Below are 72,089 nucleotides of genomic sequence, written 5' to 3' on the forward strand. Positions count from 1 at the left end.
ACAAGTTGGGACATATTGGCTTGGGGTATTCCTCTTTTCTCTCCGACAACTTCAACAATTTCCTGTCATCGTTTTCGTATCGTCATCATCATCATCATCATCAATATCGTCATCACCCAAGAATGAAAATTATTTCAAGTGTAGCGAGTCCTTTTATGGTGCGTGTTCTCAATTTCGTTACTGATTATTTTACAATTGAAGACATTATTACAAAAACAGCCCTAGTCGTTTTTAATGAAATTGAGTTAAGGACATATATAGGCTCCAAAAATGTCATATGTCAGGTACAATAGCCATAAGGATAAACACCAGTTGTACGGAAACAGCTGACATGTCTTGTTTTATTTATTTTTATTGTTCTCCCGAAAAATTGTAATTTTGACAAGGGTTGTTTTTGTAATAATGTCTTCAATTTCTTTATAAGCCATTGTCCACATCGTCTTAATTTTCGAAATGTTCTACTCAGTAAGTTCAAAGGTACAATCCGGTCGAAAACAGTGAAATATTAAGAAAGACGAGTTACATAGTTCACTGTTTTCCACCTTCATTCATTAACCCACAGTTCCGAAGTCGGAACATAAGGTGCACCCTAGCAGAGGTTTCCATACCTACAAAGAAGTTGATTACAATTATTTGCCGACAGGAGACAGAGGGACAAGCAACGAGCTAGAAGTAAGAATATAGAATGGCGATCGCGCCGCCATCTTTGAAACTTTTGAACCTATATCCACCATGTATTAACTGGTCACAAGTGGACGTGGTTCCTATAAGACAATACGGAAAGTGACTCTATGGAATATGTTGCATCTTGTAAATCTTATTTTATATCGCATTAACCCATATATTCCAATTTACTAATATTTCTTTATTTTAACAGGTGTCAGGAAATCCATGTAGCAACAGTTTATTCCATATATCTTACGTTAACATCGAAGCTTAAAGATGTGGATGCAAGTAGGCGTGTTCCTATAGGATGAGGCTGAAAGGACTGTATATAGCGTGTTGCATCTTGTGAATTTTATTTTATATTGCAACAACTCATACATCCCATTTTTACCATTGGGAAGGAAACCCACGCAACATTTTATTCTATACATCTTACATTGACATGGAAGCGTTAAGATGTGGAACAAGTACAGAAGTGGGCGTAGTTCCTATAGGATGAGACGGAAAAGGTAGTCCAGGATAGTTGTACCGTATCTTGTGAATCTTATTTTATATCGCAATAACTCGTATATCCCATTTTTACTAACACTTTTTTTATTTTTAATAGTCGTCAGTAAACCCATGCAGCAACATTTTATTCCATACATCTTAGTTAACTGGAGTTGACATGTTTTCTTCTTTTCGAGTGCAATGAATCGTCGATAGAGTGAAACGTAAATAATGAGCATATTAAAATGTCTAAATACACATTATTTTTTTTTGTGAATTAGTAATGATTACATTATGAAAATACAGGCGAGATCGAACACGCTTTCAGTGGAAGACATGTAAGCTTCAGTTTCGTCGGACAGATATAGGCTACTTTAAATCGTATTCATGCCAGTATGTTATACAGACCTGAATTCTGGTGGCTGGTGGTTTTCTACTGAATTTTCCTCTGCCACAGAAGAGAAAGCTTCTTCGATGGAGGCCTAAAAGTCTCTTTTCTTTTTAAATGAGATGGAAAATCGAATATGGTTCGTATTGCATTGGGCAACAAACGTCTCCTTTCGTTTACAAAATACATGTATTTAGTATGGAAATGTGCGGAACACAAAACACTATGTATCGTGAGAAACCATTTCTATCTCTTCATTTGTGAAACCCACTTCTTAGTTAACAAATCATTTTTCAGTGTGAATCTGTAAAAACAATGAACACGTTACAGAATCGTTCTATCAATAACTGTTATTATATGTATAGTAATACCAAATTATGGCAGACTACTTACTTGAAATACGACATATTCTTTGTTTTATCGCTTCGGTTGTTACAGATATAAGCAGAGCACACAAGAGACATCTTAATTTCGAGATTTAAAAATCTTCACGTGCTTATACGTCTCCTTCTACTAAAGCGAGCTAACCAGTTAAAATGTGTCGACCGTGGTAGTTAAAGCTAGTACCACCAAGAGCGCTGAAACAGACGTAAACGCCACTCTATATTCTACTTCTAGCTCGTTGGGGACACGTGACAAGATCATCGCCATTGCCTCAAACGCCACTTAAAAAAAAGCGCTTTCAGAATAAGAAGGCATATGGCCTGCGCCAATCGAGAATTAGCAACAGTGCGACGTTGTCACACGGTGCACGGTGCACGAGACGTGGAAGACAGAGACAACAGATGACAGAAACTATCAGTCGCTCCTGGCTACAGCGAGCGTGCAGGTCGAGACCTGTTCCTTCTTTGTGTGTAATGTTTAAATATAATTACTCTTACTGAAGTAACTTTCATTCCAGTCTTTATTACTTCTTCGCTTCACAGATCAGTAGATTTGGAGTCACTAACTTTCGAAATAGAGTGACATATGTAGAAATTTACCATTCTAATGTCAGACAAAGAGAATGTCTTCATTTAAAAAAAAAGAATGCTGCATATTGTATTGCACTATCTGACATGTGGAAATACCATCCTGAAAAAATTGAGGGCGACAAAATTTATCCAATTGTTCAGACTTCCTTGTACAGCAATGTTGAATTTATTATTGATTATTTCTCCAGAGGAAAGATGAGATAAAGTTTGTTTGTAGGGGCAGCCTACGAACTTAGCGATAATAAAACGTAAACATATATGTGCAGATACGTAATTTAGTATTGATATTGAAGTTGAGAAGTATTCTATTTTTCTTCTGCTGAATGAAGCCTATATAATTTAATTTAATTCTCAAGCTTATACCTACCTAGGGGTCCAGGGTTCTATATTCTTGTTACCAATCTGGTTATAATGCAACGTAAGCATAGTATGTGATCATACATTATTCAGTATTCATACTGAAACTGTAGATTATTTTATTTTTTTCTGTTAAACTAAGTCTATCTAATTTAATTTTATTCTCTTACTTTTACGTATCTAGAAGTCAAGGATTCTATAGTCTGGCTAAGAATCCGGCTATAAGAATAGAAGCATATCTATAGGCCTAATTCAGTACTCATATTGAAATTGAAGATTACTTTCTTTTACTTTGTTAAATCAAGCCTATCTAATTTAATTTAATCCTCAAACTTATACCTACTTAGAGGTCCAGAGTTCTATGTTCTATCACTCTGGTCTGGGCAGTATAAGCCTACGAGTGAAAGTAGTTATATATAAGTGAATATGAAAACCGTAACCCAATAATATAGTTAATATATTGAAGGTAAATTTGTATACTAGAAAAGGTATATAATGTAACATATTATATGCAACGCAAGGTTTTTAAAATAGAAACTGAGTCTTGGAATTATAAATTCTCCTCGTTTCTAGCATTCCTGTATTTATTTATATTTTTAGTAGGTTATTTTACGACGTTTTATCAACATCTTAGGTTATTTAGCGTCTGAATGAGATAAAGGTGATAATGCCGGTGAAATGAGTCCGGGGTTCAGCACCGAAAGTTATCCAGCATTTGCTCATATTGGGCTGAGGAAAAACCCCGGAAAAACTTCAATCAGGTAACTTGCCCCGACCGGAAATCGAACCCGCCTGGTTTCGCGGCCAGACGCGCTAACCGTTACTCCACAGGTGTGTACCGCCTGTATTTATTTTAAAAGTGAAATGTAATTAAATTTCTTCATCTTATAAAGTTTTTAATGCTCTTAAGCAAGAATGTTGTTGATACTCTTCGTATAATTCAACGAAAAAGAGGCAGGAGTGTTTATGTTTACAATATCAACCAAATATCTCATACGTATAAGCAGTATTTCGTCTTATACCATGTATAATAATCCAATGAAAAGTGAAAATCGTACCTATGGTTATTCTCAGCTTCCTTCTTGCTTTCCATGTTCTATAATGTCACTGCTAACACATACTACTAATATAGTCTATTTAAAATATCGTACGATGAAGTAATACACGATTCTAAAAATCGTCAAATAATTAACACGTTTTGCATTATTTTCCAGGAGAGGTAAATACAGGTACAGTATACCACCTATTTGGATTGTGTCTTTGTCCTGTCCGAGAATACGAGATAACGTATGTACTTCTAAACCACACGCCTCTGCAGTCAGATTCTTTGTTTATAAAAAAAACTGACACGCACTGCATCATAAGCAGAAAAATTATAATACAGAAAATATAATACTCCTCGCCTGTGAGTGTAGGACTGTCCTTTTACGTATAACAGATGAAATACCAGAGCAACATGCAATCCCTTCAAGAGACATTGTTACGGTAAGTTACACATTACACAAGAGAAAGCAGTCCACATCTGAATTTGAAAATAAACAGAATCTATCTTCGTTTACAGAGAGGGACTCCAGAGCAAAATATCTTGTATGCTGTAGGTTGGATATCTCTGTTTAGTCTTAAAGCGATAACACGCGAACCAGTTGACATACAATTGCCATTCTTGTACTGTTGGATTCACAATTCGAAGCTCTATCGAATGGCACAGCTTAAAATTCATTCCTAGCCATAAGTATTGTGCGCGCAAGAAAGAAACTAATACGCGACGCTTCAGCGAGACTTCGCGACGATTTAACTAGGCAACACCGCTTCACTGTTACTGGCTAGTCGAGCTAGACCGGCCTGAACTAGCTCCGCCTTATATGCCTTCTTATTCTGAAAGCGCTTTAGTTTGCAAGATATTACTAGGATTCGAGACAGAGAGAGGACAATTTCGTCCAGAGGCTCTAATGTTTTCCATCTACAGTATATCAGTGTTATATAAATTATTTTTTTACGTATATCGTTTATATTCGAATTACACTAATAGAAAGAAGTATAACGGAAATTCACTGACGTTGCCATGGAAATGCTAATGTCATATTCAAATATCAATGTGGACGAATCCATTCATATAGAACAAATGGTCCACACCTGTGGAGTAACAGTCAGCGCGTCTGGCCGCGAAACAAGGTGGCCCGGGTTCGATTCCCGGTCGGGGCAAATTACCTGGTTGAGGTTTTTCCGGGGTTTTCCCTCAACCCAATACGAGCAAATGCTGGGTAACTTTTGGTGCTGGACCCCGGACTCATTTCACCGGCATTATCACCTTCATCTCATTCAGAAGCTAAAGAACCTAAGATGTTGATAAAGCGTCGTAAAATAACCTACTACTAGAGCAAATGTTACAAATATGGAATACCGTTTTGTTTTTTTGTTTTGGAACCTACATGTTTTGAATGCTGAACGTAAAGTATCCTCGTCCTGTTTGTTGCTGAATGTCCCTGTGAACGATACACCAGACTTAGAAGTTCGTAAGATGTTACAAAATATTTGAAAAAAAAATAATTTCCTCAGAATCTAACATATTTCCTTCATAAAAATGAAGGTAGAAATATGAAATACTATTAACATGTTACATGATTAACAAAATTGCAAAGTCAAAATGGCCTCTACTAAGAAATGGCCAAGAAAGCTTATCTTTGATAGAAAAAGGAGCATTTCCTGCTGACTTCTGGAAAAAGAACTAAGGAAGAAATTAGTGAAGTGCTTCGTATGGGGCGTGGCATTGCATGGGGCATAAACATGGAATTACGACGAAATGAAGAGAAGTGAATAGAAGCATTTTAAATCTGGACATGGATAAAGAAAATGCTTGGACGATGTTTTCTTGAAAGGTACCGATTCTATATTTAAATCGAAGTCGAACCATGCCAAAATTGCTTTCTTTCCACAACTCCGACTATATATGCACAATGCACATACGTGATTACAAAATCAATTGCCGAGATATTTTTCTTTTATTTCTTTATTAGATTATAACTTGCTTAGTTTATCAACTCATACCATCTTTTCCTTGGTGCTCCAGTATATTGTATAGATTTTATATTCCTTTTGAGTGTCGTGAGTTCCTATGTAATCGACATATTTTTGTTGCCACTTTACTAAACAGCGTCATTGCTGTCACTTGTGGCATTCAAACTTGTCTACGGTCAGTTGACTAAACAACCACCATTAAGACTTGGATGTATGTACACTTTGATGCTAGACTATCATTTCTGACTCTACCTAAACTAGATTTTGTTACGATTTCACTTCATGTATTAGATTTAGCGGTTTCAAGAATTTTGTGTCTCAGTTGTATCTATTCCTACGTCTGCAAGAGAGAGATGTAGACGTTCTTTATATCTTAAGATAACAGAGTACAATCACTGACAAAATAAATACCTCGTGTCTACGAAATTCAGCTCTTCAAAATGTAACTGAATTTCATTTTATTGTGTAATAGCATTTACTTGTACAAAATGTGTAAATGACGTTGCTTTATTTTTTGACTATTGTTGTACCACGCTATGGCGGATGTACATCAGTGTCTAATTAATAGTCCAACCGTCGACGCCCACAGCTCCGCCGCAAACGCGGAGCGCCTCCTGAATACAGTAAGTGACAAGAAAACAACAACACTACTTGAAGACCCATTGTTTGCTTTGTTTTCTTGTATTTCTGTTTTCCATTTGATACAGTCTGAAGATATGATCCTGCGTCAAAGGCAGTAGTTCCCAACGGGGGGCCGCAAGCACTTGGTGGGGCGTAGAATATTTTTAAAGAGAGTAGAGGAGTTATAGAAACAAAAATATAAGGTTTTAATAACTTTAATTCGTTAAGTGTTTTGTTTACATACAGTCTTTGGTTTATTTTCGCAAATGTAAACTTTACAGTGTTTGCAATGAGTTGTAATAGACATAGTATTTCTTCATCTCAAATACTATACAACTCATCGCTACGAGTGATTGAAAATCAAACACATATAGAATGACAGAGCTTGTATCTCTTCAATAACTTTTCTTATCTGAACATAGCATCACTAGCGGGTATTTACTGCTATTTTTCAACTCTTAAATATTTTAAATTTCAAACATGTGCACACAACATGAATTAAATTGATTATATAATATTTAAAGACTCAATTGAAGTGTGGTTATCATTATAAGACTAATTTTAAAATATTACAAATTTTAGAGCGAGAGAAATACATCGTCCGGGCTTTAATTAAAGATAATCACGAGGATCCGGGAATTAATAGCAAATAAAAAATAATTAATTAAATACGAGTATTGTTATAAAAATAAAATGTAATAATTAAGCACCACTGATTATCAATTATAAAATAAAATCTTAGAAGATGGCTTTAAAATTATACTTATAACTAAAAGATTTTATTTAAAATTAGCATATCCATAATTTATGCCTTCTGAATGGTATAAATGAGTTATTTATTGCATGCCAAAATGACTTAGAACCACTCTTACATATTTACAAATGGCTTTTAAGGAATCCGGAGGTTCATTGCCGCCCTCACATAACCCCGCCATCGGTCCCTATCCTGTGCAAGATTAATCCAGTCTCTATCATCATATCCCACCTCCCTTAAATCCATTTTAATATTATCCTCCCATCTACGTCTCGGCCTCCCCAAAGGTCTTTTTCCCTCCGGCCAACTAACACTCTATATGCATTTCTGGATTTCCCCATACGTGCTACATGCCCTGCCCATTTCAAACGTCTGGATTTAATGTTTCTAATAATGTCAGGTGAAGAGTAAAATGCATGCAGTTCTGCGTTGTGTAACTTTCTCCATTATCCTGTAACTTTATCCCTTTTAGCCCCAAATAGTTTCTTAAGAACCTTATTCTCAAACAAAACACCCTTAATCTGTGTTCCTCTTTCAAAGTGAGAGTCCAAGTTTCACAACCATACAGAACAACCGGTAATATAACTGTTTTATAAACCACTCTAGAACTCGCATATAATTTTATAATGTTTTATACATATTCAATTTTATAATATGCACAAATATGCTCTCACTGTATAATCTATCACTTGTGTTCAATGTGCCATTTATTGTGTTCTCCTCCTGAAGATGGTTGTTTAAATAAGTCGAAAATATTTGTAGAAATATAACTGTGCAATGTAATAAAACAGAAAATTATCTCTTATCAATATAGATCGATAAGTTGTATACTGAAACTACACAACTATAATTTAATACTCACAAACTTCGTTTCGAGGGAGAGATTCTCAAATTCAGCAATTTCAAGTCTTCACTCATCAGTAATGGAAAAATATGCTTCATCACCCTACAGCAGTGAGTCCCAAATTTTCTAAAAGCGCGACCCACTTTTGGACGAGACTTCTGTTAATCCTTGTACTCCCCTCTTTCCCCATGCATTACACTTTTCCTTCTTGTATTGTTCTCCTTTTCCTCTCTTGTTCTCCTTTCTCCCTTGTTTCCTTTTTTCTTGTTCTCCTTTTTCCCTTGTTCTCCTTTTTCCCTTGTTCTCCTTTTCCCTTGTTCTCCTTTTTCCCTTGCTCTTCTTTTTACATTGGTCTCCTTTTTCCCTTGTTCTCCTTTCTCCCTTGTTTCCTTTTTTTCTTGTTCTCCTTTTTCCCTTGTTCTCTTTTTTCCTTTGTTTTCCTTTTTCCCCTTGTTCTCCTTTCTCCCTTGTTTCCTTTATTTCTTGTTCTCCTTTTTCCCTTGCTCTCTTTTTTCCTTTGTTCTCCTTTTTCCCTTCTTCTCCTTTCTCCCTTGTTTCCTTTTTTTCTTGTTCTCCTTTTTCCCTTGCTCTTCTTTTTCCTTTGTTCTCTTTTTTTCCCTTGTTCTCCTTTTCCCGTGGTCTCCTTTTTCCCTTGCTCTTCTTTTCCCTTGTTCTCTTTTTTTCTCTTCTTCTCCTTTTTCCCTTGTTCTCCTTTTTCCCTTGCTCTACCTTTTCCCCTTGCTCTCCATTTTTCCCTTGTTCTCCTTTTCTTCCCATGTTATTTCTATCTTCCCTTGTTCTCTTTATCTTCAGTATATTCTCATTGTTTTTCCGTTCCCTTTCTTATTCTCCTTGTATTCCTCGTTATTTTCTTGTATTCCTCTTTCTCTCCTTATACTCCCCTTGTTCTCCTTGTATTCCCATCATTTTGATTGTCTTTCGTAAGTTCTCCTTGTATTCCACTTGCTGTTCTTCACTTTCCATTGTTCTCCATGTTTTCTCTTTCATCTGCTTGCTTCCCTTTGTTCGGCTCGCGCATTCTTCCTTTTCTCATGTCTTCTTCTTTTTGTTCTCAACTCCCTATTCCCGTTGAATTTTCCTTTTTTCTCCTCCTCACCCCTTCTTCTCTCGTTATGTTCTCTTTATTCTTCTTGTTTTCCCTTTTTCTTTTTGTTTCCTCTTTGTTTTCTTTGACTTTTCCTTTTCTTCTTTTCTTCGCCTCGTTCTCTATGTCTTCCCCTTCTTCTCAATTTATTCCCCTTGTTCTCCTCACACACTCCTTTATTTTTCTTGTCGTCCCCTTTTTCAAGTGTTACACTTATTTTCCGCTGTTCCTCGTTATCTTTCTCTTGTTCTCACTGTATTCGCTTGTTCTCATTCTATTCGCCTTGTTCATCTTGTATTCCCTTTGTTCTCATTGTACCGTTCTCTTTATTTAATTTCCCGCAACACATGTATTTACTTCTAAGAAAAGAAATGCAGCATAATAGGCTAAATCTATGCATCTGCCGACGGGTGATCGCACCCATGTAATTCTACGTAAATATATGCAACATAGTTTACCTGCCAAGTTTTTGCGAGATTCTAGGACTCATCTCGCTATTATCAATTTCACGTCGATAAATTACTTCGGAGGTGAGAAATCATCGTTAAAGACTAATACAATTTTTTTGAAGTTTTGGTGTATTCTTTGCTAGAATTTCAGGTCAAATCGTCTGTTCTTGCTCTTACGTACTGCACTGAATTCACCACCCTTCCAGCTCTTATCTTCCTCTTGGCCCATAAAACTACATGTTGTTTTCTCAGTTCACAAACTATAAAGCACTATATCTAACTTTTGTTTACGTTCTAGCGGTATAGATAGAAATATATACAGAGGTGTTAAACCCTGTAGCAGTAGACGAGACACGATACTCATCTTCGATGGCAGAGTCTCTAAACCACCATCAACAACTACGACATCGATCTACCCTCAACTTCCTTTTTCTGCGAATTTGTACCCTCTGCCTCTCTGTCTGTCTGTCTAATGCTATCTTGGTGTCTCACACTCAATGAGCATGCAGTACTCTAAGTTATAATTAATCTGTGTTATTATGCCGTTCATTGTCTGTATCAGACTCTGTCCTACACAAAATTGTTTTTGTTATTCCGAACTACGTACGTACAGTATATTGTACTTAAGTAATGTCGACTTGTTTAGGAAAGGCGAGATGGATATTTTCCTTTGCTGGTGATTGAAAAGGAAATCACTGCCCCAAGTCAGTCAAGCAGATTCGGCGGTTTTAGCAACCCCAATAGCTAGTAACCCTTCTCAGTTCATTTTTTTATCACCTGAAGACAAGATAAAGTCGATGTCGGAACGTTGTCATCATTTTCGTCACCAGCAATGCATTAAAATGTTGTTGGTATGTTTCTCACTTAATTTGTAAATGTGGATGAAAGACTTCACCCTATAAAAGCGGCCTTAATGTTTATATATTTGTGTTTAAGCATAGAAGAATTCTGAATATTTGCATGGAACATGGTGAAAAATAATAAAAGGCTTAGGGTGGGAATTTCTCAAATCAAGGCCACGAAAAGCCAGACTCAGCGTATTGTTTAAGTTACAAATGGGACACACAGCATGTATCGACATCAATACTAGATTAGTGACATCATCAATAATAGGAGGGATATATGGCGTAATGTGAAGATGCGTTTAATTGATATCGAGAGGCAAGAGATTGAGCTCCAATGTTCGGAAAAGTCCTCACTACATTTACAATCAGATCTCATGCTTAACTGGTGGAGGTGTGACTACATAAACTCTTGTAACAAAGACAGCAGAGCAGGTTTAGCGTGGCTAAGATTGGGGGCATGGGCGGGTAATAAAATTGTCAACGAAGAAGGGAAGCGTCTTTGTCCGCTTTGCAAAGAAAAGGACTCCTATAAACATATTTTATTACAGTATGTCGAATTGGAACATGTACGGAGAAAATATCTACCACCCTCGATGCTAAGTCAGAATAGGACTTCGCTTGCATGTCTTGACCTCATGGGGAATAGAGAATGGGAACAAAAGACTGGATTGTTCCTCTTGAAGGCGAGAGAGATTAGAACTTCTGTTGTTGAAGTTTGTGACGCGAAATGAGGAAGGGATAATAGTATCCACCCAACTGTACACTTTTATGTCTTTTAGGTTAGAATATATTATATAATGTGTTTTATTGTGCCATTTCCATTTTAATATGTGTGTTCTCTTAGACTGTAGTTGGATGTAATCATAGGTGGGGAGAGAACCTACAAAGGAGGACTTGTTTAGGGTACAAAGCACGTATGGTCAGAAGTTCCGTGCATTGGATTTTAGAGAAAATTATGATAAAATAAAATTTGTATGCATAATATTACTCAAAAATCCATCTATCTACTTAGGTAGGGGTGCTCATATTACGAAGTTTAAATGCAGGAAATGGAGAACAGACGTGGCAAAATTTTCCTTTGTTAACTGCACACTAATATACTGGAACAGCTTATCTGCGGCAATCTCTCAGAGTGGTCCTCTCAAAATCAACACATTTAAGGAAAGGTTGAAAAGATTAAACTGGGATTTTAATTGTATTCAGTGTAATTATCTAAGTTCTGACATGCAATTAATTAAGTTAATATGTAATTAAGGTGACTTGTAATTACTTATTTTAACAATAGTTGGTTTTAATATAAATGCTGTAAATTAGGTATGTTTTGTTTATAGTAGGCATTATTTATAGCATTGTCTTTATTTATAATCCTATGTTTATTGCATTTATTTATTAATAATTAGAATTAATTTTACGTTTATTTTATCTACGTTATTTATTGCTGTGATTATTGTAATGTCATTGTATATTATATATCACTGCCACCGAATGTATACCCAATTGGAGTGTTAACAAATATATAAATATAAACTGTGTAATATCTTATAAAAATAAATATACACAAAACATTTAAGCGCTCCTAGCAGGAAAAGGGACGCATACGACATTCCCACATGTGAAAATTTCCCTGGTTTATTCCTCCATCAACTATCCGCCGCTCTAAACCCCCTGTATAGTTATTTGTAAAAAAATTATAACTTCATTGACACAATAGTTTGTATTAAACTACAAATGAGTTAACAGAGTGTAATTTTTATGCAGTAACCGGAAGCACAAAAAAAGTACATCCTCGTTATGAATATTCCAACAGTTTGTTATTTAAATATACATAAATTAACAAAATTACTACCGTCTGATTTTTATTTGTTTTAATATGAGAGACACGCTTCTGGCAATAGAAGTTCATAATTAAGTTATAATTTATATTCCAGTCAGAAACCCATTTTAGCACAGTCGAGTAGGGCAAGTTGATGTGAACTGTTTTCCTTCTCAGACACGAACTGAAATAATCCCCTGTAGCGATCTGAGTTACAACCTCTTTCGAGCAAAGTGCACACAAATTAAAGGAGATCGCATCGTGAATATAACTGTTAATAATGTCGAACTTACTCTTACAGAATTACAAAATATTTGCACGCCTGCACTTAGGAACATCCGTTCCTCAGTCAGTCTTTTCTTCTGTTGTGTGTGTCTGTCTGTCTGTTTCTCTGACTGTCTATCTGCAAGAAAAGAAAAGTATGATCATTTTTAATTAGTTACTTAACGCCGTATAAATCACTAGATTATTTAGTGTAGTTGGGATTTGTGATAGAGATATATTGTTTGCAGGTATGGAGCCGAGGAATTGCCATATTACCTGAAAAATCAGAAATAGATAATCAGCAGAACTCCGGATCAGCAGGAAAACATTGTCTTTCACCTGAGATATGAAGAAGTTTAAGATTTTTATGCGGACTCTAGATTTTTGATCACTTAATTAACCGGGATTTCTCAGTTGTAAGTTATGCAGGGTTGGTGAAATTGATGGTACAGAGATGGTATTTGGTACAGATGAATTCAAGGATTCGCCATGATATTACTTCACATTGCCTTACAATAGCAAAAATCTCGACAAAACCCAAGTAGTTAGCCAAAGCGAAATTCGAAATCACGCACGAGCCTCAGATTACGCTTCCAACCCGTTACCGTCTCTGCTACTCCGGTGACCAAACAGAAATACAGGCAACATCATAACAAAGACCAAACGCAAACAAGAAAATACAGTTTTTTGTGCATATTATCGCACTGTAGACTATTGTATCTAATTGAAATTACCAGTTTCGTCCTTCGTATTAGTAACTCATGTTGAAATAATTCTGATACTACTCTATAAAAGAGTACCTTACGTGTAGCAAATTCAGTGTTCACTTCTGAACGATACGAAAAGATAAAAGTACTCAAACATGCTATCTACTGTCCGTCCAATTTCGATACTGAATAACCTCTACACTTGCTAACCTCGTTAAATAAAATTACTTCTACTGATACAATAGGAAATTAAATACAGGGACATCATTTTATTTTTACTTCAATTTTTATTGTACCTGAGTTTTTGAGTATACTTCACTCCAACTCCCTCTACTAGTGAACTTACAACTGTTCTCCTCACAAAACCAAGCGTATACAGTCAAAGTCGCCTTAAGGTCGTAATAAACACAAACAGTATTGAGTTAGTGAGTATAGTACGTTCCAGACATATGTTCGCGTTTTCCTGTGACGAAAGAGCTTTCAATATTGAATCATATTTTCTCACAGGTACTGTCGTCCGTTTGCCTACGTCGCATCCCGATTTCCCTCACCTGCAACTGTTTAAAATAACTTAAATAAAAGTAATTAACTGTCACGTGATTTCCCCCCCTATCTACGATCCTGCGACACAATCACTTGGACGGACAGTAGATAGCATGTCTGAGTAATGTTATCTGTGTGGGTCGGGCAGAAGTGAAGATTGAATTTACAGTACGTAAGGTACTCTTTTATATAATAGGTATGGAATTATTTGAACATGACTTACTAGTACGAAGGACGGAACTGGTAATTGGAATTAGATGTAATAGTCTATAGTGCGATAATATGCACAAAAGAACTGAAGCCTGTATCTAAATGAACGGCCACCATTTTAAAAAAATGTGTTTAAATATCCATATTATGATTATTTTTCAATTTAACTTCATTATCTACATTGTATGATAATGTGATGTAGATAGTGTAATATACACTGCATAATGAATACGTTCGCATGGACAACTCAGTTCGTGAGTAAGAACACTTATTGTTAATAGTGTACTGTATTTTCAAATTCAAAATTACGATATCTCCTAGTTTACGTAAATGGATGAACTACTTTTCTTTCCTCCTATACCTAGTAAAGTGATTTGTTTGTATTTTACGCCAGAATCATCGAACTTAATCGTGGAAGGAGGTAGCAAACGGTGTTTCCGGTTCTAAGTCGTTGATCCAAAGGTATAGCCAAGTTGATATTAAAAATGTTAGTAAAAATAAATTGATGTCCCTGTACTATTATTTGTACTATCACCACAATCATCACCAACAGCACTATCACGGAAGTGAAAGTCGTTATTTTAGGCAGCAGTTTCTAAAATATGACCTTTTAATGCTGGGTAAGAGTGTTAAATTGACTACTACACGGAACACTAGTGCAGGAATGATTTTTAACTCTTTCAATAATTGTTTGCGCCGATTGTCAATTGTATCCCACCAGATATCACATGCAGGAATCGCAGCGGATCTATGAAGTGCTTCAAAATGAGGAAAACTTTTAAAAATAATTTCTTTTCGTTAAAAAAAAAAGTCAATAAAAATTACTTCAACAACTATTTTATTGAAAATCACAAGTTTTCACTGGTGGTAACACACTTGCCAGAATTGATGGAAAGTTAAAGATTTAAATTGTCTCAATGACTAGTAAGACTCTCTTTGCTGTAATTACTAGAACATAATTTATTACCCTGATGTGTCAATTAGTGCTCTAACAGAAATTCATAAATTTTCCGCCATATTCAACTAATAATTGTAAGAAAAGTATTGTGTTATCTTATACGAGGATTTACCATCCTTTACGGAGCGTATTTCCGAAGACATTCTGAGCAAAAAATATCACATAAACATAGATCCTATTCTCAATATTTACAGAGTTACGTTTCGTTATTGGAACACATTGCTGTGGACGCGTGATCTTGGTCAGAGTGCAGTAAGCAACCAGCGCGAGAGCTACGGAAATCAAAGATAGCCGTATGCAGTTACGTAGAGCGACGAGTGCCGTTCACAAGTGTGCGGCCAAATGTATTCTAGCGGACGGTGACATTTTTAAAAATGTGTTGTAAACTCTCCAAAACTGTAAATTAGGATGCAAAATTGAACTGTAATAATTAATTCGTTGGAAGTGGTGTGATTTGTAATAATTGTTATGATAAGTGCATAAGAATAATGTAATTTTCTGGTTAAAAATATAAAGAGATCTCTGTACGAATCAACTAAGGAGTTCACAGCACATTTTAAGCTGCGTAATACTTGCCAATTAAAGAAATGATACTTCAGAATGGTTCATTCTCTATTTGTATTATTCTTTTACCTTCAAACTAAAGAAAAAACGTATTTTACAAACAAGTTGAAAGTAGTGTAATTCTGAAAATGTTGAGAATATGAACTATGTTTATATGACTTTTTTTTTTTGCTCAAAATGTCGTCAGAAATAAGCTCCGTAAAGAACGGTAAATCATCGTGAATCACCCTGTATATTTATAATCCTCAACGTCTAAATGAAAGTAATGTATGACACGTGTGAAAATAGTTTATTTTGTTCGAAGGTTTGCTACACTCGGTCTGTGGCCTAGTTTCGCAATCATCCTTTCTCACAAAATAAAATGCTTTAATATTTGCATCGTAAAATATTATAGTTCTAACTTTCTCTATTTGACTTGAGGAAAAAATGTTGAAAGGTGAAGAATACGAGTAGGTTCGTATAGTACTAGTGTTTGTGATTTTCATACATCATCCATTACAGTATTTAGTAACAACCCTGTGATAGATATAGGTGTTCGGACCACATTCTCTCCTTTTTTGAAGTGGCATGTATTGAATTAAAAATAGAATTGATTTTAGATTGTTTTATGGCAATATTTAACAATGACCAACGAAAGAAGAATCTAGAATGCAAGTACACGAATATACTTTAATGTTGTTAAAATCCACCGGGATTTAACGAGGGTTCTCTACATTTGAAATGAATTATGTATGGCTGGACTCAACTTCCAATCCTATCTACTCTAGGAAATTGAAATGTGTAAGAACTCGAGTATATAATGTGGTCCGTGCAGTCTTAATTGAAACGGTAAGCCCTGTGACTAAGTTATATCCCTAAGAGGAATTAAAAATGTCTTGTAAATGTTGGATTAAATTCTGCACTACGACGCATTTCGCACAAATGGAGGGAGATTTCGCTTACAATACAAAACACCATTACGTTTTTGTTTTGATTAAAATTCATAAGCTTAAACATTTTGAAAGTTGTTATTTTAATTCAAACGCTGCTTGGATATTATTCTTCGTTTTCTAGCGTCTGTACGAGTAAGTGGCTTCTATATTTAGCCAGGTTTAAGTATCAAGATTTCCAGTAATAAGTAACCTGTGGATTCTTAGGTTCGAACCTATTTTCTCCTCTTGAGTTGATCCGGAAGTTTATTATTATTATTATTATTATTATTATTATTATTATTATTATTATTATTATTATTATTGTTATTATTATTATTATTTAAGAGTTTCAAGTTCTGTGAAAAATAGCACTTTTATAAAATCGAAAAAAAAAAAAGACAATTAGGGAGCTTCATTCGTTCGTTCGTTCATTCATTCATTCAGTGTTCTGTCCAAGGACAGGTTTTCACTGCAAATCCAGCTTCCTCCAATCTTTCCTATTTCCTGCCTTCTTCTTTGTCTCCTCATATGATCAATATACCTTAATGTCGTCTATCATCTGATATCTTCTTCTAACCCGAACTTTTCTGTTCATCATTCCTTCCAGTGCATCCCAACCAATTCCTTTTCCTCTTCCTGATCAGTTTCAGCATCATTCTTCCTCACTCACTCTTTCCAACACAGCTTCATTTCTTATTCTGTCTGTCCACTTCACACGTTAAATTCTTCTCCATATCCACATTAAAATCTTCTATTCGCTTCTCTTCATTTAGTCGTAACGTACAGTTACCCTTAAAAAGAATGAGACGATTCTTGGTCGTCGGAAGTTAAAGTTCTACAGCGCGGTTCACTCGATATCGACGTAACGATACATACCATGACAAATAGCACAAGAATTGTTACAAGGACCACAAGAAGGAAAAGGACCAGAATAAGGATCACGAAGAAGACTGCCATTTAAGGCCAGGATTTCACAACATAGCTCAAGTCACAAAATGTCATTGCTTCACTGTACCGAATGGCAAATGCCTGCTAAGGGATCTACATTCTGGACTGCTGCTGTCATTGTTTTGTCTCGGTAGCTCATATAGTAGCGTGTCGGTTCCACTGTATAACCGAAACGTCTCGTGTTAGATCCCGGGTAAAACTTTTTTTTTATTGAGGTGTAATTCATTTCTTCAGAGTTCCTCGACTGTCTAATTTGTTGAAAAATATGGAATAATTTATGCCCAATTTCTGGGTCTTACAAGTGGGCTGAAACTCGTCAAAAAAATAAATCTTACTTGGAAGTTAAAAGTATTCTTCCTCAAACAAAAAGGGACCTGTTAACTTAATATCTTGTCCACATGTCATCAGCTTCTATTACAGCTCTAACTCGATCCGGCATGGATGGCACGAGATTGTGGAATAAAGTTCTGATCCCCGGCGAAATCTTTCCTGTTGTCAACAACTTGATCCCACAATTCGTCTCGATTTAGAGGGCGTCGGTGGGCATAGGCTGTTATCCTTCTCTTTTTCAATTCCGCCCATAAATTTTCAATGACATTCAAATCAGGTGACTTCGGAGGCCAATTAATGATTTCAATCTTGGGTCTCCTTTGAAACCATCTTTGAATGCTTGCAGCATAGTGCACGGGATGGTTATCCTGCTGGAACAGCAATGTTCCTTCGAGAAAACGTCCTCGAGCGGAGGGAAGGAATATATTTTCCAGAATGTGCTCGTAAGTTCCCGCATTAAATCGGCCATCGATGCGTTCTATAACGCCAGGTCCATCGTAAGACATCCACTCCCAACACGATATGCTAGAGCGCCCCGATCTTTCACGTCGGTGGATTTCGATTGGAGAAAATTACATTTCTCCAATCGAAATCCACTCGATTGGTAGCGAAGGCAAGACGGTCGACAGCTTGTGCTTCCCCCAATATTTCCATTTGCGCAGTCCTCCGGCTCCAAATACCGCGGTTCCTCAACCTGCTGATCACAGTCTGTGAAGAGCCGGGAAAGTTAGATGCTGCTCTTATTTCGTTAACAGTCAGAAAGGGGTCCTGTCGAACTGTCTCGAATAAGAGAGCATCCTCTTCCAATGAAGAAATCCGCGGACGCCCAGGAATAGGGCGATTTTCGACCTCCCCTAAATTTTGATAACGATGAACCCACCTCGAGGCTGTACTTCCAGGAACACCGACCAAACGGCCAGCAGATCTAGCCCCATATCCAGCCTCAACTAGAGCTATAACTCGCTGTCTCATGTCACGTCGGTTCGCCATTACGATGAGAAATGAGGGATCACGATAATACTTTAGTGTAGACAATGACTATTTAACGTGATATAGAATTATTGAAATAAGAGGCATCTTGCATAGTAAGAGTTAATAAATCAACCCTAAATTAAATATCTAAATAACAGAATATAACAGGAAGTCCAATTGTTGCGAAACTAATCAAATTAAATCTAAGCTTAAATAGCACAGCAATTGATAAATGTTTTGTACACAGAATTAGACTTAATTCCTATTCAACAGAACCTATAATCAATGGCTTGTCTGAACATGATAAAGAAATCCTAAGTGTTTCCAATGTCACCGAACAATTTCAAAATATTAATTTAAAAACTAAGAAAGGATCGTAAATGCTGTATCTAGTGATTATTTACATTTATGTCTACAAAATGAATCTTGGAAAAACAAATATGATACTGGTACTACTGATATTAACAGTAAATGTATTGTATTTTTCACTTAATTTCATAATCACTTCAATGGATGTTCTCCACTCAATGTTGTGAAAAAATTCAAAAGTAAAAACATGTAGATAACGCAGAGACTTCAAAATCTCATGTATTAAAAAGAAGAATCTATATGTAATGAGCTGCACTGTAATGATCCTCATGTTTTTAAATACTGCAAGAAGTACAGTGTAATTTATCAAAAATTATGAAAGAAGGAAATAGAATATATTTGAATAGAAAAGTACAAAATTCAGATAATTAAATTAAACCTATTCGGAATATTATTAAATTGAAACTTGTATATATCCTAAGAAAGAAAATATTTTTTCATTAAAACCAGTGATTATAAAGTAGAGGATCCCAAATCTATTGCAAATTCTTTTAACGTCTTATAGTACATAGTACAGAAATATTATTGACAACTTAAACATTCAAGATTTTGCAAAAGATACTGCAATTGGTTACTTAACAGATGCATTTAATAATTAGTATTGATATATGTAATTAGTCAATAACTGCAACAGTGCTTTTTCATTCAATCATAACATGAATAAAATTGAATGCACATTAAATTAAACACTATTGCAAACACGTAGATAAAATAGTTAAAATTAACTGAAGGTGTGAGAGTGAAATAATCCAAAGCCATACTTTTAACAAAAATTGTTTTGTGCGAGTGCGTTTCTTACACATATGGGAAAGCTATTAATAAAATATTGTAATAATTACTCAACAAATGACACAGCCTAAGGACTCTAAACCTTTGTAAAAGTTTGTCTATTATTATGTATATTTTTAAATTTCATTTTAATTGTTAGCTTTTAATATATATGCATTGACATTGTATATGTGTGGGTATGAATGCATTAATTAGATTAACGTTTATAATATTATAACTTGTAATTTTGTATTGTTTGCGATCATTAACACTTAATCTCAGGACTTTGCAAAACTCTATTTCAACGTTACTTAGCTATTTCAACGTTATTTAGACAAAAAAAATGGTTGTGTAGACTAAGAATCGAACTCGCACTCTTCTACACAACACGCAGAAGTCTTACCGTCTGAGCTATTGAAACGACATGAAAGCTTTCCTTTCTGTGCTGAGTGTCGATGTAGTCATGTATGTCCATTGTCGATTTAACTACACGATTTATGTATATATTTATCTTTTATTTACGTAATATTATCATATTTTTTTTTTAGTTTTTGAAGTGAATTTCGTAACGATGCTAGTAACAAACCAAATAGCCTGCATTTAAGTAACTCAATATTCGTTATCTTGTGTATCAGTGCTCTGGTCTCCGATCATGCGCAGTGTCTTACATCTGAGACTTAGGAATATTCAATCGTCTCATCCTTTTCCAGGGAAACTGTACATGTTTCTGCTCCATACAATGTCATACTTCATACAAAGCACTTCACTAGTCTCTTCCGCAGAAGATGTTCCTTTTTCTATTAAAAGATTGCTTCGTCATTGATATCCTCCTTTTGACTTTCTGGGAGCATCTGAAGTATTTGAAGCTGTCCGCTTGCACTACTGCCTCATTTACAATTCTCAAGTTTACTTTCTTTATTTTTCTTCTTATGGCCATGGTCTTCGTCTTATTTGCATTTATCTTCAGGGCTTAGGATCTATAAATTTCTAATTAACTATTGGAAGATACCGATTACTAATTATCATTCATTCATTGATGTATTTTTCTTTGTTTGTCTTTCTACTTTCTTTCTTTCCATCTTTTTTCTTTCTTCCTTTCTGTCTTTCCTGTCTCTTACAATAAACAGGAAGCGTTTTTCCAACGCGCTGCAGAACGTATCCCCAGTTTGAGGACTCAGAAGCTAGAAAACATAATATCCGTACGAGATGGCACACCGCAACATATATATCCTACACCGCTGCAAAACAAATAGATCTTTTGTGATGAACAGGCACTTACAAATAATTTGGCCCCTACGATCGCCAGACCTCAATCCGTTCGACTTTTGGCTCTACAATTAACTGAAACAACAAATGTTTGTAGAACATCCAACGAATCTACAAAAAATGAAGGATGGAATTTTACAAGGAATTGCGAATATGCCGAGACATTTTCTGCTAAATGTAGTGCATGATGTCGCTATATACTATATAATTGTTCAACAGGAAAAAGCCAAGGGTATTCATAAAATTTTGAAGTTGTAAATTAAACCAGAAACTTTATCTAACACAACAATATTTTCGTTTATCACCTTTCTCAATTAATATATCTGTTTCATGAAGCTTTATAGTTTCAACTGACTTTTCTAAAACCTTATATAATACATCAGTTATTGTACCTGTATATTTTAATCTCAGTTGAATTTTGAATAAACTCTTAGTTTTTTTTCAGGTAAATACTGAACATTGTCATATCCATATAATACGGTAAAAGTTCATGTGGAAAAAAAGTGAAAATAAGCAAACTATAATTCAAGTAGATGTAAGGCTAGTTTCCAGTATTTACACTTTACACAGGTAAACTCATTTAAATATTTAAGTTATAATTTGACATATTTACCTGTTACTGATATATCTGAAAATATTAAACATTTTAATGGAGCCTTAAGAATCATCAACCAAGTTTTCACAACCACAAAATCCCTAAAACATACTAGGTTAAAAGCATATAAAGTTCTAGCAAGAGGCTTAACCATATTAATAGAATGGACTCTTCCAGACTCCCAAGACAAATTCTCCGCTATGTACCACATGGAAGACGATCTTTGGGACGCCCTCTGAAAAGATGGACGGAGACCGTAACAGGCCACTAGGCCTAATACCTGCAAGAACAATGATGACACTTTAATATTCATAACTGTGTTACAGCGACATGTGATGTTAAAATTAGAGTTATAATCTGAATGTAGAAAACTGTAACATAACAAATTTTGTTGTAAATAATGTTAGAAACGCTTGAGCAACTTTAATGTATATTTATACAGGATGATTCACGAGGATTTACTGTCCTTTACTGACCTTATTTCTGAACATATTTGGAGCAAAAATGTCTCATAAGCATAGTTCATATCTCAATATTTTCAAAGTTACATTAATTTAAAGTTGTTTGTAAAATACGTTTTTCTTTAGTTTGAAAGTAAAAGAATAATACAAATAAAGAATGAACCATTCATAAGTATCATTTCTTTAATTGGCAAGTATTTTGAAGCTAAAAATGTGCTGTGAACTCCTTAGTTGATTCGTACAGACATCTTTTTCCATTTTTAACTAGAAAATTAAATTATTCAAATGCACTTATCGCAATAATTATTATAAATCACACCACTTACACCGACTTAATTATTTGCAGTTCAATTTTGTATCCTAATTTACAGTCTTGGAGAGTTTACAACACATTTTAAAAAATGTCTCCGTCCGCTTGAGTACACTTGGCCGCACGCTTGTGAACCGCACTCGTCGTTCTACGTAACTGCATACGGCTATCTTTGATTTCCGTAGCGCTCGCGCTGGCTGCTGACTGAATGCTGACCAAGATCGCGCCTTCACAGCAATGCATTCCAATAGCGAAACGTAACTCTGTAAATATTGAGAATATGACCGATGTTTATATGACATTTTTTGCTCAGAATGTCTTCGGAAATAAGCTCTGTGAAGGACGGTAAATCTTCGTGAATCACTCTGTATATATTCAAGCATTAATAATTCATAAATAAATTACACGTTGAAAACTTTTGTTAATGTTTTTAACAAACGTTTTAAGTTCCATTCTGAAGAAAACCATTCGTGTTTGTCTGATTCATGTACAGAGTCCAGAAACTTATAACATTTAAATTATGGTTTATTTAACGACGCTCGCAACTGCGAGGTTATATCAGCGTCGCCGATGTGCCGGAAGTTTGTCCCGTAGGAGTTCTTTTACATGCCAGTAAATCTACTGACATTTAAACTTGAAACACTCTTAAATGCCATCGACCTAGGCCGGGATCGAAACCGCAACCTCGAGCACAGAATGCCAGCGCTATAATGATACGCTACCCAGGCCGACAGAAACTTACAATATGCCTTAAATTGTTTGGAATTCGGGTTAACTGATATGTCTCGTAATCAATTCAATCTGCAAGATTATATCTGATAAAATAGGTTGATAATCCCATTCAAACAGACTTTAAACGTTTGAACTGTGGGTGGTGCCCTTATTTTTAAAAGCCCTATACACTTCTCTATTTGTATACATTTTCTGTCCTTTTCATTTTCTCTTTCTAGCCTGTAGGGGAATGGCAGCATTGAAGTGTTTTCACTCGTTTTTCCCTTAAGAACCTCAATATCGTCTTTGTATGCTTACGAGTATAGATACACTGTAAAGTACTATAAGTACACATGAGAACATTCAGCATTATAAGTTCACTTTGTATTCAGACACAAAGAAACATTTGAATACAATGTGTAATGTCGACTTCTCAGCACTCGCGAAGGAAGCCAACTGCGCGGGTAATCTGAAATCCTGCAGAGCAGTTAGCAGCGTATAGCCTGCACTTCTACATTCTGTTACCACGTACAGCTATTATCCGTTATGCGGTCTTATGCGATAACACACGCACGAAGAGTCATCCAATTTCCTTTTATAACTCCACCAGAAACACACAAGCTGAGACAGACTAATAAAATTCCAGTCCAGACGTAATCAGGACGACAAGTTTCCTTAAAATTTGAACTTATTTCTTTATAACATTTACTGATTATTGTAACACCAACAATTGACACGTACTTTGATTTTCATTTCATGCACTCTTTTCTTCCAATTAGTTAATAAACTTTCTTCATTTTGTCTCTTCTGTTCTTTTTTATTTTCTTCCTCTCTCTTTTTTTCTAATTTTTTTGCCTTAACTTCGCTTTTTGACACCCTATTCTTCACTACACTACCGCACCTTGAACATTTTCGTCGTTAATTCCTCCTTTCTCTTCTTAATTTATTCTTCTCTTACCTATTTTATAACTTTATTCCTTTCTTCCTACCATTCTGTATTTTATCTTTGGCTCTCTTTAGCTGCCTATCAATTTATACATCATACTTATATTATCTATCTCCCTATCTTCTATCTATCCATCCCATACTTCTTAAATTGTATCTTACAAGGACTGTAGGCCCTACATAGACCTATACATATATAATACGGTATATATGCACACTCAGTATATGTTTTCCTGTCTTTCCATCCATTCAACCAACGCATATTTCTTTAATGTTGTCTCTCTCACACAGACGCACACACACACACACACACACACACACACACACACACATATATATATATATATATATATATATATATATATATATATATATATTCATTCCTTGTGTTCTGCCAAAGGGCAGATCTTTCACAGCAAACCCAGCATTCTCTAGTCTTTCCTATTTTCTGCCTTCCTCTCTGTCTCCTCATATGATCCATATATCTTAATGTCGTCTATCATCTGATAGGCTATCTCCTTCTGCCCCGAACTCTTCTCCCGTTCACTATTCCTTCCAGTGCATCCTTCAGTAGACAATTTCTTCTCAACCAGTGACCCAGCCAATTCCTTTTCGTCTTTCTGATCAGTTTCAGCGTCAATCTTTCTTCATCCACTCTTTCGAACACAGCTTCATTTCTTACTCTGTCTGTCCATTTCACATGCTCCATCCTTCTTCATATCCACATTTCAAATGCTTCTATTCGTTTCTCTTCACTTCAGCGTAATGTGCATGTTTCTGCCCCATACAATGCTACGCTTCACACACTTCACACACAGCACTTCACTAGTCTCTTTCTTAGTTCTTTCTTCAGACATCCGCAGAAGATGCTGGCACACGCACACACACACACACACACACACACATATATATGTATGTGTGTGTGTGTGTGTGTCTGCCAGTCTTTGTACCTTTCCATTCTTCCAGCCATCCCATTTATACGATATCTTAAATTTTATTTTATGGCCTATGTACATATACAGTATAATTATATACACAGTAGGTAATTGCATTAATTTCAGAGCGATGTTCTTTGAGATATTTCAAACAAAAAAGTTAATACAATTTTACTCCATTTTTCCTTTCTTTTCGAGATAAAATTTGTTTCATATGAAACATTTAATTGCGTGTTTTGGGAAAAGCCATTGGTTTAATTTCCAATATGCTCAGCCAATTTAAGAGAGCAGTGTATTATAATAATAAAGTATTGAAAGAATTTTAGTTTTATCCTTTAAATGTGCTAAAATTTGTTCCGAACAAATGTAACATTGTAAAATACCTTTACAGAACGAAAATTTACATTTGATCGGATGAAATTTCTGCACATTTAAAGGGAAAAACTAAAATAAATCAATGGCTTTCCCAAAACACGCTATGAAGTATTTAATATAAAACAATAATATTTATCTCGAAAAGAAAGCAGAGAGGAGCAAAATTGTATTAAACTTTTTTGTCTGAATATCTCAAGGAATAACCTCTTGAAATTAATGACATTACTTACGATTCAGTCTGTATGTGTGTATGTATGTATGTATGTATGTATGTATGTATGTATGTATGTATGCATGTATATATATATATATATATACACACACACACAAATGTTTACAGATCTACTCATAATCATCTATACCATAATTCTTACATGTTATCATCTTTTATATATGCATTTATCAAGATACCCTATATGTATGTCTAATGGTTGATCGTATTAGAAGAAAATAAGTACAATGAATGAAAATTCTTTAGGATTCAGGATGACGGACTTTTCTTACTTCCATATTCTCGGCGCTGTATATGGTCGCAATCTTCCTCTCGAAACCTTACTCCTAGAAAATAAGCACAACATTCTTTTCCCCCGAGGATGAGTGGAATCCCAGAGCTCTTTTGAAAGTCATTAGAAAGAGGAGAAATCCTTTGCATTAGCCCAGGATCAAACCAGCGCCACTCCAGCCGCCCTTCCAACCAATGTTACTAGAACCTTCGTTCTTGACTGTCTTACTTTGCTAAAACCAAAACATAACCAGCAGAGTGCCGGGATTCTCGCTGAATTAAATGAGACCTTGGCATCAGCAGGAGCTGGCTAATGTACGGATTATATGTAAACACAGCAACCTCACCCGCTGTAATGCGGCAGTTAACATTGTAACCACAGCAGTGGTGTTGTTTCTTCTGTTATCTCTCTTCGTTTGCTTTCGAGCTTTCCCTAAAATCTGCCATATCCGGGGAGGTTTCTTCGCAACGTATTGCAGTCCACATCTTATGTCTGCTGATTCCTCAACTGTAAACTGTGAGCTCCTTCAAGTAAAAAGCCATTCATTATGGTGAAATGATGATTAAAAACAGGATGAAATTGATGCTGCTAATGATGGTGGTGACGATGTTAACGATTTGAAGGTTGCTATTGCCATTGATAAAACTTATTAAAAACAGGATGAAAATGATGCTGCTAATGAAGATGATGGTGATGATGTTAACGATTTGACGGTTGCTATTACCACTGGTAAATATGATTAAAAACAGATTGAAATTGATGCTGCTAATGAAGATGATGGTGATGATGTTAACGATTTGACGGTTGCTATTACCATTGATAAATATGATTAAAAACAGGATGAAATTGATGCTGCTAATGAAGATGATGTTCATGATGTTAACGATTTGACGGTTGCTATTACCATTGATAAATATGATTAAAAACAGGATGAAATTGATGCTGCTAATGAAGATGATGTTTATGATGTTAACGATTTGACGGTTGCTATTACCATTGATAAATATGATTAAAAACAGGATGAAATTGATGCTTCTAATGAAGATGATGTTTATGATGTTAACGATTTGACGGTTGCTATTACCATTGATAAATATGATTAAAAACAGGATGAAATTGATGCTTCTAATGAAGATGATGTTTATGATGTTAACGATTTGACGGTTGCTATTACCATTGATAAATATGATTAAAAACAGGATGAAATTGATGCTTCTAATGAAGATGATGTTTATGATGTTAACGATTTGAAGGTTGCTATTGCCATTGATAAAACTTATTAAAAACAGGATGAAAATGATGCTGCTAATGAAGATGATGGTGATGATGTTAACGATTTGACGGTTGCTATTACCACTGGTAAATATGATTAAAAACAGATTGAAATTGATGCTGCTAATGAAGATGATGGTGATGATGTTAACGATTTGACGGTTGCTATTACCATTGATAAATATGATTAAAAACAGGATGAAATTGATGCTGCTAATGAAGATGATGTTCATGATGTTAACGATTTGACGGTTGCTATTACCATTGATAAATATGATTAAAAACAGGATGAAATTGATGCTGCTATTGAAGATGATGTTTATGATGTTAACGATTTGACGGTTGCTATTACCATTGATAAATATGATTAAAAACAGGATGAAATTGATGCTTCTAATGAAGATGATGTTTATGATGTTAACGATTTGACGGTTGCTATTACCATTGATAAATATGATTAAAAACAGGATGAAATTGATGCTTCTAATGAAGATGATGTTTATGATGTTAACGATTTGACGGTTGCTATTACCATTGATAAATATGATTAAAAACAGGATGAAATTGATGCTTCTAATGAAGATGATGTTTATGATGTTAACGATTTGACGGTTGCTATTACCATTGATAAATATGATTAAAAACAGGATGAAATTGATGCTTCTAATGAAGATGATGTTTATGATGTTAACGATTTGACGGTTGCTATTACCATTGATAAATATGATTAAAACAGGATGAAATTGATACTGCTAATGAAGACGATGTTTATGATGTTAACGATTTGACGGTTGCTATTACCATTGATAAATATGATTAAAAACAGGATGAAATTGATGCTTCTAATGAAGATGATGTTTATGATGTTAACGATTTGACGGTTGCTATTACCATTGATAAATATGATTAAAACAGGATGAAATTGATACTGCTAATGAAGACGATGTTTATGATGTTAACGATTTGACGGTTGCTATTACCATTGATAAATATGATTAAAACAGGATGAAATTGATACTGCTAATGAAGACGATGTTTATGATGTTAATGATTTGACGTTTGCTATTGCAATTGATAAAGATGATTAAAAACAGGATAAAATTGATGCTGATACTGAAGATGATGGTGATGATGTTAACGATTTGACGGTTGCTGTTGGCACTGATAAAGATGATTAAAAACAGGATAAAATTGATGCTGATACTGAAGATGATGGTGATGATGTTAAAGATTTGGCGGTTGCTTTTGCCATTGATAAATATGATTAAAACAGGATGAAATTGGTACTGCTAATGAAGGTGATGGTGATGATGTTAAAGATTTGGCGGTTGCTATTGCCATTGATAAATATGATTAAAACAGGATGAAATTGGTACTGCTAATGAAGATGATGGTGATGATGTTAACGATTTGGCGGTTGCTATTGCCATTGTTAAATATGATTAAAACAGGATGAAATTGATGCTGCTAATGAAGATGACGGTGATGATGTTAACGATTTGACGGTTGCTATTGTAAGTCTATCATCATTTTATTACTTCTGGCCTGATTGGTGCCATTATTATTTTTACTTCTACTCTCCAGATATGGAGCGGAGAAGAGACGTGAAGAATACACAATACAAATATCTCATTGACAGAGGTAACTTAGCAGCTGCTGAATTACAGATCCAAATAGTAGGATAAAACAAGTCCACGTGCACATATGCCATCTCTACTAGGCGCTTGCATTGTAGTGTGAGCCGGAAAACGACCGAAAATTTTGTCTCGAGCCCGCTTTCAGTGACAAGTTGTTTTTTTTTAAGTTGTAGTAGTAATAGTAATAGCAGTAGGGGTGTGCTCGTAGTGTTAAGTGGTAAAATTACAGTTAAAGGTATCCAATTTAGTTGCCACGAACGCGCATGTGGCTCGAAGGTAGATCTCCATGCTTTCAAGACTTTGACATTAGAATGAGTTGGTATGGTCAGCACTAGAGATGAACAAATCTAACTGCCGCTCTCGCTCGCTGTGTTCGTTGCACTCGTAACTCTCTTGCGCTTCCAGTCTAGCTCATAATTCTCGAAATAACATTAGTAACTTTGAATAACATACATCATTGAAATAAATAACTTTAGAGACGTTTGATTAATAGAAAAAAACAAAACAGTATCACAATTATCAAAATGATCTAGTTGTATTATCAGATATTACCTATGGTGATATAAATAGAAAAAAAGTTCTCAGATAAATTTGCACTTATAAGAAATATAAAATATAACGTGCAAAGTGTTAAGGTACAGTTTGATATGTAGGATCAATATAATTAATTAGTGTCTTTATATATGTTCCATATTATTTTATTGTCAAATCATACTTACTTTTGCCTCTCATGTGTTGAAAAACTGAACTAGTATAGCGGTCAATTGTTCATAAATATCTCTTGAATATTACGGAGACTTTGGCGATTATAACTACTATATCGCATCCTTTTCAATATCATTCAGATACTCTTGACAAGAGCGAAGTTCCATAACTTAGTAGTGTCTTACATTTATGCACAATGGTGGTCCGCCTCATTTCAAGCCGTTTACATTATAAATTAATTATGGATTTCCTATCAGTTGGATTGGTCGTAAAGGTTTCATTTCCTGGCCTATTAGCTCCCCAGACTTTCTACTGAACAGTGAAGGGTATCTTAATATAATGGACTATAAAATATCACCCGTAAACTTTATCGATATTATGTTCTTGAAGTTTTCAGGAAATAAAAATAATATCTCGATATTCATGAAGGATAAAACGTTTAGGCTTCATTTTGAACGCTTTCTTTGAAGACTTGGAATATAGAATTAGCTTTAACAAAACGAAATTGAGTACGAAGTTATACGAATTGCTATGGTACAGTTTTATTTTTTATTGAATCCAGCGCAGTAGAGGAATGTTTCAGAACTGTAGAAGTATTAATATGAGGATAGAACCTGTAATTAACTCTGAAACAGGAAAGAAATAAAATCTTAAGACATGGTCGCAAAACACAAAAACTTAATCACGATGTCCCATCAATTTTTCAAAGTTAATCACACTAAAAAAAACACACTAACTTTAAAAGTAATTCCTCCCTAGAATATTACTGTAATAAAGAATACATTGTTCTTAATGAACATAAAAAATAATGACACCGCACTCGTATACAGAAACGTTCTTGTCGTCTCAGCTAATTTAAGAGCCGCCCACTGTAAGTTTTTAATTATAATTTTACATTTTATTCGGAAAGTTTTGTGTACACAGTGACTTCATACTTCAAAAGTAAAAGTCCAGGAGGATCAAGTCCGGTGATCTAACTGGTCAGTCAACTCTTTTGAAGAGAATTATTAACATAATAGCTTATTTTATGGTGCAAAATCTTAAGGGCCACAAGTCTGATTGTATGAAGACGGCCAGTTTGAATAACGATTAAATGAAATCTAGTAAAATCTACCACTGGGTATTCCGAGTCTCACCTTGCCTTCCCATTCCATACATACTCGCATTCGCCCTATGGCGTTACATGACCAAAAATATGGAATTTTTAGAAAACTTACGAATAATACAGTATGTTCTAATTGATGGATTATCTCTGTAACAAGTAATTATCTATCTACGTTGTGAAATGAAGGTAAGTTAAGTGTATCGAAATTTCAGGTGATCTGTACATACTTCACAGAATTTTTATCACCACTGTCATCATAATAATCATTTTTTTTTCTATGTGGATTGAAATATTAACTTATTTCCAGTTTCTAATTGAACAGACCCTCTTTTCTTCGGTCTCCCTAGTTTCCCGTTTATATTGTCAGTACGATCGCTCTCTTATTCTAGTCATAGACTATGTCTTTCTCTTTCCCATAGAGTAACAACATAAGATCGCTGCGCCGTCGTTTACGTTCTACATGCAAATTGGTCAACTATAAAAATTATAGTATCTTTCCCGCATCTTATTTCTTGACGAAACCACTGTCCCTGTGGATGAAAAACGAATATATTAGGAGATTGTTCAGTTACACTATTCTGCGATACTGCTCACAAATCAGTAAAGAATTACCACAGACTTTCCAATCTCATAACACGTTAGAATTGAACTTAAAAACTCTGTCTTTCAAAAAGTTTTAAAATTCTCGAGGCCAAAAAATGTAACTACGTTTAATTTACCTTCATTTAGTTTGTGGAATTGGGTTTTTGGATAGAGGAAGTGTTACAAATATGAAATACCATTTTGTTTTTTCGTTTCGGAAGCTACATGTCTTGAATATTGAACGTAAAGTATCGACCTGTTTATTGCTGAATGTTCCTCTGAAAGTTACATCGAATTTAGAATTTCGTAAGATGTTTTAGAAACATAATTTTCTCAAAATCTAACATATTCCCATTATTAAAATGGAAGTACAAATATAGAATACTATTAAAAACAAAAATACTATTTAAAAAACTGCAAAGTCAAAATGGCCCGTATTAAGAAAAGCAGAAAACAAGCATTTAGAATCTTCATTAGAAAGTGTTTTCCCAACCCTAATACTCAATCCAGATGAATCGTTTCTCACGTCGTTTCTCGAACTTTTTTTTATGGCTTCTTGCCTTGCCTTTTTATTCTTCTATTTTGCTGGAAGGTGATGCTATCCCTCTTCGTACAGGTGCCAACACTAGTAACGAGACAGAAAACTATAATATACATGAATAGTTTATAGATTATAAATAATATGGAATCTATACTAATAATAAATCTGTAGCCAAAATTTTTGTGGTAATTTTCGATTTTCCTAAAATAATTGGTGTTAACATGTATAATTAACCACCCTGAAACCGAAAATCGTTTTTTTTTTTTTAATTTTTGTTTGTATGTCTGTCTGTCTGGATGTTTGTTACCTTTTCACGCGATAATGGCTCAACCGATTTCTATGAAAATTGGAATATAAATTAAGTTCGTTGTAACTTAGATTTTAGGCTATAAGGCATTCAAAATACATTATTTAAAAGGGGGTTATAAGGGGTCTGAATTAAATAAATCGAAGTATCTCGCTTATTATTGACTTTTGTGAAAAATGTTACATAACAAAGGTTCTTTAAAATGATTTCCGATCAGTTTTATTCTTTGCAAAATTTTGATAGGACTGATATTTAATGAGATAAATGAGTTTTAAAATTAAAATAACTGCCATCTAAGGCGGTGTAATGAAATAAAAAACAAATGACTTCGTCTATAAGGGACCTTGGACAACAACAATCGAAAGCTAAATTAACCGATTTGTATAGTTAATTATTATTTCACCATTAGAAAGTGCAGTTTCTCTAGATGGACATAATGCTATAATGTTATTACAGTAACTTCTGAGTGAATCGAGAACAGGTAAGATTAAAATAGCTTCTTATGCACAGAAAACTTGATAGGCTACTCTGAATATTCGTTTCCTGTATTTCTTAAAATAATGTTTATGTACATATTAAATCTAAATGATGTCAATCTTCATTAAACTATGGTTGCATGTAATAAAAATTAAGAAACATATTAAAGGAATTGTCATTGCACCAAATGAGTGGTCTCTGGACCAAAATTATCGCAATTTAATTATTTAAAACAATTTTAATTAAGTTACATATTAAACGATTTATCCTTCTATCAAGCACGAATGTTCCCTGGATCAAATGTCCTATTTTAATTATGTAATTACTTTATATTTATTTCTAACGGGTGCAGCGGAGCGCACGGGTACGTCTAGTACTAATAAGAAGCTTACTATTATATCATATTTGTGACACATTGATGTTATAAGTCATAATCTCAATATATATCATAATTTAAAAACGAAATCTACTAAACATACATTACTATAATTAATATTTTTAACATTGAGAAATAACAATGTATATTCAAGGAAAGAACTAACCGGCAAAATTTTCACTTTCCTGGAAAACGCAATTATGATAAATGTTTCAACCGTTCAGTTTCTAATTGCAAACTAACACATTTCCTCCAAAGGAATTATCAGTGCTCAGTAATTTGGAAGGCTTCCGCTAGAATACAACATGTCTAAGGTCGTGTATCACACTATTTCATATTTGTGGCCCTATTTCATATTTGTAACGCTGCCTCTATACTGAAAAATTCAAATTGTCGTTGATCACTATTTGCAGTGAACTCTCCTAAGTTCGACAGAACAGAATTGAAAGTTCAGTCCAATAAGGGTAGTGGGTGTGACAGGTGAAAAGAATACAAATTCTTATTGGTTATCCATCAATGAATACAGTACTGTACTTGCATTTCCTGCCCACCCCGAGACTTGTGTATGCGCTTCTAGTACCAAAGTGGGTTTCGATAGATCCGTCTCACAAACGGCACAATTCTCAAATAGAAAAAGAAGAGTTCATTAATTTAAAATTAGTGATCAATATGGATGTCCTCATCAATAAAATATTTTGTTTTCCTTTAACAAAAGTATCACTACAAGACACAGAACCAATTCCCATTCAAATGGCAAACCCATTTCTTAGTGCCCATATAGGGGCGTGTCTAATTCTCCTTCGTAAGCAGTGGAACTATAAGCTGTCGAACTTAAGAACTTCCACTGTATATGGAAATATCTGTGCAGGAGCTTAGTAAGGATAGTAATAAAACAGCATTTTGTCTTCCAGTTAGGACGCAACTGGTCTAAAAAAGGAATGTTTGCCATAATAACTAAAAAGGGCGGAAATATAACTTATTTATGAGAAAAGTGCATAGAAGGAAGGAAATCAGTTTATTTTTTGAGAATATTTTTGCGTAGTACAGTAAAATCCCTCGTTTCCGCCACTCAAATAACCGGTAGTACCAAAACAACGGCACTTTGGCTAGTCATTGGCTATATAGTCATTCATGTGAAAGGGAAGAGTCGGATGAAGATGTGAGTGGTTTTCGTGGATCGCACATGTTTACTCTTTACATTGTTCACGCGTAAAAACATAGACAGAAAACTTTGTTATGTCCCTGGAATAGATCAGGTAGCATCGGTAAGCTGTCACTTGGACCTTGCAAACAATGCGCAGAGACGATATCTTTAAATTTACTACTTGAACTTGCCTGTTTCTAAGGGGTGTTGGATGAGTCTAAATAGGAAAGTGTCAAATTCTCTGTTCCTACAGCGCGTAAAGTTTCATTCGAGTGGCAGTATATATAAACGAGCAGACATTGGATATATGTTAGAGGTTCAAATCATCGAGCACTATTTCACCTTCTCATAGTTGCGACGTTGACTACACTGTTCTTCACGTCACATGGTCGGCTTTTGAAATTGTCATAGGGTTACGAAAACTTTTAGTATTTTTTACGCTATTATGTATTATTGTATTACAATAATTATGAACTGATGAATGTATTCAGTATTTAGTACTAAAAATAAACATTGTACGTATTTCAAAATTTTATTTTTAAATATCCACATGAAAATTACTAAATTTTAACCTGTAAAAAATGTTTGTGCAGTACAGTATGTCTGTACATAACCTATAAACGCATTTTCCAATTATCTGGCAAAATCAGTTATCCGGAACTAGCTTTGTCCCACACTTGCCGGACACGAGGAATTGTACTGTATACTATGAAAATTAATTTCTAATATAAATTTATTTTAAAAAAATGTTCAATACCAGTATATTCATAATCAACATATACATACTGTACAGGGTGAAAACGATATAAACTGCCAAAAATACTGATTTTAGAGCATAAATTACTAAAAAAAACAAGCCTAATAAAATGTTTCTGCAAGTTTTGTGGTTACCTTAGAATTAAATGTTATCTGTGACTCTAATGGTTTTTTTTAATTATAGTAGACCGTAATTATTTACTTTGGTCCGCCACGTACATTGCAAGTGTGGTGATATCCTTGTTTACAAATCAGGGTACTCTGTTGTCTCTATATTGTGGTGGTGTTAGCGTGTGTTGGACGGAAGGTCATTAGCATTGACGTTAACATTTATTCGAACAGCAATTATTAGACTACTATCTATCCTAAAACATAATATTTTAGGGAGTAAACACATTAATAGAAGAAAAGAGCATTTCATTACACATTATGTTTAGTAGATCGAGATGTACAGTCTGTATAATTTTGGCAGTTTATAATCTTTACACCCTGTATATATATATATATATATATATATATATATATATTTAGAAAAAATAGTTTCAATGTTATAAAAAATCTATTGGCTAATGTCATATTCTAACGTAAAGATCTAGTGATTTCAGTATCATATTAAAATACTAGACCAGTAGAACAAACCTGAATGATTCCAATTGCCAAAAAATGACCAATGGTTTCATATGTACAGGTAAGTTAGTTAATCTTCTCTCTCTACAAATTTCCTGTACAATGTGTTTCAATTGCACCTGTGTCAGGGGAAGAAATTCTGTTACCTTATTACAAGCATACATCCCTTGGTAAAATAGTGTGCAGAGAATTCAGTTTCTGCGAACCAGCGTTCAACGTAACTGCATTATCCCATATTATGGACATGTTTGTTTTTAGCTATGCGTACAGTTTAAACTCCTATCTCTCATCTACTGCGCTTATGGCCCAACTTGAGTGTTAATAGTTGTGTGCATGCTGGGTACGTAAAATTCTTTTGTAATGTCATTATCACAGTTCAAACATTACGGTTCATAAAATTTTCATCACCAACGTTAATACCGTTATTCCTGAACATTAACACACCAGTACTTGCTACATGCTACAGCACTCAATGGGTCCTTTTTAATGGTATGTACTCCAGTAACACGCACCGTGAATACAGATTTCGCGCTTAAAATTCGATATATGAAACAAGCACATATTAGTTCTTTAAATACACTTTTGGGATATATTTATGGTGCCTATGTCTAATCAAACAAACAGAATACTAAGTGAAATTTTAAACAAATGTTGACCAATTAAAACTTCACTATTTCATTCAGATCAACATTACAGTATCAAATAAAATGTAGACAGAAAATAAATATTACTTTTGACATATAGAAACAACATGAATTCGGGTTTTTAAAATCACTTAAAATCATATTTAAATAACATCAAACATCGAAATTGAAATGCAATGCATGGTAGTGGAAGTTATACCGAAGTACCAATGTAATTGGTTTCAGCATACAAACAGGATAAACGAATACCATAGCCCGAACTGACGAAGAAAACGTGGAAGAACAAAAGATAAAGAGACGGGACGGGAATATTTTAGTGTTATGGAACACAACTACACAAGATCTCTTCAGTTAATGATGATAATAAATAACCATAATTCTGCGCATAATATATCATACATTGTGCGTAATAAATAATTTAGTAACATAACATATTTCTTCGTGATGTTAAAATTTTAAAATAAGTAAGAATATTTTGAAGTTGTTCTTTGTGTAGGACTAGTCAGTAAACTTAACAATGGACGATTTATCTTAGCCTATGGTTTCTAACAAAAGACGTGTTTCGATCTTGGTATACTTTATAAATATTTTGAACAAATTTCTACGTATGTATCATATATGATGATACGAGTATGTATGATTTATTTGTACTTATTTGTATTATCAACAACATTTCTACCAGTTATGGTGTACCACGACATTTCTGTAGGCCTATACGGGTTTCACCATAACTTCCTATTACATTTACCTACAATAATTGTAGTTGCTGGTGCATGAACGGTATGAAATAAATTTTATTTCAAATACATTTTATTTCAAATAAATTTTATTTCATACCGTTCACGCACCAGCTTCTAAGATTGTAACTTTTTTGGCCATTAATTCTACTCGTCAGCGATAAAATATTGTCCTGTGGTGAAAAAGCATAATCTCTTCACCCCTCAACCTTGTCGCATCCTGGCGTCTTCTCTGAAAGCTAACCTCACCTTTCCTTGATCTCCCGTAAAGCGCTCTGCTTTCTGCTTCTTGCTGACTCATGTTGTCTAGACCAGCGGTTCCCAAAGTGTGATTCTCAGGGGCTCCGTCTGCGGAAGTTATGAAGATGACAAAAATTTCTAATTTCATCTAGTCTCTAGCGGGGAAAACGGAAACTACTTCCATCAAGCGAAAAATACTTTCTGAGAAAGTAGTTTGCGTTCTTCTTGCTACATGGAAGCATTAATATTAGATCTACTCGTCACTGGAACTATCACGACCTTTCTTGCTTGCCAAGTACTCAATGATTCTCGAAATTTATATTATTTTTTATAACCTGGAGAGGCAGCGTTTGTTATTCGTGGTACGTGGAATCTACAACCTACGTTACCTCAAAAATATATATACTGTATACCTGCATGTTAATTTGATAGCAGATGTGTTAGTTAAACTTTCGTTGAACCGGAACTGTGGCTTAAGACGGGCTCCCTAAGACCGAAGAGTCATTAGTCATCAACCAGTGCTCAGTCAAAGGGAGATAACAACAGCTATAACTTTACTTTCAAAGAAGATAGTGCGAATTCCTGGGAATTGAGTTCGGAATATGTTGAACATGATCCTGTCTCAGGGTCTACGATGCCTAGTGCAGAGGTATTGAAAGTAACAAACGAAAATATTGTGATTTATATTTAATAATAAAATACACATGTTAGGTCAATAATACAGAGTTCATTGATTTTATGAAATACATTAAAGGTGAATGTTACAGTTGTATGAACACTAATAAGTAGTGTTCATACAAGTGTATCATATCACCTTTAATGTATTTTATTGCGATTTATATTTGGACATGGGATGCACTGAGTTTGCTGATGAACGTCCACAGTGTGTGATATGTAACAAAGTTTTTCCCAATACTTCTATGTTCCCTGCCAAGCTTAGACGGCATTTCTCAATTCAAAAATTCACAAATAAAACTGCAGACTACTTCGAAGAAAAAGTGACGAACTCTATGCAGTTCAGACAAAATTTTACCTCGTGTAAAAACAAACAAAGAGAAAGCACTGAAAACATCGTACTTGGTTAGTCATGACCAGACTCTTGGTGGTAAACCTCACCCTTGATGAAACTCTTATGAAACCACTATTAGTGAAGGTAGTGAAGTGCATGATGGACGAGAAAACTGCAAACTTGATTTCCAGTGTGTCCTTATCAAATAACACTGCATAATCGAATCCAGAATCTATGAAAAGACGTAAAACTATCATGATTTCCCGTATCAGTTAAACGAAATTTTCGTTACAACCTGACAAATCCACGGTCTTTGCCGGATTAGCTATGTTAATGATGTTTGTGCGGTATGAATTTTCGGGTTCTTTCATGAAATATTTTGTTCTGCAGCCATTATCATCCTCTACAAGCGGTACTGAATTTTTTTCTTCATTGGAAACTCGATACCGTGGGACAATTGCATTGACGTGTGCACAGACGGCGCAAAGGCCATGGTAGGTCCTGTTGCTGGTTCTGTTACAAGGATCAAGAAAGTTTTAAAAACTGAACAAGTAGTCACTGTGTACTACACCGACACGCCCTCGCAACGAAAAAAAAAATCCCAGCGTTATTAAAGCAGGTACTAGACAACGCCGTCAAAATTATCAACTTTGTTAAGGCACGACCTTGGCAGTGTAGGCTACTTAAATAAAATCCTGTGTGAAGATATGAGTAGTATAAATAAGTCAATTTTAGTAATATTGCACACAGAAGTGCGATGGTTTCGCGCGGTAAAGCGTTGCCCCGATTACATGAACGGAGGTTTCTTCACTTTTGAACAGGGGCGGCTCGCCCATAAAGAGCTGCGGAGCTCCAGCATTCCCTGCTTTGTCAAGGGAATAAAAATAATTTTAATTTTAATTTGTAGAATAATTTTTTATAGCTTTTCTTAAGTAAATTGCTTTATATTTCATCAGGCCGGGAATATGTACTATTATCTGATGCATAATATTTTTGCGCATCGACTGTATTGGAATTGACACTGCATTCAAAGTCGTCCTGGGATCTGCAGGTTGGGACAGCTGACAGAGAGTGTGTCTTGCATGGTCAGGGGGTAGAGAGGTGAAGGGAAGCAGAGGGAATCTGCCGCTGTTTAAAACCCATATTTCACTGCAGTGGCTTGCAAAGCCAGGCTACAATGGAAGATCTTTCCTCCCTTCCCACACAGCTATTGTAATACTGCCTCAAATGGATTCTCTATTCCCTTGAAACTTAATGACAAAATTTTTTATTTTCTCTTCACATACTTATTGTTGTAGAATCTTATCGAGTTAATATAACGAAATTAATATCCTCTTTTGTCTTATTATTATATATCCAGCCTCCTTAAATCAAAATTTTTGCGCGAGTAGAATCCTTTTGATATAGCATGTAAAATACGAAAGAGACCTCTTTTCAGTTTTAGAAAATTGTTGACCATCAGTATATCCGAGTGTTGCTTTGGTGTGACATCTTAGTACTGTAACTTAACCAGTGCAAATGTGCAAGCATGAGTGTGTGTGAATTACAGAATATTAATTTTTCTCAACTTTCCCTTGCGGAGAAGATTGAAGTGAAATTTGTATATACCAAAATCTACTGCAGCGCCCCCAATCCACAAGTTCACGAGCCGTCACTGCTTTTGAATTACCAGAACAGTTTGCTAGCAGATTATTTGAATGATCAGGAATGGTTGTACAAATTATGTCACTTGGCAGACATTTTTCAAAAATGAATTCAGCACATACATACAACGATAAAAGAGTAATGGAACGGAGAAAAATTCTCTCCGGCGCCGGGTTTTCAGCTCTACGTGCTGATGCTTTATCCACTAAGCCACACCGGATTCCACCCCGGCGTCGGACAGAATAATCGTCTCAGATTAAGTTCCAACTCTTGGGTGGAATCCGGTGTGGCTTAATGGATAAAGCATGAGCACGTAGAGCTGAAAACCCGGGTTCAAATCCCGGCGCCGGAGAGAATTTTTCTCCGTTCCATTACTCTTTCATCGTATGATGACGCAGATTATCTGCATGGAAATATCATATGTAGACCTCCTTCGGTACATTAAAATAATACATACATACAAGGTAAACGGAAGACTATATTCGATGCTGATGACGAAATTGTCACACTGAAGAAAAAGATAGCGTTCTACATAGAAAGCGTCGACAATAAGGACCTTACGTTTCTCATGGACTTCAAACTTTATAGAAGAAAATAACATAACAATGAATGTCTCATTCATAGCAATAATGAAAGAATACCTTGACAATTTGCTTCAAAATATCAATTCATACTTTCCAAGGGACACTCAGGAATCGATTCTAAAGAAATATGAGTGGATTGTAGATCCATTTCCAGTGATGTCAAAACCAGCAGCCCTCACTGCTTCAGATATGAGGTCCTTATAGACATGGTTTCGAACAACCACTGTCAGGCATAATTTAAAAGCAAACCATTTCCTAAATTTTGGGCTAAGTTAGGGGAGAATCTTTCGATATTAAGTTCAAAAGCTAAATTTCTCTCACTGCCTTTTGGTACTGTGTACCTCAGTGAAACGACCTTTTCGAGGTACACGGCTACAAAAACAAAATATCGAACTTGTTTGGACACAGAAGACGATATACGTCTTCAATTGACTTCTATGACACCGGACATTGACAAACTCTGTCGCAAGAAACAGGCACATTCTTCACATTAACTTCGGGTGTACATGTAACATTGTAACATTTTTTAAATATCTTAACTACTTGGTAATATCATTTTGTAGATTTAAATCAATTATATCCAGTACTTCTTTACTATTGTTTCCTTTATTGATATATATATATATATATATATATATATATATATATATATATATATATATATATATATTCACACTTCCGTTTATGTACCGTGTGAAATATGCTTCATAGAACGTAGACAGATAAAACTAAAAAGTAAACATTTCTTGGGGCTCCACGAGAAACTTTTGCTTCAAAAAGGGCTCCGTGGCTGAAAAAGTTTGGGAACCGCTGGTCTAGACCATAATATGTTGCTGCGTTTTCCTGCTCGGTCGACTACTCCACTTGGCTCAGCAGATGTCTGACTGGGTCCTATGATGATATGTATGATAGGCCTATATACGTAGTCAGTCTTGGACATCCATTACAAACAAAAGTGAAAACGGTTACCAAGAGAAAGAGTACCAGTATGTTCTTTCATAAACAGTTACTACATATTTTAAGATAAAAAGTTTAGCTGATTTGATATTCATTTTTTTAATTATGTCAGATAATAATTTCAATAAATGATAAAATTGAGTATGTATGTATGTATGTATGTATGTATGTATGTATGTATGTATGTATGTATGTTATTCCACGCATACCTCTCCAGCTATAAAATCCGTATATTGTACCTTTGGTAGCGGTTTACCGAATCTCACAGTCACAAGAACCATGTCACCCACAGAGATTGGAGGGCTTCGGTGACTCTAATATAGATCTATGATTAGTCTAGAATTCACTGGCACTGCATTTAACAATACTTATCCAAATTACGATAAACATCTGCCATACTGGGCAATGAATTCGGTGTTACACAAACACAAGTTTTTCTGTAATTATGAGAAGATAATGAAAAGAAATTGTGGGTAGAGTGTGTTGGTTGAATTGCGAAGGAAAAACGGGAGAACCCCAAGGAAACCCTCACAAACTTGCTTTGTCATCGTATGAACATTACCTCTTCATTATAACGTTAATGGAAAATAATTGACTTTATTATTGTTCGCATAAGCCTATGTAATTTAAACAGATCTACAAAGTATGGTCTCTATTTGCGGTCTGACAGAGCTTTGATTTCCACGTGCTTTGTAATATTATTGTTTATTTTCTGCACTTTGTATGCTTTGTGAAATACGTTGTTGCAATTCCAATCTACAGCAATCTAAATATATCAGTACTATTCCTGTCTCCTTTGTTTAATTCTATCGAGTTTATCGGATTTGTTGCCTTTCACGTGAATATTACTTCCAATTGGATGTAACTAGTACAATTTGTAATAGTCGTTCTAAATACCTGGTACAACTTCTACTTAGCATTTATTATGACTATTTCGTTTATATGACGTCATTACATTTTCAGCGAATGAAGTGCACTGAAATTTTGAATTCCAACCAATCACGGACATAAATCGCGATCATTTTTGAAAATCGACTTATCACTATCAATTTATTGCATAGTCGTTCTTTTGTTTAGTTAGTGTCGTCCATTGTTTTCCCATAAATCGATGAGCATGAATCCATTTTACTAAATGAAGTTCGAAATCTTACTTCCACATCTACATCTTCATCTTCTACTTCCATGTCCATTGTATCTAAAGAAAATGACACTCCTTCGTAACAATTGTTCATTTAATTAATGTATTAATCAGGTTATTTGTAATAATATTATATTATAAAATGTTTAAATTAAATTATGATTTCAGCTAGGGTGTCCAGATTCGCATCGATAAAAAAGAGGACACAAAGATTCGACATTGTTCGAAAAAAAGAAGACAGAAAATATGGTACTTAGATTTAGGCTTAGGCCTATATTATACTTTAAATTACCCTATGTCAATATCTATTTTATTACAAAATAATTATGAAAAACGTAATAATAATGATTTCAAATTTAGCTACAAATTTAGCTAAAAGTCAAGTGAACTATAATTATTAAAAAAAGGACAGAAAATATTTATTTAGATTTACATTCGCACCTCGATCTCTCGACTTACTAATTACCTGTGAGCAACGACCATAACAAGAAGGAGCAAGGAGAGTTATTATTTTCGTTGACAAAGAGTATATTTCGTCGATGCTGCTGGCACCTACAGGCAAGTTACTTGAATTAGATAATTTTAAAATATCAGGCATACAATTTACAAAAAGGAGGACATTTTTTTATTTTTTAAATCCGCCCGGATCCCGGACAAAGGTCTAAAAAGGAGGACATGTCCGGACAAAAGAGGACGTCTGGTCACCCTAATTTCAGCAGATAATGAAAATATTTCTATTACTGTATAATATAAACAGACAAGCGTAGCATTTGTATTTAACATTTTTACACCTGTATTTTGCTTTTCTCAATTGGAATTCCTGAATAACATCCAATTTCTTTATTGCAGTAATTGTTATTCATCTAGTTCAACTTCGTAATGTCTGAATAGGTTAGGTATTCATAATTAAACAGTTATAAACATTTTGTGAGCGAATTTTAGGGATATACAGTATACTTTTTTTATTTTATTCACGAAATAGTCCTACACTCGAGGTCTGAGATTACTATAGATAATATTATTTACTATGAATAGATTTATTAGTAATTATTATTAGTTGTTACTTTATTATTATTTTAGGATTTTCTAGAATGCTATAGTTTTTCTCAACCAAACAAACTTGTAAACCATGAAATAGGCTATTGTACATTTAATTTTTTTTTGGTCTACTGTGCCCTATCCAATGCATCTGCGTCTTGTAATTCTTTCAGCCCCATACATCGTCTCACTCCTGCCAATCACTTTTCATTAGATCTTCCTTTCCTATTCCTTCCTACTAGTTCTCATCATATCACTTCCTTCGGTATTCTTCAATCTTCTATTCTCATTACATGTCCATATAATTGTAATCTTTTTTCATTTATAATTTCAACTACGTAGATCCTTTTTTACATTCATTATATCCTTTATTACTCTATTTTTTTATCTTTTTCCTCCTTATTAATTTCCTTACTCATAATTTCGTAATTATCATCAACATTATCATCCATTTTCAAATACAAAATATTAGATTCATTAATTGTTTTGTTAGCAAGTTGTTATATTGTGTTCACATTATTATTATTATTATTATTATTATTATTATTATTATTATTATTATTATTATTATGCGGATCAGGATATTCCTGTCAACTACACACACATCCTTAACCGTAATTAACAATGTTTGATTAGATAATTTTGATTTATTATTGGTAAAATTTGTGCCAGCATCCTCGGTTATACAATGAATATAAGTGATTTTTTTTTTGGTTAAAGTTGTTAAAATTTTTTTGAGATTATTTTTATTGTTTTGGGTGAAATCTTAATGTTTATTACAACTTTATTACTCGTAAATTTTCTTAATAAATTCGATTATTAAATACAAATGTCTACAATATTCAGTCTTTTTTTTTCCCTGGAGGTAATTGTGGAGTATTGGTGGTATGATAATGGTGAAGAGAACCAGGAGAAGACTAAGAAAAATACCTGATGCACACTTTATTCCTTACAAAATCCTTCGTGACCCAGACGGGATTGAAAACGGGTGAATCGGTTATTTAACGATGCTATAGCAACTCAGCGGTAATATAGCGTTGTGGGTGAGATTAGTGAGAATGAGAAAGTTTTAATCCAAGGATTCGCTATGGATTGACCTGATATTAGGCTTCAACTATATAACCTCGAAAACCCCAATCAGATAATCGGCTTAAGCAGGCTTCGAACCGAAGTCCGACCACAGTTCGGTTCATGAATTCTCATGCTATGTAGCCCTAGCCGACGATCCATATTTCCTTTCATTAGTCATGTCTCAACCGATTTTCTTCGTCCATTGTAACGTTTGGGCCAGTTTTTTCTTCTTCCAATGCTTCACAAAGATTTCGGACTTTCTCGCTTCCTATTTACGAATATAGTCTATCCTTAAGTTGTCAATCATCTAATATCTTCTTCTGCCCCGAACTTTCCTCTCGTTCGCCATTTCTTCCAGTGCGTCCTTCATTAGACAGTTTCTTCTAAACCATAGATCGAGCCAATTTATTTTTCTCTTCCTGATCAGCTTCAGCATTATTATTTCGTCACCCACGCCTTCTAACCCAGCTTCATTCCTTATTTCATCTGTCCATCTCACACTCTCCATTTTTGTCAATAACCACATTTCAAATGCCTCCAGTCGTTCCTCTTCATTTCTTCGTAATGTCCATGTTTCTGCCCTATACAATGCCACACTCAACAAAAAGCACTTGCTTAGTTCTTTTTTCAAATGTACGCAGAAGATGCTCCTTTTCTTATTAAAAGCTTCCATATCATTATTGCTATTCTCCTTTTGACGTCTTCACAGCAGCTCATGTTACGACTTATAAATAATAATAATAATAATAATAATAATAATAATAATAATAATAATAATAATAATAATAATAATAATAATAATAATAATAACAATAATAATAACAATAATAATAATGTTTTTTTAGTTGTTCTACGCTTCTTTTCATAAGGAAAGTAAGGTCGGGGGGATGTCTTATAGATTTATAACATAAAAGTTGATCTTCTCCCTGAGAGTGCTCGAAGCAAATTGTCGGACATAAACATCCGACTATTTTGCGTTTTATAACAGTAATTTATAGTTTAAGAAAGTAGAATTAGATTTTATGTGGAAGTGAAAATTTTAGCGCCTAAGGCGAAAATAAGTATTTCAATTGAGATATTCTGGAAAATATAGAACTAGCAAGGAATGGTACAGCTGTTGACACAGATATTCCACGAATCTTCAACAATTACAAAATATATCTTCAAGACGCAAATGACATGATCTTAATTTTTGCCGTTGTGGACATTTTTCCGTATTATTCAGGTTTGGAATATTTTATCACTTGTATAAATTAAAATAAAATTACATGCCGTAAACTGCAAGAAGTGCAAAATATTCTGTTTCACACTACTCACATTAAATCAGTTTTCTGTTGCTTTATCCTTCGGTGAATTATCTTGACAAAAATGTCATTTTCTTTATGTATTTTGTTATAGTAACTCACTAATGAAACATTATTGAAGTTTACTAAGTACCTTAGTTTATATTTAATATCTCACACTATATTATAATAATATCCCTATATTACTGTACATAGGCCTAATGTTATTGGTCTAGGCGCCACCCATTAGAAGCCTTGAATTCTGGCTTATCTAATTCCTTTGCCAGTTCAAGGGCTTGCTTTGCAGAATAGATCCAGAAATTGTTCTTCGAAAAACCAATAAGAACTCACTTCCAGAACAGTTCATTTATTTCTACATAACAAGTTGCTTTCTGTTTTCTTTTATTACACCATTATTGATCGCAAGCCACTCATGATATGATCCTTATTTTTTGAAGTGTCATACACCTGAGTTTTCCAAAATTAAATTTCAACAGTATTTCCAATAACCTTCGCTTCTCGTTTTCCTTTAACTCGATAACTTTTACTTCATCACTTAATGATAGTGTCACATTTTTATGCGTTTTGTTTTTTACCACGAAATCACTACTCTTGTGCTCTGTCCAGCTACAACAGTACACGGGTGTGTAGCATTGAAAATCTTTGGAGGGACTCGTCTGCCTAGTCAACAGGGTAAAACAATTTATGACCTCCAGGCCAACACACCCTCACAATCTCTAAAGAAAACTTGTTTTTATCTTAGTGACTACATATTTCGTACATTCTTCAAAATTACGCACAGTTTGAAAATATATTTACATTAAAGTAGTGTGTTTAAAGTCTTATTGCCGTTTTGAATAGTTTAAGACAATTTCCGTTTCCGCATTGGACAGTTTTTGCTTTATTCAGGAAAAAATACTCATAATACATAGGAATTTCGAATTGTTCCGAAATAGACAGGTTTACGGATTACTCACGTTCCGATTTAAACAGGCTTAACTATATATTCTTGAAATTTTCTTGCCAGAGAAACAAAAATAATAACTTTCAGAGAAAAAATTATTTACGGGCAAACATTTCTTTAACAAATACACTTAACCTACAGCAAAGTAACCTAACTTACCTTAGGTATATTGTGTCGTATACGAATAATAAGGATGTACACAGTAAATTAAATAAATTCCAAATACTTTGTGGTGAAAATTATAGTTTTTTTAATTGTAACAAAACAACGGTACTAAAGCTGTATAAAGTAATGGAATATCCGACATTGCTTCATGGATGTGAAAATTGGGTTTTGAATCTCACAAGAAAGCGATATAGAGGTGGCTGGATCAGATATAATAGCACGATAAAGAAAGAAATGGAAGGATCACATAGGCAGAATGGATCATGACCATGTGTCCCAAGTAATGTTAAAATACAGACCTGCTGGAAGAAGAAAAGTTGGCAGACCGAGGTCAAGATGGCCAGGTTAGTTTCCTTAAAGACGGATCAGGTTACTAAGCTTATGGTGATGACCTTCATAATAATGAGGGAATTCATCGGGCACGCTATCATGTTCACAATACTGTTGGCGCCACGTCAAAAAGCCATTCTGACGAGGAAGTAATATTACAAATGTTTCTATAAATCTAGTGTCCTGGAATACACATTGCATTAAATCCCGATGAATTTCTAACACTGCACATCATTTCTTACTAACAACAGAAAGACAATTGAGGCTTTCAGAAGTCATACTGATTAAATTCAGTAAAGCTGATTAAGAAAATTAGTGCCTAGATTCAAAACCTCTGAAATATTCAATACGCTAGTCAGCGAATGGAACAGATACTGAGATGTGAGTCACTATAACTTCCATAAGTGATAAACTTTACACTTCGGAATAGTTCAAACCACGTAACTCGATTACACGAAACTGTGGAGTTAGTCAGTATCTATCTGAACACCTCTATAAACTGACAAGCGAAAGGCAAAGAGCAGGAAATGCATACAATTCATGATGTACAGAGTGATGCAAAAGTCGTTTGACAATTTGAAAACGATATTCCTGTCTTCGAATTACAAAATGAGCATAAGAAATTACACCTACAGAATGAAATTCGTAATAACTTGCATTTTCATTGAAACAAAGTATTATTATATTAGGTATTCTCTGTTCAACATGACTTGATATACTTGCTGTATGTCTGAAAGTTTAATCGAATTTCTGTATAAATTATTCCAATTACATTCCGGAGGAAAATTAAACCCAGAATAAATATGGGAAATGCCTGCTATTATTTGATTGAGAAGCTTTTGCCATCTAGTCTGCTTTCAAAAAAACTTAAAAGTTAGAATTTATAAAACAGTTATATTACTGAAATAACTACTGAAGCTTTCCTGGCGAAGTGATAATTCGAAATTTTCTCGGGCTTCCAGCCAGGTCATAAGTTGGTGATCCACCGACGTTTCGAGGATGTTCATCTTCCTCATCTTCAGGGTTATCTGAGGGAAAATCGAAAAAATCGAAAAATCGAAGGAGAATTGGGAGGAAAATTTAAAAGGTACGCAAAACGCGTCCTTGCAAGGGGTTGGGGGCTGTACAAAACTAAATATGTGAGCTCCAAGCCTGTTGGCCACTAGCCTCACTCCGGGTTACGCTGCTCCTCTGAAGGAGCTCTAGAAAATTTTGAAGGGGAAGCCGAAATTGGACGTAACCTCTTAGGTAGCACATACGCGAGGGGGGCTGAGATTTGATCAAGTGATCACGGAACGGGGCGAGGAGGAGTTGGCTGGTGTTTGCCGTTAGGATGGCAAGACGCCGTCATCTGTTGTTCGATGAAAAAGCATGTGAAGGCCGTCGGAAGAAGCGCCGTGAAATCTAATCTGCAATTTGAGAGGTCCCTGTCCTTTCAATTTGCGACTAATTGAGTGACCTCGTATATTTAATAGACTATTTATAGTATCTGAACTAGGGCATACATCGTTTATAATAAGGGGGGAATATATATGGGGAAGGGCATATAGGTCCGTGGCCCATTTCTTATAGGGCTCATCCCGACATTTGTCTTACGCCTGAGGAAAACCACGGAATACCTTAGGCGAGATGAGTTGTCTCATGTATAAGAGACTAGCCAATTTGGCTATTATGTAGGTGATTGTTGTCATGAGCCTTGTTGAATCGTCTCAATTTTGAGACAAGCCATTTGGCTATATGATGGCTCAATTACGAAGAGGGGGGGGAGAGATGTAATTAGTTAATTAATTTAAAGTAATTAGGGAGATTAATGGGGATATGAGTGCAGGTCCGTGGCCCATTTCTTTTAGGGCTCATCCCGACATTTGTCTTAGCGCCTTAGGAAAACCACGGAAAAACCTTAGGCAGGATGAGTTATCTGAGGGTACCCAGCTCCTTAATTTATAGTGCCAGAGGGAGTCAGCCGAGGAGCTGTGCGCCGATTGGCTGTTATTAGTGCGGACCGCGGCGAGAACGCGGCCGACGTGTCGTCTTACTTTGTGCTTTCCGGCTGAATGACCTTGGGTCTCACGGTGGGCTCGGCGGACGAGTTCTCATGTATCCTCCGCTGATGATGGCCCGTCGTCCGGGCGGTGAGAAATTTAATAGCCGGTGCCCATGCCGCGCTTAGTTGGAGACTCGAGTCCCGGTTCAGGTTACCGCGTTCCGCCGGTTTTCCTAAGGCGTAAGACAAATGTCGGGATGAGCCCTATAAGAAATGGGCCACGGACCTATATGCCCTTCCCCATATATATTCCCCCTTTCTTGTAAACGATGTATGCCCTAGTTCAGAACCTATAAATTGTCTATTAAACATACGAGGTCACTCAATTAGTCGCAATCTGAAAGGACAGGGATCTCTCAAATTGCAGATTTAGATTTCACGGCGCTTCTTCCGACGGCCTTCACATGCTTTGTCAGCAAACAACAGATGACAGCGTCTTGCCATCCTAACGACAAACCCCAGCCATCTCCTCCCCGCCCCGTTCCGTGATCACTTGATCAAATCTCAGTCCCCCTCGCGTATGTAGTACCTAAGAGGTTACGTCCAATTTCGGCTTCCCCTTCAAAATTTTCTAGAGCTCCTTCAGTGGAGCAGCGTAACCCGGAGTGAGACTAGTGGCCAACAGGCTTGGAGCTCACATATTTAGTTTTGTACAGCCCCCAACCCCTTGCAAGGACGCGTTTTGCGTACCTTTTAAATTTGTCCTCCCAATTCTCTTTCGATTTTTCGATTTTCCCTCAGATATCATTAAACCCTGAAGATGAGGAAGATGAACATCCTCGAAACGTCGGTGGATCACCAACTTATGACCTGGCTGGAAGCCCGAGAAAATTTTGAGTTATATTACTGGTTGTTTTGTATGGTTGTGAAACATGGACTCTCTAACTTATTTTTTATGGTCCTCGTAATTGCGGTCGAGTGGCCAAAATTTGTATAAGCACTTCTTTTGACATTATTAACATAGTGCAAGAAAAAAAATAACTTTTTTATCTGCCCCCATCAGAATGCTTGTTAGTTCATACGTCTTTTCTTCTTCGTATCTAGAATATTTTGTCTGGGCGCATGTAATCTTTAACTTAACATAACTAACAGCGACTGAGGCGTAACATTACAATTAGGCAACGTTGCTTAAGAGCGAATGATGCGTGTTCTCCTGGGAAGCTAAATCCTGCGACCTCCATGAACTAGGCCTCAAGAAAGTAGTTTTAGAAGGGTCCTCTGTACATTATGCCAGAAATTCAGTAACATGTTTGGTTTTAACCCGGCTCTGGTCGCTATATATCAGCATTTTGCTACGTATCGAATCCAAAATGATAATCATATCAAAATGAAAGGAGTTACAAATTTGCTCTATCTTTGCCTGGTTTTATAGATGTTGACTATTACCTACTGGAAGAATTTTCGTCCAACAATACATGATACTCTGTGCAGAAAATATTTCTCAGATCAAAAGTTCAGCTATTTTGGTATATAATAATTACTGTCATGCCTTCGTAAAATCAATGGATTTCTAATTCTGTACGGGTATATTAATTCCTTTTAAAAGTTCCTGAACCTTTCTTCGAATGCAGATATTTCGCCACGAAAGTTATCCCTTCCTTTTGCAGTAAAAATGCAAGTTGAACGTACAGTAAATAGGGCCGGGAAGTTTTAAAGAAGTGGATATGGATATATTTTCTATGAAACTATATATTGTGATGCACCAAAGAAAGCTCAAAGTCTTAAGAAACATGTGTTGTTACTTCACCACGCTATTTAACTCCTCTCAAAAGTTATAACTGGAAAAATCCAGTGCGGAGCTACCCTCAGAAAAATTCCGGTTATGCGACCATCCGAACGATATTGTATATAGAGACCAGTTCCGGGTTGACTGGACTAGATCAAACTGATTTCGATCATAACCCCCATGGTCACCAGACCTCACTTCGTGGATTTTTCTATGTAGAGGCGTGAAACAGTACGTTTTCCAGACATGACAATCTACATACGATTTGAAACTAAGAATCTCAAATGTTATACCAATGTTTCCCATTAACAACACTTCTAAAATGCGGCGGACGAATATCGGACTGAAATGAGACACTGTATTGAAGTGAACGAACTTTTATAGTGTTGCATACAGCTAATTTAGTTTCACTGGGGCCATTGAATCTTAGGCATGAACCATTCCATGACTATCTCAGAATAATGTAGTAATGTGTTATTTTTCATATAAAATAGCCTATAGGCCTACCTAATTTTTACGATTTTTTTGTTTCTTCGTCACTTCGAAATAGAGATACACTCAGTGCCAGCAGTTTTGGCGCGTGTCCTTGAATAAAAAGCCAGTCAATGAGCACTTCTTGCCAGTGCAGCTGAGAACGGTATCACCCAATAAATGTTATGATTTATTTAACGACGCTCGCAACTGCAGAGGTTATCTCACCCAATATGTCATGCCAACAATCTGCCAATCACAGTTGTCAGTCTTATTGCCCACTTTGCGTTTCTGGGGTGTGTCCTGGAGTACACTATCTAGTCAGTGGCATCTGTTGCCACGTCGGCCGAGAGTGGTACAACCTCCTAAACAGATGTGACGTCAGCAATCTGCCAATCACATTTTTCAGCTTTGTCGTCCACATACTGTGGAAGAGATGAGATACTCGCTCTCAACGTTCCCATTACTTATTTCACGCGTCAGAAACGGTGGCTTTGGGTATACTTTTTCCAATTATTGTCAAGCGAATATTTTATCATATTGCATCTTGCGAAAAAACTGAGGTTTTCTCGACACTGATTCCTGTAGTGATTGCTACACTACATTAAATCCGAGCGATAGACTTTTGAGAGGAATAAATATCCTTAGCACGTCTTTTTTGTCGGAAGAAAATAAAGTTAGGAGGCTCATGTCATGAAAATACTAAGTGAAAGAAACCTTTTCCTGAAAGGGCTCCAGGAACAATTTTCTGTCCATTCCTCGTCCACGTAAAATATGCGTGTAGCAAAATAGTCTTATATGAGTGCTCTGAGAGTGGATATGTTTGTTTCACCCTGCTATTGTAATTCATACTCAGATTATCCACATTTTATAATCTACAAACGGTACATTTTAAAAATTTCTAAAAATCCAGTATAGAATAGATTTACTCGCTCTAAATGGTACTTCCGATTGCACTACTAGTACATAACAAGGATAGTGACTCCCGTTAGTCTAACTGCAAAATAGACCCATGATTCTAAGTAAAATCATATCACTTTATAAGAGTGAGTCTTACAAATCCGTGCACGTATATTCACTGAAATGATGTTTCACTATAATTATAACTTTCAGCGTGTCAATATGCAAATAAGTTCGCTCTTTTGTCCTATCTGTATCCACAGGTCAAAAGATGCCTCCATAGCTAGTTTTATTCCTGGAATACAAAATGAGAATCTCAAATAGTTTGTTAAGAATTTAAAGTGGAATGTCCTCTTGTTTGAAACACGAACACACTTCCTAACAGTGTTTGATCGGATAACATTTATTCGCTTCCCAGAATAATTTTCTACTACCCACGTAACGTGAAACAAATCCGTATTCATCAAGTAACGTATTTTCGTAAACTGAAAAATTAGCTTTTTTATATCTCATAACTAAAATTAATGACGATTTCGACTCAATTTGGACATGGACACGGAAATTACGACTTAAATTAAATCCAGAAAAATCACAGTCAATAATTGTGAGCCATTAACGCTTGTTAAGCACCATACCAAATTTGTCTCCAATTAAAATACACGACACCGAAATTCCGTTCAGTGAATCAGTAAAGAATCTAGGTATTTATATGGATAAAAGTTTAAATTCGAACATTCAAGTTGCAGAAACCTGCAAAAAAATATTCTCATTAATCCACTCGTTCAGGCGATTGAAGAATTTTCTATCCTTTTTCCTGAAAAAAGATGTTAGTGCAAACAATCGTGATGCCCCACTTCGGTTACTGTGATATTCTGTTTACTGATCTAAGCGTAACTTCGGCGCAGAGACTACAACTTATTCATAATATGTGCGTCCGTTTCGTCTGCAATATTCGCCGGGCTGATCACGTAACACCATCCTTCGAAATGTTGTCCTGGCTCCGTCTAGAAAATCGTAGGAAAATCCACTATCTTTCCCTCCTCTTTCACATATTTCACATATCCTCTTTCTCCACTCCTGTCTATCTTGCGTCTCGTTTTCAAAATTTATCCATCCATCATAACCTAGACACATGATCACAACAATCCTCAATATTATCCATTTCGTCCCACCGAACATCCTCATATTCATCTTCTTTCACTGTGGCTGTTCCTCGACTTTGGAATTCCCTGTCAGACATCAAATCAATTTAAGAGTAGACTAAGTAAATATTTTTCTAACAATTCTTGTTAACAATAATAGCTGTTTCTAGTTTCTCGATGTTTAATGGTTATATATATATATATATATATATATATATATATATATATATATATATATCAATATCACAGAATAAATATTTAAATTATCTCATTAGTATTATTATTATTGTTATTATTATTATTATTATTATTATTATTATTATTATTATTATTATTATTATTATTATTATTAAACTGCAGGGAATTTATACAGCTTTCCATGTATAATACTACTTCAGGGAAGACCACCAAAGCATGGATAATTCCAATCTTGCATAGCTTATAAAAATGTCATATAAATCATGCATCATGGAGTCTTACTTTCTTAAATGGCTATTGAGGAACCCGGAGGTTCAATGCTGCCCTCATATAAACCCGCCATCGGTCCCTATCCTGAGCAAGATTAATGAAGTCCCTAGTATCATATCCCACCTCCTTCAAGTCCATTTTAATATTATCCTCCCAGCTACTTCTCAGCCTTCACAAAGGTTTTTTCCCCCCTCAAGTCGTCCAATTAATACTCTATATATATTTCTGGATTCACTCATACTTATTACATGCCCTACATTTGTTTTTTATTAACAGCTCAATCTTCTGAATTAGATACAAGAGTTTTATTATCCACTATGTGAATCCTATTGGTTTTTCCTAATTTCTGTCTTCCTCTTTGTCTCCGCATATGATCCATATATCTTAATGTCGTCTATCATCTGATATGTTCTTTACCCCGGACTCTTCTCCCGTTCACCATTCCTTCCAGTGTATCCTTCAGAAGGCAGTTTCTTCTCAACCAGTGACCCAGCCAATTCCTTTTCCTCTTTCTGATCATTTTCAGCATCATTCTTTTTTCATGCACTCTTTTCAACACAGCTTCGTTTCTTATTCTGTCCATTTCACACGCTCCATCCTTCTCCATATCCATATTTCAAATGCTTCTAGTCGCTTCTCTTCACTTCGTCGTAATGTCCATGTTTCTGCCAAATAAAATGCTACACTCTACATAAAGCACGTCACTAGTCTCTTCCTTAGTTCTTTCTACAGAGGTCCGCAGAAATGTTCCTTTTTCTATTTATTGCATATTGTCTTATAGAATAAACAGACAAATGTATGCCTATTATAGAATACGGAGATCCAAAGGCTATCTGGAGATTAAGGCGCATACTTTTTCTAGACAGTCCACACTAATATTTAGGGATGCCAGTCCTACTCATTTACAGCCTTTACTCTCAAGAAAATGTCTAACAGGCGACATAAACATTTCCGGCAGAGAGAGAGAGAGAAGATAACTGCTATTGAACCAATGACAGAGGTCTCATTCCACGCTTATCTTGATGTTGACTGTCTGAAGCGTTCTACATCTGCGCAACTTCAAGGCAAACGTGGAATGATATCTCTTCCATTGGTTGAATACTTGTCTCCCCCTCTGCCGGCATTGTTACGTCCCGTGTCAAACATTATGGAACGAAGTATAGTATTACTGGAACGTTATTATGACCGACGTTTCAGATGAAAAGAAATTGCAGACCAAATACAGTAATTAAACTTTGACCGTTGATAAACAATGTGATTGTCGCGGGATAACTTAAGTCTGTCGGCATTCGTTGGGTTAACATACAGTATTAAAAATTTTACCCTTGAAAAACAAACTAATTGGAGCAGGAGGTGTTGAAGGCCTATAGGTCTTCTTTGCGCTAAACTCAAAGCTCGCCGTCTGTCGCCGATGATAGCGACTCGATAATTCTCATTTCTATTAGAGGCTCAGTGAACGGTAATTCCATAATACGACCAGAAAATTTGCATCAATAGAGGACATCTATGACTTCATAGGTTATCGAACCCGCGACCTTCCGACAAAGCAGTCCAACATGTAATCATGATGCTATACAGCGCTCCGTTTATTTAATATATCTCATAATTTATTCTTACTCTTATTGTTTTAATAATTCATTTATTCATTATTGTATATTAATATTAATATATATTTAGTATTTTCAAATATTAATGTATATAGTAAGTCATATATTATGTGATATAACTTATTTACTATTTTAATATATCAATTTATTTAGTCTCTCTCATATTAATAATAATAATAATAATAATAATAATAATAATAAAATTATTAATTACACTGAACAACAAGAACTTTGCTCCCACTTAAAACAGTGTCCCTTACTGTTTGGTGTGCGCTGAATCCGAAAATGCATGTCTCTTCTTCGTATCACATAAGATTTTTAAGATATACTATGATTTCACTTTTCGATAAGTGTTCCCCCAAAAAACATCTGGCGCAGGTTGGGGATTGTAAACCAAAACAAACGCTAATGAATTTTATGAGTTCATTAATTATTTCCGGTTTCTTATGATTGTTGGCATGTTCTTTTGTACTTCTAATAAATAAACAGGTATTGGTCCCTTCTATTCAGTAAATTTCGTAACAGTTCAAAGCGAGATCTACGCAATGAACAAACAAGGGTGTGGTTTTAAATATTTAAGAGAAAAGTTTACCAGTTTAAGTGATGTATGTATTTATTCACACTGCAATGCTTATATACCCGGTGGCAGTGGTAACTAATTATACTCAATAATGACAATAATAAACTTATTAATTAAAAATACAGTTAATAATAATACCAATAATTAATACAAATAATTAATACCAACAATAATTAATAATAATAATAATAATAATAATTATAATAATAGGGAATATCCTAAATTAAATGAAACACGATCACTTAAAATAACATTTAAAATAAATCTAATTTGTATCTTAAATCTAAGTTCGAACTAAAACCCACGAGTATGATATGTTCATATCTGCACAAGTTCCTTTCCACATTACACTCATTTCGCTGTCAACTCACTCACTCCACTGGGACTACGACACAATTCACTGATTCTATCCTGATTTCACTAACACTTCAAAAACATTTCACTGTTCAAATATTTTGCACTGCTACTATAAACTATAAAGCTTCCCTGACAGGAACACGTTTCACTGACACAACATAATTCTTCACTGATACAACACTTCAATAACAAAATAGCATTTACATCCTTTACATGCTGTGTATAATTACCGTCTATTAGTAAAGTCCTTAAGCCTATTTTTAAATACGTTTTTGGTTGTTGGTAAGACCTTTAGTAAGTCTGCAGGTAAAGCATTCCAGTCCCTGATAGTACGATTGAGAAAAGAAAACTTTCCAGTGTCCGTCCTCTGTCTTCTTTCCCTCAATTTATATGAGTGGTCGTTCCTTGAAGAGTAATTTGGCGGTTGCAACCTATTTTTTATTTCTCTCCAGGCAGGCTCACCTCTATATGTTTTGAACAGTGCGCATGATCGAATTCGCGTTCTCCTGTCCTTGAGTGTGTCCCATTTTAATGGTGAATTTTTCCGACAACACTTGAGAGCCCGTTTTTGAATCTTTTCCAGTGTCTTAATATGTTCTAATCTGTAAGGATCCCAACATGCAGCACTATATTCCATTACTGGACGTACTAGTGATTTATATGCAATCTCTTTGGATTTATCAGAGCCTTTTATTAGTATCCTCATCACAAAGTGTAACGCTCTCCGTGCTTTTCCCGCTGTGTCCGTAACGTGTTCCCCCTGCCGAGATCGCTGCTAAATGTTATTCCGAGGTATTTACATTTGTTAACTTCCGGAATGGTTTCACCCCCTAACGTATACGATGCGACTATTTTATTTCTTTTCCTTGTAAAGCTGATGGCTTTGCTCTTTACAGAATTTATTTTCATTTTCTTGGCTATTGCCCAATCGTTTATTCTATTTAGGTCAGTCTGAAGAAGAGTAGTATCTTCATAACTTTTTATTTCCCTGTATACCATACAATCATCCGCGAATAAGCGAACCCTAGACAAGATATTAACTGCCAGATCATTTACAAAAGCCAGGAATAGAAGAGGCCCCAAGACACTCCCCTGTGGGACTCCGGAAATAATTTCAATTGGGTTCGATAATTCCTCCCCTACCCATACTCTCTGAGTGCGACAAGTTAAAAATTTCTTGATCCACTGGAGTACTCTGAAGTCAATCGCCGTTGATTGTACTTTAACCAACAATATATTGTGTGGGACTACATCGAATGCGCGTGAAAAATCAATAATCACTGCATCTACTTGGCTACTGGAATCTATTCCGTCTTCTAAATCCTGACATACAGTTACTAATTGACTCTCACATGAATAGCCCCCCCACCCGAAATCCATGCTGAAAGTTATGTAACCAATTTGAGTTATCCCAATGCTGCCTTAGATAAGCTGAAATCAAGTGTTCCATCTGTTTGCAAAACACAGAGGTGAGGCTGACCGGTCTCTAATTTTTTGTATATGAGCGAGACCCTGACTTATAAATTGGAACCACTTTTGCATCTTTCCAATCTCGCGGGACAATACCATTTTTAAATGATATTTCAAATGTACGCACTAGATAGGGAATCATGGCTTCCCCTCCCAATTTCAGTAGGTCTCCGGCGATACCATCAGGTCCTACTGATTTATGAGTTTTCATATTAAAAGAAGGCATTTTCATCAGTTCACAAATTCACAAAGTTATGGCTCACTCTTTGTTTGAGGAAAAACTTTCCATTACAGAAAAAATTGCATGGCGCGCTATCAAATATGTTTGCTCATATTTCCTTGGAAATTCTAGGGCAGACAACTACATAGAACTTGTTGTGGAAACCATGCTAAGTGCATATGAGAAAATAGGATGTAATATGTCTCTCAAAATACACTTTCTACATTCTCAATTGGATTTCTTTCCTCCTAACCTAAGAGCGGTAAGCGATGAGTATGAGGAAAGATTTTATCAATAAATATCTCAAATGGAAAGGCGATATAAAGGAAGATCATCATCCAGCATGCTTGCAGACTATTGTTGGTTCCTTGTAAAAGACAGTCCCGGGTCTAGTTATAAACAGAAGTCATCAAGAAAATTCTTTTAAATGCCAAGTTCAAATTCCGAGATTTTTCTCATTATACGTAGGATATATTTTTATTGTTGTTACATCATTTTTGTATCCAGTACACCTTTTTCAACTATTTTGAATCTCTAGTGTGTTGTAATTTTACCAATAGCAGTGAAAAATTAGAAAAGAGAGAAGTTTTATTCATAAAAAATTCAATTCATTTTCCCCGGAAATTGGTACGTTTGGATTTTAAATTCAGATTTAGGGCACACGTATTAGTAATATTCACCTATTTTTATTTCGGAGCAAGACAAAAAGTAAAAAATTTGTTGTTCAGTGTTATTAATAGTTTTTGTCTTCATAAATTTTTCACTGGGAAGTTCGTACAAACGACGAGATTAACTCAAATATTTTTTCTCTGAATGTCAGTGCATAGATTCTATTTAACAGCCAAACGTTGACGAGGGATCTGAATATGATTAAACCGGGATATAACTGGGAATAATTATTCCATTAGTATTTGATTTTGGTTTCCGTGAAATGTACATATAGTTCAAAATAATTATTTACTCAGTACAAATTATCCAAATCCATGTATCGTTATTATGCAGAGAATATTCGACGCACTGCTCAGGCTTCGATCCCGTATCTCTTCCATATTCCAGTGTAAAGGCCATTAATTCCACCGGCTTTAGCCAATTAGACGTCTAGCTAAAATTAACTTCCCATATTGCGTTAGATTTACGTAATAACTAATTTCTATGAAATTCATTCTAAACTAGATTAATTTCAAAATAGATCAAATAGACGATCGACATGTTTTGCCTCCAATAGCAGTTCGAATCGCTTAAAACCTGACAAAATTAATAACACCTTTTTTAGTGGTCATATTTATTTAAACTTTGTTACACTGATTAACTTATTAATAACATGTGTGCAAATTTTAATATCATTTAGAAGATATCAACTACACATCCTGAGGGAGTGAGTAAATTATGCTTTCAGTAATGATCGCCAAAGTTTACATTTCATAACATTTCTGTTATTTTATTGCATAACGTAATAAATGCAATTAAGGCGATACGCTACTGAAAATAGCAGCTGCAACAGCAACAAACAGTCCTCCGCAGCTGTGAAGTGAAAAGATGTAAAGAAACAATACCTGCTGCACACTTCGCTCTGCAAAACTGTCTACGCCTCACGATAGCCTACTCAGGCTTAGAGCGAAGCACTCGTCTACATTTCGGTAACAGCGTTGGCCAAACATGCATTACTTAAAGCAGCCATGGCGAAAATGTGACTCGTGAGCACATTGTGGCTCGCAGTGATAGCTATGCATTTCTCTTGCTTCCTACCTCCCCCAACCCCCACCCTCTCGCTCACTGGAGTCAAACTCCATTCCATTTGTATTTGTCTCTTACCTGCGAGTATTTGTCTCTCTCGAAACCATGTAATAATCCGTGGCGCTACAGCCCGTGAAGGGCCTAGACCGACCAGCCGGCTGCTGGCCTCACATCCATATGCCGAAGCAGAGGTGGACGATCATCCAACCAGAATGTAGGTATCGTGCTAACACGATGATCCCTCCAGCCGTTATAGGTGGCATTCGCAACCGGATTTCGCTACCTATCGTAGCTCCCCAAGTACAGTAGCGGCAAAAAAAAAAACCGGACTGACTCTTGTAGCTGATTTCAGAGCCTTGTTCACTCCAGAGCACGATAGACTGGTAACTAATATTTCGTGGTTCGAATCCTGCCTGGGAAGGAAACTTGTTTTTGTTCTTTATTCAAATCTATTCCCAATATTTTTCGATTGCTGGTAAAATTCATGTTCTAGAAATAATACGTTAATTAAGTAGTAAAATATCGCTGCAATCGAAAAGTATTGGGAATAAATTTGAATAAGGAACAAAAACAAGTTTCCTTCCCAGGCAGGATTCGAACCACGAAAGTCTTAGTTACAAGTCTATCGTGCTCTGGAGTGAACAAGGCTCTGAAATCAGCTATAAGGGTCGGACTGGTTTTTTTTTTGCCACTACTGTACATCACGATGCTGGATGGGCACGGGTCCCATACACTGACTGAAATTTCATGAGAAAATTTCTTCCCCCATGAGAACTCGAACCAATGCGCATTTCGTAACGCGAGTCCTAGGCAGGATGCCTTAGACAACGACGCCACGGAGCGGGACCGAAACCATGTACTTCTACAAAAACGAAAGTTTTAAGTAGGATGGGAGGACGCATTTTTTGCGACCAATATGATGAGAATATAAAATGTATGGTTTGTTCAAAAGTAGACTGTTACGAGGAAAACGGTTGTATTACACAAAACGGCATTTTATTACGTGTCACTCATGAAACATTAAAAGGTTAAGTGTTATTATTATTATTATTATTATTATTATTATTATTATTATTATTATTATTATTATTATTATTATTATTATTATTATTATTATTATTTCTGTATACGTCGATCCTTTTTCAGCAGATGTACGAATAATCTTCAATTTAAACTCACAGATTTACAATGTGATGTTAAATGAAAGCTAGATGTAAGGACTTGACAAATGTTGAACTTTTAAAATCTTTGCCAAAAAATAAATATCCGAAGCTTCGTTCTTTCGCTTGTTCTGTTGAAGCCATGTTCGCTACAACTTACGTTTGTGAAAAATTATTTTCAACAATGAAAATAGTAAAAACCAAATTTAGATCACGACTGACAGACAAATACCTTCGTGATCAACTACGACTGACAGTAAGTAATATAATTTCTGATTTTTAAACTCTGTCGCAGAGACATTCTGAAGACAGTTAATTTTAGGTTGTGATAATGTGTCCTATGAGTTCTTATTAATTTCTTTCTTCGTTACACGTACTAAACATTAGTTTGTAACCTTATACTGTATAAAATTATATTTAAGTGCTTGACTAAGGAAAATGAAAATCCGTTAATAAGTCAGACAGTTGCTTCACTTCCCTTCGGGTGTCCGCCTCCCTCCATTGGTGCTATGCACGTTGCAAGTTACACAGTGGCTCGGCGCACGAACACATTTTCGCCACGGCTGATTTAAAGTGATTTATAAATAATTTAAGTATTAAAACAATCTATTCTTAAACAGTAAACGCGACAGAAATATTATGCAAAATATTTGTTGTAACTGGCAACCGTAATGTTAAGAAGTTCATAAAATGTGCATTTCTAACAATAAGTGTGTTTGAAAGATGGTGGAATTAAAAGTAATTAACTAAAATAATTATTTCTGGGAGATCTAACCACAGGGGAAGAAAATGATAGAGGATTTTCCATTCCTATTACACCAGGAATTCGTTCTGTAAAATTACTGTGACCGCTTGTTTATATATAATTTTAATAATTATTCACTGTATTACATTTTTATCTCTTTTTCTCGGATGTTTGTTTTTTGTTCCTATAAATATTCTATATTTTCGCCTTTTCCATCAGTTTTAACTAACATTTTGTCTGCAAGGAACAAATATCTACCCCTTTTCGAGATAGGAAATCAGTTTAAGAGCCAAGAAGAAGCTGTAAATGTTTATACCTATTGGCTATTCCATATGAAATCGATCAGTAAAAAACCTCGCATTTTTTATACTCTAATTTTTTACCTATTTATACAAGGTGCTGAGGAGAGTGCATTTTCAAAAATATACTATCGAAAGTCAAACGATTTTCGTATTATTGAGCGACAGATTTAGCGTATTTTATAAAAACAAGCCTTTTTCAGCGCTCAGAACTGTGGAACCGTTTACTGCAGAACATTGAACGGGAGCTTATTTCGAAGCTGACATTTGGTAGGTTATGTTAAGAAGTAATCCTTATTTTTATTGCACACAGAGAGACAGATAATCTGATTTTACTTACTTTAGGCTTTTTGCCAATTTGTAAAAATGTAAAAAAATATTGAGAAAAAACCTTGCATTATTAAGAGGGATTCGGCATTATTTGCTCAATGGCACGGCAATAAGTTTCGAGGGTATTAAATAGATTATTTTCACACGCCTAGACTTGAACGGGCAGTACCGCATGCACTGGCCGAGAGCTGAAGATAAGTGAGCGTTGGGCGTCATTTTACTCCTGTGTTTAAGAAAACTTGTGATAAAGCTAGCACAGCCATGACTGCTAGACGACACATCACGTGTTTAAGTCTCCTGGCCTAGCTTACCTCGGCTAGCTCCCGCCTCACAGTCAGCTGGTTAGTTCAAGCGTGTACTATTTATTTTCTTTATTTGATATTTTCAATACTTTCTTATAAACGTGCCATCAGTAAAATAATATATGTATTTATTTGCATTTTCAATACGGAATGTAACTATATATTTTTTAAATATTTTTTACTTGGCAAAGGCGTCTTACTGAAGAAAAATATAAATTTCTCCATTTCCATAAAAAGTAAGAAAATCTGTTGACATGTCAATATAAAGTTTAATTTCTCAGCATCAAAATAAACCATTATTTTGATCATTGGGTGAAAGAGTTTCGGAGCTACAACAGTTTAAAGTTGCAAATTTTATGAAAATACGATACATTTAAATATTTTTAATTTAAACACTATGAAGTTCTGATGCCTCAAACTTTGCACAAAGCATTGTATCACAGTTCTCTACGTACAAAAAACATTGTATTTAGAAATTGTAAGGTCAATTATCTCTATATTTTGGGTCGATTTGAGATGGAATAGCTCCTATGTAGATTCAGAAAGCATGCTTTCAAAATTTCTTGTCCTGCTCAAGTCATTAGTGGGAACAGTTCGAATAAATGTCACGGGATCTTTGTAGAGGTTAGTACTGGAAGTGACATAGTAGTCTGAATATAGGCTACTGTAGTTAAATACACGTGAACAGTATGATGATTAAAATACAAAATGTAAGAAGCTCTGTTGTTATTTCCTTGCAAGGATAAAATAAGCTTGAAAGGAAAAAGAACATTAAATTATTCTTGACTCGCTGACCTCTTTCCACTCGAAAAACAAAGTCTGGCAGTGTTCCAAGCTCAAATATCAATTACATATAACATCTCAAGTTTCACAATTACTTTTCCAATAGTTCAATACCTTCCAAGCTTTTTGAATGCCGAAGCGCTAATGAGAAGGCAGTCTCGCATTGTACCGGACAGAATGGTGCGTTAAGAATGTCTGTCCTTCAAACTCACTAATCAATCTTAAAAAATTACAAGTGTATTTAACTACTTCGTAACACTTATCTAAGTCAGCAGTGACCAAAACTTGAACTGCAGTGATTACATGCAACAGACGGCCTATGAAGTAAGGAGACGAAGGAAAGGTACTTGTCATGAAAACTACAACCAGTGGTGGTTCCTGTGGTGCCTTGATCAATCCCGCGGATAAATATCTCAAGCTTTGCTGTATCAGTAATGTCACTGCTGTCATCAAGAGCCAGTGAATAATATACGATTTTTCTGCTCTTTTTTTTTTAACCTTCCTCTTGAATATAATCAGGAATTTTCTAAATTCTTCTCTCAATACTTGGTCGTGAACTTCGTAGTTTATCAAAATTAAGAACTTCTTTTGGACAAGTTATTTAAGCTATTTTAATAATTACTCTTTTGAGAAATTCTGTTCTATTAAAAGACTTTAATGCACGAGATATTTCAAACCCCATTAGGTAGCTGACTTCCTTAGATTTATTTATGTCATCTTTCTCTTCCTGGTTATGATTTAAGAAATGTCAATTCATGGCGTTGGCACATAATATTTATTCAGTTTTCTACAATATTATTATTAAATGAATAACTAATAAATAGTTACCCTCATCTATAGATTAAGAAGATTACAATTGAGATAAAACCTCATAATTTTATCCCTCTGGGGAGAAGATCTAAAAATATCAATATTCATGCACGTACAAAATAATTATAGAAACACATAGTGGCCAGTAATAATAATAATAATAATAATAATAATAACAACAATAATACATTATTCAGTGTAGCAATTAATGTTTCTATATACTCCTAATTGAACCGTTGAGCGAAGCAAACACATTACATTTTGTCCGACAGAACAACAAAAAAGTTATCTTTCTCATTCTTTACGAAACCACCTCTTACTGATTGTAGAGACAGAGTTTGTAGAGCGACATGATACCGCCACTGCTTGCCTTCAGTACGTGAATGAAGCACACAGCAATGCACAGGAAACTCCTCGTATCCGTATGAAAGTCTGTGATTATACGATGTATTCACGACACCCGCTTTGGTCACCGCTGATCTAAGTACATAGTTTGTTCATAGCAGCTGTGTGGAATTAAAGTTGTAAACACTTCGAAATTGTTCATTTCATTTTGATGATTCGCTAGAACTCACGGCTTGAAGAGACACCTCTATTGCAATGTGTACAAAACAATCTTATATATTATTCACTGCAGTGTAATGTTTGGCATTTGGTTTTACATACATACCAAAGCCACTCACTTTAATCACCGAATTACAAATGTAATCTGATTATACAATGCATGAAAGCGTGTATAAATAGGATACGAAATTTATCTTTTCAAGATTATTGACATTGATGTTATCTAACTGAAATTACTCGTATTCTAGAATCGTTTGATATTCAGCTATGCAATTTCAAAATAATTTTAAAACATTACACGTACAGTATTATGCTTCCCACTTTCACTTACCAGTGAAATTAATTTTCACAATAGCATGAAGAGAGTGCAGTTAAAGTGAGAGAGACTTGGTTGCGGCTTTTGATGGAGGTACAAGTTTTAATATTTTTCAGCGCGTTTTGTAATAATGTTTCTGAGTATCTTCTGTATATGAGTGTCGGAATTTCACATTTAAATGTTTATACTTTAATGATAATAAAATTCTCTCTCATTTTCTATAAATGTTTATGAAGTGACATCAAAAACTTTTTCCTTGCATTTTCAATTATGTCCTGATTGTACCTATGCAGTGTCAGATATTACCATGGCAACTAAAACTTACGATTAAGCAAAGCTTGCATGGTATAACCTAGTCAAAAAACAGGTACGCCTACAACAAAAATGTAAGTAAAATATTTTTGACGTCACTGTACTTGGTGGAATTTTTGCAGATGTACTGGTACATCAGTTTTCACGGATATTTACTTAAGAGTCAAAACTTATTTGTATGATATATCAAATACTATTCAAGAGAAAATCTATATACCTGATTTTAGCATTTAAGAGCAAATTCAGAATTTCTGGACCTGCTTCAAAATTTTTAGTGCACAATTTCTGGGAAGTTTGTGTCATATTAAAGGAAAATGTAATAATCGTACGAGGGATATTCACAAAGTAACTTCCGTTTTATTGTATCAAAATTGGCAATGTGATTACTGGAATAAAATTGTTTAAAACAGTCTGAAACTACACATTTTGATTCATTTTTCTACATAGTTTTCGGCTAAATTGAGACATTTATCGTAGCGTTTGATGAGATTTTGAATACCGCAGCCATAAAAGTCTTCCGCCTGTGACTGAAGCTAAGCTACGACACTGGACTGCAACTCTTCGTCATCATCAAAGCGCTATAATGCAAGCCACTTCTTCATGTGCATTAAAAGATGATAATCACTAGGCGCCAAATCAGGACTGTATGGAGATTGACCAAACACTTCCCATTAAAAATTTTGCAGTTCGGACACAGTACGCTGCGCACTATGCGTGCTGGCGTTGTCGTGCAAAAAAACAATCCCAGAGCGAAATATGACGGATTTCAGCCACCTTGCAGTCTTCGCCACAAGAAATAGTAGGCTATCACCGAGCGTATCTCACAGCTGGCGGGATTCTCAATTAGAGCACACATTTTGAACACGCGTAGCACTGCGAGTAACAGCCGCACGATTCTCTCTGTACCACTGCTCGAAAAGAAATGAATCACGCAACATTCACTGCAAAGACGACGTCGTTATGTCGATTATTGCGCACTTTATATGAAAACTAAAATACAAGAGAAGACACGAGAAGAACGAGCGAAGGAATGAAGTTACTACCTGATATTAGTGATTGTGAGGACAGAATAGATAGGGCTTTTGACAAGTTATTAAATGGCGAAATGGAGAACAGAATAGTGAGGAGGATGGAATTGGCGAGGAAGACCTGTATGAGGTATACCTGTGTATTAGTACAAGCAACAGCCGTTCCACAAACAGAATGGTCGGGTAATACCAGATATTTTATGCCTCTGACATATCAATGGTCTCTACTCACAGTTGACTGAGAAATGTGTGGCCGATTTGGATGAGTTAAAAGTATGGCTACCTCTTGTTTTGTACGTCTTTTATCATGAAATCCTATCATCATCAGGATCAGACTTCTTGTATTTTCTGTTAAAAACTTTTTGTTTTATATTGATTTTATCAATAAAACTGCCTTCATAAAACAGGTAGGCCCACTAAGAAAATGTATCAGTAGTAATTTCTTTACTTGGTTATTTAACGACGCTGTATCAATTACGAGCTTATTTAGCGTCGGTGGAATTGGTGATAGCGAGATTATATTTCACGAGATGAGGCCGAGGACTCGCCTTAGATTACATGGAATTTTCCTTACGGTTGAGGAAAACCTCGGAAAAAACCCAACCAGGTAATCAGCCCAAGCGGGAATCAAACCCGTGCCCGAGCGCAACTCCGGGTCGGCAGGTAAGCGTCTTAGCCACTGAGCTACACTGGTGGCTAGTAAAATTGTTACCACAATAATAATCATTACCATAATGCTTCTGTATAAAAGAAATTAAGTATTGCATAAACATGTAACTTTTCAGGTGATACTGAGAAACCTTCAGGGTGTAGGCACAGTCCACTATATACAGTCGCGAAGATTGAGGTGTTTTTTTTTTTTCAAATCTCGTGATAAAGCGCTCCAAGCGGTTAGCAACTAGAAACAATAGACTGTCCATGGTCGACTTTGGACTGTGTCGTATTTCTATCGAGTGCTAGCTCGTTGCGTATTTCACATTGATGCTTGTGAAATGTTCGTTATTGGTTATAATGAAAATGTTAATGGATAAAATATAATAATTGGAATAATAATATGGGACAAGGAGGAGACGTTTGTAGTGCTATAAATTGTAGCAACAGTAAGAGAAAGAGGCCAGAGTTATCCTTTTTCCGATTTCCGAAAGATTCAGAAAGGTTCCTGGGTTTCCACAAGAATGCTGTGCAGAAACAAAACTGTTAATTTGAAGTTCTTTGTGACTGTTAGAATACATTATATCCTTAAATTTCACAATGAAATGTTTCAGTCTAACCGAAAGGACATGAGATACCGGTCAAAGTTCTGTCACTTAGGCTGCTAAATTTCCAGAGAAATAAAGGTTAGGTCTACTTTTTTTTCAGAGGATATATTTTTAATTGTAGCTATTAATTTTGTTATTATTTTTATGTGTTATTTTACTAAAGACGTAGAAAAATTAAGTTTGTTTAAATGAAATTTATTGATCACGTTTTATTTTCAATTCTGGTGGGATTATTATTGCTTAGGCCTACTTTTTTCTTCAAAGGATATGTTTTTAATTATAGCTGTTAGTTTTGTTGTTATTTTTATTTGTTGCTTTACTAGAGACGTAGAAAAAGTCTGTTGCAATAAAATGTAATGATCACGTTTTATTTCCAATTCTGGTGTGATTATTATTGCTTAACCTCATCCCATTTTGTTAACTACGTAAGCCTACACTACAAGTACCGGTACACGTAAGTTACTCCAATAATTCATATTTCCATTATTATTGTTGTAAAGAGAAATGCAAATTAATATTTATTGGTTTCAATTCATAGTTAATTATCGCCATAATCTTGAATGAGTGAAGCTATTATAGTAAATTTCAGTTCGTTTTGCACAAACAAAAATTATATTAACTTATTTCTTGCAGGTATCTTCGAGTTTATGGTGGAATTTAATATACTTCATTAAAATAATAAATTAACTTTATGCATTTAATATTTCAATAATGGAAGGAAGGTGTTAATTTTTCCAAAAGAACACGACAACGAAAGTGTAACATATTTTGTCGGCTGCTAGGAGAGAGATCTGCGATGATGAATCGATAGTAGCGATCCTAGTGGTGGGCAACTACCCCTGTTTGCATTTTTACTACATATTGAGCTTCGCGACTGTATATAGTAGACTGTGGTGTAGGCCTATGTCGAAGGTTAGCATAAAGTAATATTTTTATTAGTTTTATTAAACTGGATTTATAAAACAGTTATATTACCGGTTGTTCTTTATGGTTGTGAAACTTGGACTCTCAATTTGAGAGAGGAACAGAGATTAGGGGTGTTTGAGAATAAAGTTCTTAGGAAAATATTTGGGGCTAAGAGGGACGAAGTTACAGGAGAATGCATTGTATTCTTCTAGTGACATAATTAGAAACACTAAATCCAGACGTTTGAGATGGGCAGGGCATTTAGCACGTATGGGCCAATCCAGAAATGCATATAGAGTGTTAGTTGGGAGACAGGAGGAAAAATACCTTTGGGGAGGCCGTAACGTAGATGAGAGGATAATATTGAAATGGATTTGAGGGATGTGGGATATGACGATAGAGACTGGATCAATCTTGCACAGGATAGGGACCGATGGCAGGCTTATATGAGGGTGGCAATGATCCTGCGGGTTCTTTATAAGCCATTTCTAAAATTGTTGTAAATTTAATAGACAACTTTTTCACAGAAAGACATTTTAACAAAGCAGAAGCCTTAGAAATATTGCGTTTCCATTTCCTGCCCATTATTAAAATGTAGCTTATGGTAAACATCAGGATTTTTAAATAAAATATACATAGGTATATCAGCATATATAATGCGCTCAGTGTTGATAACTTTATTCAAAATTCAAATCATGTTTCCGCGGCCTAGATTTCCTTCATAGAGATGGTCAAAGCATGTGTTGTGGTATGAAAATGGTAGCGCAGAAATATGCTCCGCACACTGTGAAATTCCAACGGGACATTCCACTTTTATGATATGAATATTCACTACAGCATCCACGGAATCTGTAATAGAAAAAATTCCGCAACGCAAAGTGCCAGCTTGCAGATCTCTACGGATCACAAAACTTCACACATCGGATACCTCTCAGGAGAAGAAAAATTCCGCTCCAGATAACACACGTTCATAGCGTACAAGGGTCTCTGGTTCAAATACGCACTGCATTCTAACTTTTAGACTACCACTTACCTCATATTACTGAGTATTCGAACGAAAATTTAGAACAGTCGTAGTATTATAATTATTTTAATAATATAATCAAAATTCAGGAATGTTATGTTAGTAATTATAACTTTTAAAAGGCTAATAAGGTATATATTATTTTATTATGTAGATCAGAAGCACGTAACAAAGAAGATTCCTCAAAGTGAACAATATTAACCATTATTTCAGCCACAAAATATTAAATAAAAGAAGTAGAGCTGACAAGAATAGTCTGAAGAATTAAAGATAAACTGATTCACAAATACTCGTTATTACCTAAATAAAATGCAATAGGAACAGAAAACGTTAGAACATTATTTCAAACGTCGTCATTGTTCGATTTCTTAGTCGTTTGGTTTGTCGATCAGTTGCCTGTAATGGGCGATCGTTGTCTTTGTTGGTCTGTTAACTTTGTCAGTAAATTGATTTGGTTACTTGGATAGCTTGGGTTATCGGTGATTTGGCCGGACGTATAGTTTTTTACTTGATATTTAATAATGCTATATCAACTATTAATTAGCGTCAATGGGCGTGGTGATAGCGAGATGATATTTCGCGAGATGAGGCCAAGGATTTGCCATAGGTTATCTGATATTTTCCTTATGGTTGGAGAAAATCTCGGAAAAAACGCAACCAGGTAATCATCCCAAGAGAAAATCGAATCCGAGCCGGTGGCGACGGACAGTTTATCGGTCCGTTAGATTAGGCGTTCGGATAACTCGGTCAATCAAAAAGTTTTGTCAGTTAATTGCCGTGGTTGGCCGATTTCATTGGTCGATTCGTTCATTTCGTTGGTCGGATGGTTTGTTCTGTCGATTGGTTTGGCCAGTCGGAAGGTTTGAACGGTCTGTTGACTTTATTGCTTGGATGATTTGGACGATCAATTGGCTTAGTCGGTCCGTTAATTTTGTTGATCGAATGGTTTGATCAGTCAATTGGCTTGGCCAGTCGTATGGTCCGTTAATTTTGTTGGTCGGATGCTTTGGTCAGTCACTTGGTTCGGTTAGTCGTATGGTTTAGTCGGTCCGTTAGTTGCATTAGTCGGATGGTTTGGTCGGTCAGTGGCTTGATCAGTCCGTCGCTTTCATTGATCGGATGTTTTGGTTGGTCAGCTGGCATGGTCGGCTCGTTGCTTTCATTGGTCGGACGGGTGTTGTTTGATCGATTGGTCGGCGGTGACTTTGTCAGTGGGTTGATTTGGCCTGTATGTGATTTTAGTCGGTCGGATAAATTGTCGATATTTTTTAAATGGTATTCGAAATTATACTATGCTAAGCACAGTGTAAAGCAATTATCTCTATATTGTGTTATTTCATGTATTATTATTATTATTATTATTATTATTATTATTATTATTATTATTATTATTATTATTATTATTATTAACTTCCTGTTCATTTCATATGTGTTCCCTTCTTTTGCAATTCAGTTTGACGTATTCTCAGCTATTTACTTCCATAAAGTGATAAGTAAGTTTTTTACGTGAAAGGGAACTAGCCTGCCACATAACACCCACAGGACCAAAATTTGTTTTCGCGTATTCTTCTCCATGGTTTCGAGTCGCATCCATCTGTTGCCTTTTTTTAAGGGGTTATTTATCGCTTTAGGTTAGAAGGTAATATTCCGGTAGGCGTATATTAATTAGTGAAAATTAATTAGGTCTACATATTATATCCATTAAGTCATACAATTCATTCATTAATGAAATTAAATATCTTAATTTCGGGATATTTTTCTGTGCAACGCAATAAGCAAAAGTTCATATTCCCGTTTTGTTGCACATTGAGTTACAAAATTTGGGTACGTGTGCAACTTGGAAATTCAGTAGTTCAAGAAAATGAACTGTAAACTATAATCTTACGTATTATTCGTAACTTTGTTAAGAAGTTAATTTATTGCAAAACTTATGAAACGTATCAGAAATCATTAATCATTGTAACATTCAGTTTTAAAGAACTGGACTTTACATCTTATTAGTGTTGTGGAAATATCTCGTTGTTCCTTATTTTACAAATCAGCTTTGTAGGCCTACAGTCTAATTCAGAAATCAAGAAGTCATGACTTTCTAAATTTATGGTGGTATAGCATAAATTATGTTGATGTTATGATTTTTATTTTCTCCGCACTTCGTTGCGCCTCAACCGTGGATCGTTTTTAACAAGGGAGTTGGCAGTTTAATATTCATTATGCCCAACATGTATCCGTCACTG

This window comes from Periplaneta americana, chromosome 4, assembly GCF_040183065.1.
Source record: "Periplaneta americana isolate PAMFEO1 chromosome 4, P.americana_PAMFEO1_priV1, whole genome shotgun sequence".
NCBI lineage: Eukaryota > Metazoa > Arthropoda > Insecta > Blattodea > Blattidae > Periplaneta > Periplaneta americana.